Raw genomic sequence first — 72,089 nt, 5'->3', positions numbered from 1 at the left:
TTGCTGCTGAATCAGCAATGGTTTGGCGCAATAGAAAAACAAAGTTGATTGGTGAATCTGCCTTCAAGACCTCTATGGATATAGACAATGGCAACGAAAGACATGCTATGATCGAAAAGTTTGATCATAAGAGAAAGGCAATGTCTGAAGTAGTTCCATGTCCTGTTCCAATAGAGTCAATTTGCTTTTATTGCCAAGAGAAGGGGAATTAAAGACGAAGTTGCCCTATTTACCTAAGAGATCTAAGAGATGGGAGAGTCAAAACGTATGGCTCTGCTTTAGGTAAAATCCATTGACTAACTCTTTTAAGCTCCTATTCTAGATTCTTAATACATAATGTGATAAGATTACAATTGATGTTTTGTAGGATCGAAGAAAAGAAAGGAAGCTTAAGGGAAGAAGTGAGCAGAATCTAACCGTGAAGAAATGGATTTCGATCGCATTACTTGAAGATTAGATTCTCAAGCTACTACTTAGAGTTAGAATTAGATTGCTAAGAAAGATGTATTAGCATAGTTTTTCAATGAATTGCATTGTAAGGACAAAATTTTTCCGCAATAAAATAAATTTTGATTTTATATTATTTATTTATCCTTGCAATGGCGTGTATGAAAAATTGATGTTTGAATGTTTCTATTATTAGCAATAATGGATTTGGTTCTTATTGTGTTATTTATGGAAAGTCGAGAATTTACCAAATAGGGAGAGTTTCTCATCGCCCAAGTTTCAATTGGACAGAAACTTGGAATCATGCAACTTGGTTGCACGATGAATGAGAAATTTCATATTTGGAAATTAGACTAATTCATTGACAAAGTGTCAAGTGAAGGACTTGGAGATCGAATACAGAAAGTCGCGTGTTGATCAAGTCCACCATAAGAGTAAAAAAGATATTCGTCATGATTTACTAAAGGTTTAGTAAATGTGATTATACTTACAAGATTAAGTGTAATTCTAGATTGATTGAAAAGGGTTTAAATCAATAGTAGAACGAATAAGAAGAATCAAGTAGGCAGAAAGATAAAAGTTTCTCCATTCTAAGAAGAAGGGAGAGTACCTTTTATGCTTTATGATAGGTCTTAATGATTAAGAACCATATCTCAATTGATCCTCTAAGTGAGTCTTAGTACAATTGTATGTTTAAGAAGAGGAATCAAGGATTGAAGAAATGGTTAAATCAAGAAGTCAATCATACTTCGTTCCAATAACAAGTCTTAGAGTTAAGATTGTGACATTGAGTGGAAAAGTATTAAGAAGGTTTATAACATTCATAAAATGTGGAAAGTTGTGACGTCTTGGAAAAGACAAAGACCAATTAGGACCAATTTATGAAGAGTTTTGATAAAAGCTACACTAACTCTTGAATATTTATTTGTCAAGAAATGTTTTGACAAGAGAATCTTATATGTCAAGGAGTCAGTGGGAGTCTTAATGGTCTTGAAAGGTTTCAAGAACAAATCAAATAAACCTTATCGATCATCACTAGCACACGAGTTGAGGTTTACAACCTATCGTGTTGACATTATTTTGTTTATGTGCCAATCCAATCGAGTTAATTATGCATGTGAGTCCTATGAGTTCTCATTTGAATGCATAAAAGGCAAGGACCTTGATCAATGGAAAGTACATTGATAAGAAAAGGTGAGCTGCTTAACTACTTGGAAGATATGGTGGGCAGCTGTGCTACCATAAAGGCAAGAAATCGAAATCAAGAAAGTTCAATCCATATGAGTTTGAATTTGTCGTAAACTTTGGTTTTGACAAATTCACATGGATAGGAACAAATACACCGTTTAAATATAAGTGTCATAAGATTTCCTCCTTCATGAAAATGATTGTGAGGAAATGCTTTCACTAAGAAAGATTTTTAAGAAGATAGTAATTGTGAAATTGTATTCTCGAATTTGATTATGGTTACGGTATCCCTTTCCGTAATTTGAATTGTGAGGTTTGGCAATTGTTTACACACACATATGAACTATCTAAGGCAAAGGTGTATAAGTTCAAGAAGCCTTGATAAAAGATTATCAAAGCACTAAGTATTAGAAACATGAACTTAAGAAATTCAATAAGCATTGTTTTTATGAAAGTTAAGCTGTTTCTGAATACATGTTAAAGCTAGTGGGAGCATAAGTGTTATGTTTTATAATAATCATCATGATAGTGGGAGCATAAATGTTATGATTGTATGATTATTAAGGCACGTATTGCAAGTTGGCAATACTAATTATAGAAAACAAGAGTTATACCTTGCAAAGTCGTAAAGGTTGTAAAGTTGTTTTGCTATAATTAAGGGAGAGAATATTATGCTTCATTTCAAATCTAAAGGATTAGGTTGAGAAATGTTAATAAATTTAGTCAAGGGTACATAGTGTGTTCTTAAAATTTCGATTATGATTACGACATTCATCTTCACAATTCGAATTTTGAGAACATAGCAAATAAAACATTATGCGTCGTGTCCCATACGCTTCAGGTATAGGATCGATTGCAAATGCTTTAATGTTTGACCATTCTAAAATTTTCCAAATGTCGAGCGCATTTAGAGGGAAAAGGGACTAGAATTGGTTTTGACTAAAATAATTAAACAACTATCAAAGGACAATCCAAAGTTTGACAAGGATTGGTTGCTTGTGAGTAGTTGAAAGCATGATATTGGATGGACCATATCGACATTATTATAAATAGAAAAGATTCTATTACGAATGAGTTGTCATATGGAAATTATGGAAATGTTTCCATATTGGATGGACCATATCGACATTATTATGAATAGATAAGATTCTATTAAGAATGAGTTGTCATATGGAAATTATGGAAATGTTTCCATATTGGATGGACCATATCGACATTATTATGAGTTGTCGTATCGAAAATATGGAAACGTGTCCATATTGGGAATTGAATATTGAGAATCTATGTCTAGATTAGAAACTTTTATGCAAAAGGATGTTGAAAGGAATGTACTTTGAGTGAGATACATCTAAGGAATTGAATTGTAACAATTTCCGATAGAGGACTTTGTAATATCATTGACAATAGTCTTTGTGACTTTGGTGCAGTGATATTACGAAAGGATCATTGCATAAAATGTTAGAATCTAGCATATTCTATAAGTAGCAAGAATTTGATATTCTTTCACTAATGGAAAAAGGATTTGGAGTTGTGAAATGAGAATGATTGGAAATGTGTTCAATGTGATCTATTTCACAAAGTAAGAACCATAGGTAAACATTGTGTGCATGCTAGGAGTATGGGACAAGTGTTGTAATTCAAGTAAGAAGTTGATTAACCGAAACGACAAATAATGAGTAATCAATATGGTGATAAATAAAAGGTGTTTTATTTATGCTCAAAGGTTTGAGGCCATATGGGATTAGTATTATTCTTGTGTTTCACTTTGCATGTTTTGACTTCCAGAATAATTGAATTTATTAAGAATAATCAAATTATTCTAATGGGCCACAGTCGTTCATATGTTGGATGTAGATATGAATGAAGACTGTCGTGAATTGCTGTGTGGAATGTCTAAAAGAGTATTGGACATAAGCAAATGTTTGCTGCAACGCTCATGAGTGCTTATGAATATGATTTGAGCATTGGATTAAACCCATGCTCACTTGGATCACTCCATGAATTGTATCACGAGTGATTGGTGAGACGATAACATCTTATATTCTTGAAACCGAGATGTGTGAGTTGTATCTTGTGAATCGGTTGCACATTGATAATATGTAAACGCACTAGTAACTTGGTGTTATAAAACATATTGTTGTGTGTGATTCCATGAGTGAGTGCAAGCAAGCATTGTATCAAAGTTTATCCGTTCCTTTTATCCAAAGTAGGATAAAAGCGATATCTTTGGTCCCCCTCGATGATTTAGTGATGACAAACGTAAATGCTCGGCCGGGCTAGGGCTAATTTGATTTGTTCAATTAGTCAGTCGTCATAAATCGGAATCGAGATATACTACAATGAGAATGATTTGAAATCATATCTCATATGATATCTAGAATGGAGGAATATATGATCCCTTATCTAAGGACACGCATATCTGATAGGTTCAGAGTTGACAACGGCTTTGGAAAGCTACGATTGCAGATCAGGATCTGAAGTCATACGCATAATAGTTATTAGACTTATCCAAGTGGGAGACTGTTGGATTAGTGTCTAAGTCTATAACTATTTTGGTATGTACTTGACCCGATGGTGCATGGTCCTTTTGGGTTGCCTTCACCAAAGCAACTTGATAGGATGAATTATGGAGAGAAAGGATTAAATATGATTTGTTAATATATTATGAGAATAATATATTAAAGGAGAAATCATATTGTTTAATTAATATTAGTCAATAATTAATTGGTAATTAGTTTTGTAACTAAAAGAGATTAATTAAACTTAAGGGACTGGAATTGTAATTATAAGATAATTGCAATTTGGGCCATGGATTGCCTTTTATTATAAGGTGGACGAATTCTATGGGGGAAGCCCATATGAAATCGTCCAAGGCCTTAAGGAAAGGGCTCCATGGGTTGCTTAGGGCTTAAGCAACCAAATTAGGGTTTCCTTGTTAGATAACCCTAATTGCCTCCTATATATATGGATCCCTTATGACCCAAAAACGTGGCTAAGACTCCTCTAGGGTTTGTAGACGTTTTTGGGCAGCCTCCATCCTCTCTCCTCTTCATCCTCTTGCTTATGGTGTTTGTGAACCATTAGAGGAGTGACAATTGTGACTCTAAGCTTTCTAAAGTCAATACAAGGAGATTTGGGATTGTTATTGCTACATAACAATCAAGGTAATATTATAAACCTATTCTCATGTTAACATGATTACTCGAATGCTAGAATTAGGGTTTATAGTCTTGGATAACTTGCATGTACAATAGAGAAACCTAGATCCAAGAATTAGGGTTTGTATGAGCACATAGGATGTTCTTAGGACCAAAACCCATCAAATTTATCATGAGAAGAGATATAACCTTTGATAAATCTTCCATGTGTAACCAGATAGGAGGTGATACAAGTCAAACAGGGAACAAATATCAGGGTGCTAATAAGAATGTGGAGTTTGCATCTCAAACTCTATACATAGTTATAATAAGTGATGAACAACATGGCGACAAGGAAAAACTTAGACAAGATGAAACCCAAGAGCAAGCCATTGGATCTTCATCTAGTGGTGCTGATGTTGGAAACGATGATGGGTCTGAATCTATAGCAAGGGGGAGATCAAAGAGGGTTATTCTACAACCTGATAGATATGTGGGATGTTTCAATTTTGGTGAACTTGATTCCATTGCTTATGCTTTAGCAATTGGAGAAGACATTAACATTTAGGAGCCTTAATTGTACAAAGAGGCCATGTCGAGTAAAGAGGAAAATAATTTGTTGATGGCCATGGATGGAGAAATGCAATCTTTAGAGAAGAATGAAACATGGGATCTAGTTCCATTACCAAAGGGAGTAAAACTAGTAGGATGCGAATGGATATTTAACAAGAAGGAAAGGATACCAGGAGTTGAACCAACTAAGTTTAAGGCAAGGTTGGTGGTGAAAGGGTTTTCTCAGAAAGAAGGAATTGATTATCACGAGGTGTTCTCACCGGTCGTGAAGCACAAAACAATCCGTGTTCTTTTAGCCATGGTGAGTGCATTTTATTTTGAGCTTGAACAACCTGATGTTAAAACTCCATTTCTTCACCAGAACTTAGAAGAGAAGATCAACATGTCCCATTATGAAGCTTGATGTGCCACTATGGTGAGAGTGTTCCACTTTGGAGTCTAGATCTGTCATTTTTGAAGGAGGTGAGCCAACATAGAAGAGGATGCACCATCCTACTTGTACAAGATGCATCATCATCATGCTTGATGTGACATTTTGGTGCAAGGTGTTCCACTTGTGTTCTTGATGAGCTATGGTATCCCTTGATGAGCCACGTATGCTATGAAGTCCTCTATGATTCCCAAGATTGTTCAAGGATGCTCATAAGTTGAAGATGCTCAAGGGATACACCATGATGTGCCACCATGATGGATGCTGCACCACTAGTGTTCATGATGCCCCACTTGTGCCTCATGATGCTCGACTATGGCTCATGGTGCTCTATCTTGTGCGTTGCTGATACCCATGTGTTATATGTCATGGATGAATGTTCCAGAAGCTACTGCATAGTGGATTGTGATTGGTTTGACACCATTCATGGGCCTATGAGCCAATGCGCTTGGGTCGTTAGGCTTTTATGTTTAATCCCTTCTGTATAAATAGGGATAACTGCTAGTCATTTAAAATGTATTGTATTCTAGAGTGATAGGCAAATCTATGTGAATTTGTACTTGTAACCTCTATTTGAGAGCTCATAAATAAAGAATATTTTCCTCCTACTCGTGGATGTAGGTCATTTTTACCGCACAACGTAAATTTTGTGTCTTGTGTGCTTCTCTTTTTGCTTGTTTTTGCTTTACTTCCTAACAATATTGTATGTGGCGTTTTTGTGAACTTACTAATATTTGTGCTTACAGTTTTATGTTTAAATGTTCCAGGTACTTCTGGTTCGAAAGGGAAGGGCCCGACTTGATCACAATGCATCCCCCAGAGTTTTTTTCTCACTATCTTTTATGAATTACTTCTGATGTTTTGAAAATACATTATACTTTTATCTTTTAGAATGAATGAATGAATGGTTTGGTTGCTTGAAAAACGAAATTTTACATAATATTTTTAGGACATTACGTTAGGAGAGTTACCATGGAACTAAAATTGCTTTTAATAATTTGAATTTTCATAAGTTATTAGTTGAACTTAATTTTTCATTTGATATTAATTTTAATCCTCAAACCCCCTTTTAACTTACCATCAAACTGGTGCGTGTCTTATGCAAGAAGGCATAGACCTTAAGATGTGTCCCTGTGGATTTGACACTACTTTTGTAATGACTAGGGTTTTTCTCATTCTTGCCAACAAGTTTAGTTCCTTTATATTTTGATATTAAGTTACTATTTCATTGTTAAAGTAACTGTTAAGAGCTTAAAGTGTAAGAAATGGTTACTTGATCATGTATATGGGTCAAGTAGTCATTTTTGCACATTTTGAGGGGCTGTATATGGGTCAAGTAGTCATTTTTGCACATTTTGAGGGGCTAAATTGAAAGTTTGACCCTTATGAACTATCAAGCAAACCCTAATCAGGGATTTAACTCCTATTTGCAGCTAAAAAAACTTCCTCTAAGCTTACAACTTCTTGAGAGAGTGTCCTAGTGTCACACCCCGCTAAAGCAGAAACACGAGGCGTGGCAGTACAAAGGGTTTCATAGCAAAAGTTAAAAGACAACACCAACCATAGTATTAAAAATCATTACAAATTTACAATGGGTTTGAACAACTTTTACAAGAAATTACAATGAAAATAGAAATACAACACATGCGAATGCTCCTAAAAGTGAAGTGTCCCTAAGTTCCACTTACTCGATAATTCCTGAAAAAACATGTAAAACGAGCGTCAACTATAAAAATAGTTGGTGAGTACTCACAAATAAACAAAATAATCTTGGTTCCATGGGTTGAAATCAAAGTTTTGATTAAAGTTTCCAATAATACAAGTATATTGTTAAAATGAGTAAATAAGTTTGTAAAAGCAAAGTTTTTTTGTCATCATGAGAGATAAAGTATATTGCCCGGATAAGATGCAACATTCATATTCTCATGGAAGATAAAGTTCGTTACTCAAACGAGTAAACAAGTTTCATTGCTAAAATGAGCTGTCAATTTCGTTGCTACAAGGAGCAAACAATTTCATTGCTAAAACATGTATACAAGTTTCCACTAGTAAAAATCCGTTGTTGTAATGAGAAATAGAGTTCATTGCTATAATGAGAAACAAAGTTGATTGCTATTAATGAATGCAAGTTTATTGCTATAACGAGAAATGAGTTTGTATGTATATGAGCAAACAATGAGTCTCAACCAAACCTATGACTGAAGCCCTATCGAGATCTATGCTTATCGTTCCATAGATGAATATGGTATCATGCACTCCATCAATAGGGCGAGTGAGGAGTTGTCAATTCCTAATAGCGCTATCCATAATGACCATTGGCTCAAAGAGTTAATGGTTAGAGATAAGGGAAGGGCCTTAGTACGATAAGTTCTCATGTTCCGTGTTGCATAGACATACATAAAGAAACATAACAATACAATAGCAATCATGTTTGATAATAGTCAATTTAAATACATCATGCAAACAATAGTTTTTCTGGACATGCTTTTCCACCCCAAAACATAAAAACTGAAAATAGGGGAGTGCGTGAATACTCACAATATGCTAAATATAGCAACCAAGTTTAAACGAGTTAAATAAATACAACAAATATAAATAGTTTAGGACATGCTTTTCCACCCCAAAACATTTAAAAATCGAAAATAGGGGATTGGTGAATACTCACAATACATTGAGATGATGCAAATGGTGCCTTGACAATGTTCCACGTGTACCACTACTGATTCCTACAATATTGGTATTCACTAGTGAGTCTCTAATCGAAAATATAACACTAGTATACTTACTACTACAATATAATTCTGCCAATACTGAGTCAAAATTGAATATTGATAATTTATAAATATTTTTCTGTGGAAATTAAGTTTCAAAGAATCAATTGTTATATAACAATTTAAGCGAAAAATCTCCATTATTGAAATATTAATATTTAACATTTTAGAGGTGTTCCAATGATTAAATATTCCAAACTAAATCAATTTAGTTATAAAATTTCCCAAACTTTTCATTTTAGTTTTAATTGAAGTCAAAGACCTCAAGATAAATTTTCTTGAATTTTTGATTTGTCTAACTATTTTTCACCACTTTAGTTTCTTGAATAACCATAAAATCTTGAAAAATACTAAACAGTTAATAAAAATTACCAAAATTCAGATTTTGGTTAGAAATCTGTTAAAAGACTTCTAGATAATTTTTCATGGATTATGGACATGCATAACCATTTTTCATATATTTAATTCTCTAAATATATAAAAATTCATGAAAAATAGAAATCAGTTAAGAAAATGCCCCAAACTTTTTATAGTAATGTCATTACGCATACTTAATCTGTGAAAAATATAAAAATAAGTTTCTAATCTGTTTAACCAATTGTTATGATTTTTGTGCATTTATTCTAATAAAAATTGAAATAAATAGAGAAAAGTTTCCAAAATAACCCATACTTTTTATTTAACTGTTATTATACATAGCTAGCCTGGGAAAAATATAAAAGATATTTTACAGTGGGTATTTTTATTTTTCCTTGTTTTATCCCCTTAAATAATCATTAATTGAAGAATAAATAATAAACAGTTAAAATAAATTACCAAAATTTTTTGTAACATCATTTACAGTGTAAGTAATCTGGGAAAAATACAAAAAGTGGTTTTCATATTGTATAATCCGGTTTTGGGTATTTATGTGTATTTAAGTGTATTTAACCTTAGAAAATATGAGAAAAATAGTATACAGTAGAGAAAAATCATAAAACTTTCTATGTAACCTCCTACTATACAACACGATGTTCTGGTAAAATTTCATGAATTTTGGATGATCATAACTATTTTTCCTACTTTTAGGACATTATAAATACCAAAAATTGTGAAAAATAGGAAGGCATGATGAAAAATTCTGAAATTATTTTTCTGCGCCTCCCACCACAGGTAAAAGCTGAGAAAATTGTTGGATGCAATTTTCACACTCCATAAAGTGGTTTTGTGATTTAGTATACCCAAACAAAAAAAAATCGAAAATCATACTAAACAGAAACATAAATCGATGAAATTTAATGAGAGGTCATTATTCACCATAGGGATCATCCATGAATTTACTCCGGATTTATAGACCTCTGGAAGTATTTTATATGATTTATTGCCCTATTTTATTGCATTAATTATAATAATTCAAGAAAAATGAATTATCTTGTGGAAATTTACAGAGCATCTTATTTTGTTGATGAGAATCTAGGAAAAATCGTATTTTGTCAGAAAATGATTTTTAGATATTTATTTAGAAATAAATCTTTCATTAACATATTTGAAAGCTTTTAACAACAAACTTTGATTATCAAGCATCTAAGCTTGAAGATCATCACATGCATGTTGGTTTAAAGATCATTCATGAGTTTGAAATGTTCAAAAATCATTTTTGAAAGAAAAATTTGGATGCATGTGGTGATTTTCCACCAAAACGTGTAGAAAAGTGCATTTTCATGGTTTTGACTTAGGTTTAGGTCCTTGGATTTCACCATTTACAACATGCATGTTGTTTTTGGGTGAAATCCTACCACCATCATCATCAAAACCGTGAGTAGGTGCAAATGTTCATGATTTTACAATAGAATGGAGTAGAAGATGGAGAAAATCCATGAAAACAAGTAAAAGTTGAAGGAAAAGAGAAGGAAAATGAATGATTTTCGGGTTTACCTTTAAGAACACCTCAAGATGACTAAGATTTAGAGTTCATGGTGTGTTCTATGACCCATTTTCTGGAGAATTTCGTGGTTGAGGGAGAGAGGAATAGAGAATAGAGAGAAAATGAAGTGGAGTGTGAGAGAGAAAGAGATGGAGTGGGTGAGTGATATTGATTAATGACTTGGGAAAATAGTGTATTGGGAAGAGGAGGAGGGTCTTGGGAGAGGGGAGTCCGACTTTGGAGTGGAGAGAGGGTCTCCCTCTCTTAAATTTTATAAAATATAATTTTATTTTATAAAAATATCGAGTTTTTATAAAACATGCACCTTATTCTAAATTTTCCTTCACAAAACCTTGATTTTTGGCTTAGAAAATAAGGTTAAATACTAATGACTTAAATTTTTTTTCCTTGGTTATATTTTACTAAATTGAGTTATTTTAAATTGATATTATATAGTCCATACCAAATTTATGGATTTTTAGGTGTTAAAGTTTATAAATTTGAGTTTTTAGGGCATTTAGGGTTTTTGAGAGTTTGTAAGTCTTTGGATATCAAAATTAATTAAATTTTGAGACTTAAAACTATTTTAGAGTTTCATAACTCTTATTCAAGTTATAAATAATGTTTGTAATATTTTGTTTATCAGTTTAATTTCATTCTATGTAGTGATTCCGAGATTCAAGCGAAATTGAGGAATCAAGTATACTAGTCCTACTCTTCAACTTTGACTTAAGTTTCTATGTGACTTTGACCTAATTTCTACCACTAGGTCAAGTGCATGATGTGTGTATCTGATTCATGAAATGGTGTTCAAGTCAAAGAGTGACCCTAATATAGATAGTCACTAAAGTTAAGTAGTAGTAGAATTCACATATCAATGTGTAATCTAGGCACATTATCCATTGTTTCTAATTGTTTCCAAGTTTCTAGTAGGTTATAACTTATCTTCTAGTTACTAAGCCTAATATGTGTAGTGCCTTTGTGTGCAACTAAGTCTAGTCAAATCTAGAACCGACTCGAATTTTTACGGTTGTAACAGTCTCCCCCGGTTGAAAGAATTTCGTCCTGAAATTCAATTCGTGACACATTCTATTAGAACTCAGCCGAATACAATTGTATAATTGGAGAGGTGGTGACTTGAAGAGCTCTTTGATTATTTTGGGTTAATTCCTCAAGGGAAGGGCCCAACTCTTTAGCTATAATCAAATTAATGTTTCCCTAATTCGAGTTCTACAGTCTAGATTGCGAGAAATTAGGATCATGGAAATCATGATCCAACCATGGTGACCTAGTTAAAAAAGAGAGCGGTATAAGTTTTGCTGAATCATGAACTGCACTGAGTGTTAAATCCTCATTGATGCTTAAGCCGCATTCTAAATTAGCACTAAGTGTAAATTCGCCACCTAATAAAGAAGAGATTAGGAACAATTTGTTCACTTATGGGTTAGCTATTACCTCTGGAAAAGATATATTTTGAAATAAGAAGGGGTAGCACGAATGAAAGGGAAGCGATCGAGGGTAAGTTCCTAAAAATACGTAGTAAGGTAGGCAACGAAGTTTTAGTACATCTCAAATGTAAAGGCCATTTAAGTGTCGTCTACAAAATAAATTACGAAATGATTGAGGATCTCCGAGGCTGTAATTACTACTACGGTTACTCTTACAATAATAGAACTATATTCGAAGAGTATATATAATTAGAGAGTCACTGTTTCTAATGAAGGCGGTGAAAGTTTATGATAAATTAAATCACATTGTGTATATAGCATTTTAAGTGCTTAGAAGTGATAAAAATCTCACTATTATCAAAATGTGTTTTTAGAAATGATAATTAATCTCACTATTATCAAAATATGTAATAATTCTAAGATAATGAAGATACATGTGTGGCGATCCAACAAAGTAGTGAAATAATATAAAGATTAATTAAGGTTAAAGGTTTAAGTCATCAATGAGGGAATATATATAGAAATATTCATATTAAACTTTTGAGAAATTATCCAATTGTCTAAGTCAGGACAAATTCAAGTTTACGAGGAGTCCGAATACTTATGATAACAAGTTTAAGAGTTTAGAAACTCACTGAAAATTGCAAAGTAAAATGCTATTTTAAGAAATGTGTAAAAATGTTGATCTTTGGAAATAGTGCATTCTTAGTTTAGTGGTTCTACGAAAACAATCATTTAGAGAATAGATAATCGTAAAATTCGAAACTTTTGATGTATTGAAAGAAAAGAAAATCATAAGGAAACATATCCTTCACATATAATTTCCGAATATAGAAAAATGATAAGCATAAGAGCATTCATCTTGTGCATTAATTATAATGAAAAATTCAATGAAAATTGCATTTTAAATCAAGTTTCCTACTTTAAAACGAAAGAGTAAATATAAATAAGGATTACTTGTTTAAGAGTAGATTTCAAAATATAAATAAAAAGTATATGATAAATGACGTATTTGAATATGTCAAAGCTGACTAAATTAAAATTATTTTTCAAGACTACACGTATTAATCGCTCAAAACGAAAGGGTAGTGTTGGGTAGCGTAGCTTTTTGATGTATTGCGTCTATTGGGCTCGGTTAATAGTCCAAGTTTTGTTTCTCCGGTTTGGGCCTGTCCAACCGTGAGCTGATAGGGTTTAGTATAAATTAATGTGCTTGCATGCATATTAGGGTAACGATCTAGAAGACAATAGCAATTACGATAGATCATAGATTATTACTTCATCGTTCTTGTAAACCCTAAATCCTCTACAGTAGAAGTTTTTTATCGAGCTCTGCTGAGGATTATTGATTAATCATTCGACACTCTTTGATCCATTATTGTGTTCTTGCTGTTTACTCGCTTATTATTTTACCTGTTTTAAAGATCTAATCGATCTTCAAGTTAGTTTTTAACTCATCAATTGGTATCAGAGCAAGAGGCTATGTAAATCATACACTTCTTTTCTGTGAAAAAGGTTTCGATTAGGGTTATTCCGCATTTACTGATATTTATTGAGCCGTCGTCCCATAATTGACGTAACTCGATATTTATTGTTTTGCCCTAATCTATTATATTACAAGTTTGATCTTTTAACAGGTTATTCGATCAAGCATGGACGAGTCGCAATCCAATCCCATTAATATTTCGAACAACATTGGATCAACAACGAAGATTCCCATCCTATACACCCATGATTATGAAGTCTGGGCACATCACTTTGAAGACTATGTTATAGGATCTGAGGACAATGGATACCTCATCTGGGAAGCAATCATATCTGGACCCTTTTCTCATTCAGCAACTTCAAGGATTATTAAAACTCAAAAGGAGTATAATGATCTTTTAAAAGACTTTAAAGATATTGCTCAAGACGAAAAAGATAAATTTCAGTTCAATATAAAAGCATTGAGATTAATCAGATTCGCTCTTCAATCCGATACTTTCAGGCTGGTGAGGTCATGCACGACTGCAAAAGAAATATGGGATAGGCTACGAGAATTGTATTCTACGGACGAAGATCTTGAACACTCCATTCAAACCTTACTCTTGTCCAAATTTGGTGAATTCAAACAGGGAGCCGAAGAGACTGTGATGCAAACGTTCGATCGCTTCAATCATCTTCTTAGCAAGATGATTAAACATGACATTGAAAGGAAGCTAATTGAGCAGAAGGTTACGTTTTTGAACGGTCTCAGATCTGAGTGGAGAGCAGTAGTGTCCATAGTTAAAGCGCATGAGCAATTCAAATCCAATTCTTTGGCGAAACTGGTGGGCATCCTAAAATCCCAAGAAAAGATCGTGTTACAGGAGAAAAATGTGGTTTCAAGCCTGGGTTCGTTGGCCCTCCTGTCCAAAAGCAAAGCAGTGATGGAAGAAGAAGACCTTAACTTGGAGGACTATGACCTCACTTCTGAAGACTATGCTATGATGGTGTCCAACCCGAAGAGGTTCATCAAGAAGAGATTCCCCAAAAACAAGAAACGAAATTGGCAGGGGAGTTATAGTTCTGAAAAGGTCAAAGATGAACCGAAGGCAGAAGAATCAAGGAAGGAACCGAAAGCTGAAGGAGATTCGGGAGTGAGCTGCTATTACTGTGGGGGAAAGAACCACTATGCAAAAGATTGCGTCCTCAAGAAAATGGCAGAAAAGGATGAAGAAGCTTTGTTGTTGAAAAAGCTGGATGAAATCAGAAAGAAGAAATCTACTGCTAACCCTTCTATGAATGCTTTAATTGTGCAGGGTTCGGTAGCAGATGATGAGTTCGGTGGCGTGGAGGTCTAGTCAACCGACTCTGAAGATGATGAAGTAAGGAAGCCTTCTCATGGAAAGGCTTATGTGGCGAAAGAAGAGAGCAGTGGTGGAAAATGCTTGATGGTGTCCGACGTTTCTCAGATGAGGGGATACAACACGGATGGTGGGATTGAAGACACAAAGGAGCAAGAGGACTTGTGCTTCACTGCAAAACCGCTCAGCGTACAGTTCAACGAGCGTGATGAACTGATCAAGAAGGTACAATCCGTTTTTGTTTCATTCAAAGTCCCACAATGCTCATACGAAAAAGAATTAAAAAGTGTTAATTCAAGAATCTCTCATCTAGACAGTAGTTTAACTCAAACTCGAGTCACCAATTCTAACCTGACTGACCAAATAAGCAGGGTGTCTTCGAAGAATGAGGAACGGAGGATGTGGATCGAACTGAAGGAGTCGGAGTTAATCAAAATAAAAGATGAAAACATTTATTTGCAAAGAGACAATTTAAAGCTTTTAAAACAACGAAATGTTTTTTGTTTGATTGCTAAACGTCTTTACACTAATATCACTCAGCTTCATTTGGATTGTGAAATAGGACAAAAGATTCATCGCATGATTTTACCCTTCCTTGAGTTTAAGGAGGATGAAATTGATGCTGAAGCATATAATTGTGAAAGTGTTATTTCATCTGAAGAAGTTAATCCGACGTATATGGATGGACTGGACAAAATCGAATCTTTTATTAAGTCCAAGGACCATAAGGACATGCTTAAAAACCTTTTGGATGAAAATGATAAACTGAAACTCAGAACCGAAACCATACAAAAATTTGACTCATTGAATGCCAACTTGAGCTCAGAAAATAAAATTGATGTTGAAAATGCATCTGAGCTTAATGAGGACGACAATATGAGTGAAATTTCTGTAGAGGACACAGTTGACTGTTCAGAATTTGTCAAGAGCGAACCCAAAAACCACAAGAATCTCATTTAAGAAAATTCAGTGGAGTTCGCTTGTATGTCCCAACAAAAGTCCCCGATTCTTGCAGAGAAGGCAGTAGTATATCAAAAGGTCAGAACCACTCCAAATCAGGTGTACAAGGTCACAGGCGTAACCGAACATCAGACCGCTGAACTCACAGCCATTGTAAACGAAGACAATGCTGATGGCTGTGACGAGTTCTTCTGGTCAGCTCCCATTGATAATGCTGATGAAACGGTTGGTCTATCTGAAAGGACCTCATGGAAAAGCAAAGGCAGATATGTGCCAGAAGCCTTAAATAAGCCTGATAGCTTCGATGTGCCAAGTACTAGTGGTACAAAAGATGTTCCTCAAGAAAAAGGAATTCCTGCAAAAGAAGTCACTCCTCCAAGCGAAACATCATCAGTTCAGAGTGAACCAGCTAAAGGAAAACAGAAATCAAAAGCTAATATTCATCATCAACCGAAGCAGATGAGAAATCAAAAACAACAAAGGAATCAGAGATACAAGAAGAATCTCTCTGAGAGAAAACAGTTTTGGCAATCTCAAAATGCCTATTTTTCACATCAAGACAGGAACTTAAAGTCAGAGAAAAGTCCTGTAGAATCACAAGAGAGCAATAACAACCGAAAACAGAGGTTCGGTTCAGAAAAAGACTTCAACCGAAAGCAGAAGTTCGGTTCAGAGAAAAACATTAACCGAAAGTAGAGGTTCGGTTCTGAGAACAAAAGAGATCAAAATTCTAGGGTCGGTCCCACCAATGATCAAAAGCAAAAAGGTCACCTAGAATCACAAGTGAAGCAACCATCTCAGTCTAAGTTCTCTCATTCTAAGTCTTCTAATTCTTCAAACTCTTCTAATTCCTCTCCACCTCGTTCTAAATTCCATTCTGTTCATTCTCAAAAACCTCAATCATCAACTGAAGCGAAAGGAAAGCGAAGGTTTCGTCAGTTAAACCAGAGTCCAAACCAAAAGCAACGAATCCCAATAAAATTAAAGTTTTCAACATCAAAAAGAAAGATGAAACAACACTAATAAAAAGAACATACCTTGTTGACATCTCTCTTACTATTCCTGTTCCTGTGAAAGGCTCACGAGGACCCAAGAAACTTTGGGTTCCTAAATCTGCTTAATTTTTGCAGGTTATCAGTGACGAGCAGTTTGACGAAGAATGGTACATTGATAGTGGCTGCTCGCGTCTCATGACAGGAAGGAAGGAAGAGCTAAGAGAATACAGGTCTCTTTCAAACGGTGGAAATGTCAAGTTCGGGAACAACTCCTTCGGCACCATAAAAGGCTATGGAATGATTACAAACGGTGATTTCACAATACGGAAGGTTGCATATGTGGAAGGATTACAACACAACCTCATCAGTGTATCTCAACTTGTTGGATGTACCGGTCTCAAAGTTTTATTCGACGATGAGGGCTCTGAAATCATTGAGAAGAAGACGAAAAGAGTTATTCTCAAATCGGAGCGTAAAGGTGAGATGTTTCCCCTGAACCTCAAACCTATCAAAGGGAACCCAGCTATCTGCCTGTTATCCAAAGCACAATCTGACGAAAGCTGGTTGTGGCACCGAAGGCTCTCTCATCTCAACTTCAAAGATATCAACAACTGGAGGTCATGTTCGAGGTCTTCCATTGCTTAAGTACGATAGAGAACATTTGTGTGCTGCATGTGAAATGGGGAAGCAGAGTCGTCAAAGTCATCCATCTATAATAAACACTAAAGTTGTTGAACCACTAGAATTACTTCATATTGATTTGTGTGGTCCATCATCTATCGAAAGTATCGGTGGTAGCAAGTACATTCTTGTTATTGTTGATGACTTTTCGCGTTTTACATGGGTGTTCTTTCTGAAGCTTAAATCTGAAGCTTAAATCTGAAGCGACTCATAAGCTAAAGGTGTTCATCAAGCAGATTGAAGTACAGCTGAAGAAAGTCGTTCGCAACATCAGGAGCGATAATGGACTGGAGTTCAAAAATAAAGAATTTGAAGAATTCCTGGCAGAAAAGGGAATTAGTCACAACTTCTCAGCTCCCTACACACCTCAACAAAACAGGATTATCGAAAGATGAAACCGATCTTTGTGTGAAGCAGCCCGAACCATGCTTTCGCTTCCTTACCCTTATATTTTTGGGCTGATGCTATTTCTGCTGCTTGTTTTACACAGAACATGTCATATCTCAACAAGCGTTTCACTCTCACTCCTTATGAGATCCTCAACAACAGGAAGCCAAACGTCAAGTTTTTCCATGTGTTCGGTTCACGGTGTTTCATCTTCAATTCTACAGAAAACCGCAACAAGTTTGATGTCAAAGCCGATGAGGGGATATTTCTGGGATATTCTCTAACTTCTAAAGCGTACAGGGTATTAAACAAGCGCTCGAGGAAAATAGAAGAAACTTATTACGTGACCTTTGATGATAGCTATGTCAAAAAGCTAAAGGCCAATGAAGACACAGCAGGAGAAATTTTTCTTCAAACTGGCCAAGTCACCACCTCTATTGCAAACCTCTTTGAGAAGTTCGTTGAGTTATTTGATGAACCAGAGAAGGAAACTCTCTCAGAAGCCAACGCAGCTGACAACAAGGTAGATCATATGAAGCAAATTGTCGAAGATGCTGCAAAGAGAATGAATGAAGGAGGATCAAGTTCTGACGACCCTCCACAACATAATGCCTCAGTCGAGGGGGAGGATCCACCATCATCATCACATCCGAGCTCAGATGTTGAGGGGGAGAACAGTTCTCAAGCTGCTCCCGAACGCACTTTATCAACCGAAAGTACCACACCAACCGAAAGTGCCTCATCACCCGAAGGTGCATCAACACCCGAAAGTGCCTCATCACCCGAAAGCTCAGCACCAGCATAAACCTCTGTAGCACAAGACTCTCAAGACATTCCTGAAAGCTTATCTGTCAAGGGGGAGCATGCCGATATGCTTTATGACGATGAAAGTCCATCCGAACCGGAAGAGATGATAAACGCTGAATTGGATCCATCCTTTGATCCAAACTACCCTCCTCTCGTCAAATGGACCAGAGATCATCCTGTCTCTCAAGTTGTTGGGGATGTATCTAAAAAGGTTCTGATCCGATCACAACTCAAAGCAAAACAAACTTCCCTGTTCTCAAAAGTAGAATTCTGTATGTTTAACTCCTTCGTCTCAAAAGTTGAACCAAAGACAGTTAACACTGCTCTTGATCACTCCGATTGGGTTCAAGCTATGCAAGACGAACTGAATGAATTCGAAAGGAACAAAGTTTGGCGACTTATTCCAACTCCTCCAGATGCCTCGGTTGTTGGTCTTAAATGGGTCTTCAGGAATAAAATGGACAAAGAAGGGAACGTGATACGAAACAAAGCATGTTTGGTAGTAAATGGATACTGTCAGGAGGAAGGAATTGACTATGAAGAGACTTTTGCTCCTGTAGCTAGGCTAGAATCGGTCAGAATCTTTCTCGCCTATGCTGCACACAAAAACTTTGAAGTCTACCAAATGGATGTCAAGTGTGCATTTCTCAATGGTGAACTTGAAGAAACAGTGTACGTGGAGCAACCTCCTGGATTCCTAAATGAAAGGTATCCTAATCATTGTTATATTTTGGACAAAGCCGTGTATGGACTGAAACAAGCTCCGAGGGCCTGGTATGAAACGCTGACAAAGTTTTTAAAGATGTCGAAATTCAAACAAGGTTCGGTTGACCCAACCTTCTTTCGTAAGAAGGAAGGTAACCACCTTATGATTGTTCAAATTTACGTCGATGATATCATCTTTGGCTCTACGAATCCTAGCTTAACGGCTGATTTCAGAAAGCTGATGGAGACTAAATTTGAAATGAGCTCAATGGGTCCAATTAACTTTTTCCTTGGTTTAAATATTAGACAGGGACCCGAAGGCATCTTTATCAATCAGGAAGCTTACACGAAGACTCTTCTAGAAAAATTTGGCATGATGGGAGATTCAAAGGTCAAAGTTCCAATGGCGTTCGGCACCAAGCTCACTCCATCCTTGGATAAACCGGCAGTTGATATTACGCTTTATCGCCAGATGATCGGTTCTCTGATGTATCTTACTGCTAGCAGGCCTGACATAATGTTCTCTGTTTGTTACTGTGCTAGATTTCAGGCGAACCCACGCGAACCTCACATGCTTGTAGTGAAGAACATTCTACGATATCTCAAGCGAACTACCTCTTTAGGTCTATGGTATCCATCCAACTCGGGCTTCTTCGTTCAGGCCTACTCAGATGCAGACCTTGGAGGTTGTGGATTAGACAGGAAAAGCACCACAGGCGGCTGCCAATTCCTTGACGGGAAGTTGGTTAGCTGGCAATCAAAGAAACAAACGTGTGTGTCTTTGTCTACAGCTGAAGCCGAATACATTGCAGCTGCATCCTGTACTTCTCAAGTGATTTGGATCCAGAGTCAACTCAGAGACTATGGACTCAATATGAAAAAGATCCCACTATATTGTGACTCTGAAAGTGCAATTAGGATCTGTCATAACCCAGTGCAACACTCAAAGACTAAGCACATAGCACTGCGGTATCACTTCATCAAAGATCATGTGGAAGATGGAAATGTTGAAATTCACTTTGTTAGAACCACTGATCAACTAGCTGATGTCTTCACCAAAGCTCTTCCTGAAGCATCGTTCAACAAAATTCTACAAGGGCTAGGTATGATGGAATCAGAGTCAGTACCACAAACTACCTCTCAAACTCAAATGTAAGAAGCGAAATAGACTGAACGTTCGGGTTCGGTTGGTTCATCTGCCTCTCGCTCATCAACTAAAGGTAGTTTTCTTGGTTGTAAATTTCATGTACAATTGTTTTTCAAAATTGTTTATCTTATTGTCAAAAGTATTTCCTTTTTGAAAGTCTAAATTCCTTGGTTTTCCAAAATTTTTCAAAACCGAAATCAACCGAAGGTTCGGGTTCGGTTTTTCAAAATTTTTCAAAACCGAAACCAACCGAACGCTCGGGTTCGGTTTTCCAAAATTTTTCAAAACCGAAACCAACCGAACGCTCGGGTTCATTTTTTCAAAATTTTTCAAAACCGAAACCAACCGAACGCTCGGGTTCGGTTTTTCAAAATTTTTCAAAACCAAAATCAACCGAACGCTCGGGTTCGGTTCCAAAGTTTTTTTTATCTTTTTTCTTTTTCAGTCTTATTTTTTTATTTTTATTATTTTTATTTATAATTTTTTATTATCAAAAACACCAAAAATATTTCTTTTAATATCAAAAACTCCAAAAATATTTTGTTCTTTTTTTTTTCTTTATTTGTGTGGGGAAATGGTTGCATTAGTTAAGTGTCCCTAGAAGCATGCTGCTGTATGTGCCCAAAGTCTCATCAGATTCTGAATAATAGCGTTAATGACTTGGTATATACAAACCTTGTCTTCCCAATTAGGCTATCACATTTATTCTAATCGTGAGCTACCTAACTCTCTTCTCACATGAGATAAGAGTTTTCTGCTTGGTCCTATTTTTCACAGCAGAGGTACTTTGATTTCTTACAACGTCTCTATTGCATTTCTCCATTAAATTCGTTTCACAAACGTACCCCTTGAGACTCTCAGAAATTACCACTGAGGTTTATGGTTACTCAAAAACTGCGTTTATGATCTTAGTTTCGTGCCACTATGAGCTGAGTGAAACCCAAAATTCAATACCCAATCTGAATTGACGGTGAACAATTAATTTGCTCTAGTTTTCACTAATGAATTGACGGACGTATCTTTATGAAATCTCAAAATTTTCTTTTGTGTGATTCCTATGAAATTGTTAATAACCATAACATTTCTTCCCTTGGGATCCAGTTTTTATTTTTTTTTGTTTTTGTTGAGATTTTATATTTACCAGCCACTTTAAAATTATTTCAAACCTACTTGTTCAATAGACTACACCGGTCTCACAAGTACTTTGTTCACTTTCTATCTTATTTCAAGATTAGGAATGTTGAATCAAAGCTAAGCCACCCTAAAAAGCTTAATTAAAAGAAGCCTTTCAACACTTCTTAAAAGGTGTTTGATCGTTATTCAACGGGAAACCACATTTACACTTTAAGGTCTCTCTTGACTTTGAAGGAAGAGATTCGTGCCCGGGATCATTTGTTTCGTGTCTTTATTGACATCACAAGTTTTCCTAAAAAGATTTTTTTTATTTCTTTTTCTTTTACACCCTTAGCACGAAAATCTTTGATTTTCCAAAATTCTGGTTCTAATAATTACAGGCTTTTTCATTGGATTGGTGATTAATTATAAGCTGTGGTCAATTTTCATCCACGTGGGCGTATTATTCAAAAGATGCCGTTACAGGGATAAGATGAAGGGTTGCTGACTCAGGCGGGAGTCTAATTGATTTGATTTCAAACGGCGGTAAAAAAGGGAACGCATGCGAATTTGAAACATCCAATCTCCAAATGACGTCGCAGACGCGTGTGCGAATTTGAAACAGTTCTTCTCTAAAAAGCACAGAAAGGGCGCGTGTGAATCTGAAATGGTTTCTATCCAAAAGGCGCTTGATGGGAGGCGTGTTCTACGGAATCTGACACTCTCTCTCATGCGTGATCATCGCTTACCTTAACTGTCACGCATCAGTCAAATTCCGGAAAAACCCTTCGTATTTCGATAGAAGATTTGGGAAGATTTTTCTCTCTCCTTAAACCCCAGTATAAAAGGCGACATCATCTACCATTTACCTCTTTACTGAAATCAAAATTCCCAGAGCGCAAGAACTCCTTGAACCCTAACTGTTCATCATCTTCTTCACTCTCTTCAGCAATGGCAGATTCATCCTCTGTGCACGCCACTTCCCACATTCTTCCCATTCGCCCTCAACAATGCCTCATTATCGATCTAACCCCTCATGTCTATGATTCCTACATGTTTGCCATCATCGAGTGCTTGAAGTATTCGCCAATTGCTCCTGCACTATCACGGGTGGAATCAGTACCCATGGAATTCCTGTCGCAGATCTATGCGACTGCTCATTACGACAAAGTGGTCGATAGGATTTTCTTTGAGCTTTCTCATCATAAAGCGTCTATCTCCAAGCAACGCTTTTGCTCTCTGTTAGGGTTTGAAGCTGATCCAACGAGGGTTAATCCAGAGACAATTCCCATGAGGCACCTGTTCAATATGTTCTACAATATGGGATACACGGAGGTGCTTACTTCCGTCGCCAAGTTCAAGAAGTCATGCTTGCCGCCACAGTGGAACGGGATGTTCACTGTGCTATTCAAAGGTCTCTCTGAAAGAAGCTCTGGTTCAGATGGTTCCAGTCGACTGTTCCTGTCCATCTTGTATGGTGTTTACAATGGCATTAATGTCGACTATGGGTTTGTTCTCTGGCAACAACTCATCCAAAGTTTATCTTCTTCTTCACGGCATTCAGAGGTGTCGTATGCCAGGTTTTGGACCTTGATCACGAAGTGGGGTATGGACAAGTACAATGTCCCCACTGTCGCCGACGCACCGATGTCTTCGATTGGTACCTTTCATACCACGAAGATCATCGTCTCAGATGCTTCAAAATTCCCATTCAATGGTTCCATTCCGGAAACCATGTACGCTGACGTTCCAGCTGACAGCAGGATCATCCGGACCTACAAAGAGTTCAAGCGGTCTGGTCCGAGGGATCTCACGCCGGAGATGCTGAAATCAATTCACGATGCCGATAAACCTGTTCCTAGAGGCAAGAAGGCAGATAAAGGGAAACAGGTGGCCAAAGGGGCTAAAGGCCCTTCTCCTAGGAAGAGGAAACCCACTAAAGCTGCTCAGTCCCCGCAGCAGAAGAGGCGAAAGACACAACCAAAGTGAAAGCTGATTATCGCTTCCTCTTCAAGTGAGTCGGAGGGTGAGAGTTCGGATTCTGACGACTCTCTAAGAGGCAACACACCTCCAAGGGGCAACACACCACCCAGATCACCTACCCCCGAAATGCAAATCCATACTTCTCCAATTCCCTCTCCTACTCAAACAATTCCTACTTCCATTCCTACCATAAACCCCTTTACCCACATTCCAAACACCTCAATCCCTATGCCACCACCTATTTTCACCGATGCTACAACAACATCCACTGCAAAGGTTACAACCAACGTATCTGATATGGGGGTTCATACCGATGCAACCGAACCTCCACCAGCAACCGAAACCCAAACAGCACCCGAACCTAACCCTACTCAAAAACAAACCGAACCTACACCTACACCTACACCCGAAACCACCCAACCCGAACCTACTCATACCAATACACCCCCAGCTTCACCACCACCACAATCTCCCGGTCATGCCTCTGACGGAGATAACCCTTTCCTTGGTGGGGAAAACATGACATTTGATTCGGTCTATTACAGTCCGTTTCAAGTGCAGAGTGACGATGACGATGACGCCCCGGTCACAAAGAAGCATCTTAAGGAGCTACATGACAAGGTCGACTTGCTCATTGCTTCTTCTTCCACCTCTCAATCATCCCTCTCTGAAGCCGCTCTTCACAAGATTGTTGATGCCTTCTCAAGGGCTCAGCAAGATTCGGTCACTTCTGCAACCGCCGCCATTGATGCCTCAACGAAAGCCTGTGAGGCTGCGACCAAAAAAGTCGATAAACTATTCTCTGATGCCTCTACCCTGTTAAAGTCCTTACAGGAGAGTGCAGATGCCACCAAGACTACGTTGGAACCAATTGTTCAACAGTTGGCCACGTTTGTCTCTACAGAGTTGAAGTCCTTTGCCACACTTCGTCAATCTTCGACAGACGACAACTCTGCCCTCCGTGCCTCTATTGACGAGCACCTCTCTAAACTCCAAGAGGATCTGGCTGCTGAGAACTCGTTGATGGATGTTTTGGCAAAGAAGACCACCGCCCTGAAGGTCAAGAGTGCTCAACTCTCCAATTCTCAACAACAAATTGACACTCTTCGATCCGAAAGGGAAGTCATCAAGACGTGTGTTTCGGATGTCCACTCAACTCGAAGCACATGATCCGATCCTTAATCATTCTGTGAGGCGTACCCTTGCAGAAAAGCTCGCTCCTGCCCTGGATCTGTTAAGCAAAATTGAAGGGCTACCCAATTTCGTGTCCAATCCGAAACAAGGGGGAGAAAAGGAGTCTGGATCGCAACCACCTCATTCCTCAAAGGCAACTCACACAACCGAACCTCCTCCTACAGGCCAAGCCTCTGGTTCGGGTGTGAAGGATAAAGGCAAGAAAATTGCTGAGGAAGAAGACAACGAAACCATTGCTGACTTGCTGAAACGCAAAAGTCGACGCAATGATGCAGATGAAAGTGATCGTGTGGCAAGAGAAGCTGAAGAAGCTGAACGCAAAAAGAAAGAAGCCCACGACCTCCTCGAGAGTAGGAAAACTCTTTTTCCTGCTTGGACTCGAGAGAGGATGATAAAGGAGGCAATCGACACCCCGAGCATCTTGTGGCTTGAACCAGTCATCTCATTTGACTGTTACAATTCTGTCGATTCTCAGTTTGACATGCCACTTACCCGAAAGGCGTTCATCTTTCACACCTTCGCCAACGTTGCCGAGTTCCTTCATCCTCATCCGAAGGTTGATCGGGAATTGATTGAATTCTATCTGAAGGCTGGCCAACCTCAATATCAAACCTGGAGCGCTCAGAAGATCATCAACGTTCGGGTCCTGAAACCATACACTAAAGGGAGGTTTATCAATGTTCGTTTCAAGGTGCTCAGGGGATCTGCAAAAACCGAACATGCCATTTCTTTAGCAGATCTACCGAACCTCAATCCTCATGATTGGATTGTTCTGCACAACATCCTTCTGACCAACGAAGCTGAATATGGTCCGATCATCGACCATCTTAAAAGGATGTTGGTGTGTTACATCATGGAGGTCGCACTGATGGATCAGGAGATTGCAACCGTCTTCAAGAAGAAACCGAAGATCTCTCCTGTTGGCTCGGCCAGTGATCTAAACCAGATGAAGATGGGAAAAATTGACCCGAGGCGAAACTCGGTCATGTTCACTAGGAGTGAAGGACAGAAATGTCTCTTTGCCGTAGCTGATAAACATCTTTATACCACTGCTTGTCTAGAGCATGTGCTGGGGATCATCCACAGATGCAAGGAAAATACAGCGGATGATATCAAATATTTTGACGATATGATACAGTGGTACATCCGGTTCAGACAGACAATCCTCGCCCTTATCTCACGTCTGTTTGAAACTGTAAAGAAGAAGGTTCCCGCTGCTGGCCCAAGCAAGAAATAGTGATCTCGCTCCAATTTGACGCAAAGGGGGAGATTGTTGGGTAGCGTAGCTTTTTGATGTATTGCGTTTATTGGGCTCGGTTAATAGTCCAAGTTTTGTTTCTCCGGTTTGGGCTTGTCCAACCGTGAGCTGATAGGGTTTAGTATAAATTAATGTGCTTGCATGCATATTAGGGTAACGATCTAGAAGACAATAACAATTATGATAGATCACAGATTATTACTTCATCGTTCTTGTAAACCCTAAATCCTCTACAGTAGAAGTTCTTTATCGAGCTCTGCTGAGGATTATTGATTAATCATTCGACACTCTTTGATCCATTATTGTGTTCTTGCTGTTTACTCGTTTATTATTTTACCTGTTTTAAGGATCTAATCGATCTTCAAGTTAGTTTTTAACTCATCAGGTAGACTTCTAGTCTATATGTGCACGGACATGGTACCAAGAGAAGCAAAATACAGAGAAACATAGTCAAACAATGTATTATGTTAATATTATGGCGTGCAAGATCTAAAATCAAAAGGAGAGCGAGAAACCAAGTTCAGGGAAAAGAAAAAGGAAGGTAGCGGCGACAATGATTGTTATCGTTAAAATTATAAGAACAATACCTATAGGTAGATTTAAAACCAGGTTGAGATATATTTCAAACTTCAATATTTGATGTATATTGATGGTTAAATGAACATATGCGAGTTTTAAAGTGTTTGCTAAGGATTGCTAAAAATTCACAAGTTATTTATTAAGTTAAACTCCAATTGTAAAAAAAAGAAGAAGCACTACAACTGGTAATTGAAAATCTGACAGTCTTGACCCTTTTAGGCTTGAGTCCAACAATGATAAAAATAGATAAGGTAAAACTCGATATATTTAAAACAATAATTTCGTGTTGTCGAAAGTGCATCACTGGGAATTTAAAAGTGAACACTGAGTTTTCAAATGCTATAATTTTTAAAAACTTCATACATTATAAAACTATATTGAGGCAAAGTACACAAATAATGTGTGTTTTGAAATACAAGCATTAGAGATGTTTTATAAATATGTTTGAAGTCGAAATTTGCATAAACATCACGCTGGGTTTCGAGAAACACATTAAAGTAAATTACAATGTCTAAATGAGAAAAATGTTAAAAATGTCAAACAAAAGTGTTTTGAAGATTCAATGAAGCTTTTACACATAAAATGAACTTCAATGTCATAGGTCTATGTTTTGTAGCAAAGATTTTAAACACGATTATAAAAGAAAATGTTTCTAGATTTTTGAAAATGAGTCAAAATGGTAAGTAATGTTTAAAATGGTTTATGTGCCCTCAAAAGCACATCTATCCATTGAAATGGATTTGAAATGAGATTGTAATAGCATGATTAAAAACAATATTGGTTAAATTGAGTTTTGAATAAAAGTTTTAAGTTAAAGCAAGTTGTCAAAAGATTTTTAGCGAGAATATGACTTACATTGTTAGGAAAAATCTAATAAGTTGAATGAAGTGGTTATAAAATATTTTATCGATGATAAATAAAACCTATGAAGCAAAGTAACTTTTTGATTGAAGATTAAGAAGTAATGAATAGGTACGTTAGTGTAGCTAATCATACCTAAATACTAAGGCGAGTACAAGGCGAGTATAAGGCGAGTACCAATGTCTTTTTCCCCAAGATCAAGGACAAGAAAAATTGTTAGCAAAAAGTTTTATGGTGCCAATGCAGTCTATGACCTTTTATAAAGGTCAAAGGGATATCCTATGTTAAGTTTTAAGCTCAAGGTGGAAACAACCTAGAGCTAAATCGTAGCGTAGTAATAAGGTCTCACGTATGGGTTAAACCTCCGTATTTCCTCGTGAGTTGAATCCGCAATGCCCGCCAATGGTATCCAAGTGATTATTTAGTGGAGACTCATCTACCACCTTACGTGATGCTCCAATTATCATTCGTGTCGATATCGAAACACTTTTTGATAGTTGTAACTCTAGTACGAGGACGATGAAGAGGTATTGAGGAATAATTGGTATATGTTTTGACTTATGATTATTACTAGTGTATATCTAGCTACTAACCTTACATCTAAAGTCAATAGCTACCAAGGAATACCCATTCTCAACACTAAGTGCATTGCTCCTAGAGTGGCTAGTGATATAACCTAAGTGGTTAACCTAGCACATAATAAGGGATAGGAATATTTCTAAATAAAGGCATTATGGTAAAAGTGCACTTACTTTTTAAGTGTACCTAGATGAATGCCTATAATATGCAATGCCCATACGCACACCGAAAATTTTTGTTTTTCAAAAGTTTAAGTTGAAAATTGTTTTGAACATAATTCTACTATAACTGTTTCCAGCCTCGCGTTAACTGTCACACCCCCGAACCAGGCGGCGGAAACGTTCGGGAGCTGTCGTGACTCAATTGAATACCATAACATTGAATATATATGAAACGTAACAACATTCGTCACCATGCATTAATATAGTACAACCAGTAGAGTTTACATGAAATACGTTGTTTAAACATTACATTCCCAAAAATAAATTGTTCGATTCGTACATAAATAAACTGCAAGCCATCACTGAATATGATTTCCCTTGATTCACTGGTTCCCTGAGAATACAAGTATTTTGAAAAAACGTCAACATGTGAAATGTTGGTGAGTTCATAAGCGGTATTTGAAAAAAAAAACAATGTTTCGTATCGTTCGAAAACCACCAGAAAATCCGATATTTTCTGAAAAGAAAGGCTTTTGAAAACGTTTGTGAAGATCCATAGGTATGCTTGTTTGTTTCTATACTTGTAAAAATTGTTCATTAAAGTTGTATGCATTTCGAATCTGTATGTATTGAAAACCCTAGGAAAACCCGATGTTTTCCTAATTCCTTGAATTCCATGAAATTACATTGAAACCATTGCATAGCATATAGTGTCAGTCCCAGGCGATGTTGGATTATTTTTGAGCATGATTAATTGCTACAAACACGCATTACACAAACGACCAGTTTATAGCTATACTAACGATCCCGTAGGCGTCGTCCGTACTAATCACGTTATCCAACCGCCCTGACTACGTGTAGTCCCACATCCGAAGAGAAAGAGGGCACGAAGACCTCGATGACTCCATTAACCGGTTGGGGATAAAAAAAATGTACGAGGGGTCCCAGACCTGCCTCGCATGAAATGTCGACTTTACTAGCAATACCAAAGGACCCTTGGGGACCAGTAGTATACAAGCCATTGAAAGTCCTTTTACGTTGTGTTAGATCGGTAAAACCCAACACTTCGTAAGGTAGAGGTCTTCGGGCCTTAAGATCAGGTCATTGGGCTAGCTAGGCCCAACAAACAAGATTTTACACTTTTGGGGCCCAAAGATGGTGCGTAGACGTATGTGCACACTCGCATGTATATTGAATTCCCAAATGTTACTTGTATGAATCGTAGTGTCATCGTGTTAGTAGTTTCGGATTTTATTGGTTCGAGACCGAACCAATTTGTTTAACAACGACTTTTGGTATTGTTGTGTATTGTATTTCGTCGATAGTCGCGGTGCCATTATTTGATCAATTCACGTGTATTGAATTAGCCTTGAAAGTTTTCTATTTTCAACCCCTCATTGTTTGTAAAATTTACTTTTTCAACCCTTTAATTAAATACTTTCCGGTTTGGTCCTTAAATCAATTTTCTTGACATTTTGACACCAAAAATTATTGAAATTGATATTTTTCAGCATACTTTTCAATGAAAACAGTTTTAGTCCCTGAAATTGCAGTTTTCTCGGTAATAGCCCTTCTTTTTCGCAACTTTGACAATTTTGGCCCAAATGGTAAAATTTTTGCAACTTTGGTCCTTTTTAAATTTAAAAAGCATTTTAAAACTTTGAAAAGGACTTGGAACACTAATAGTCCACTGTTTTACAGAAACATAGTTTTGGCCCTCCAAAACAGAAAATCTCGCATAATGGGCCTCATTGGGCGGAAAATGTCATTTTTAGCCCATTAAGCTTGAAATTTATGTTTTTAATCCTCCAAATGAGTATATTTCCAGAAATTGTTTTATTGAAACTGTTTTGACACACCTCATCCATCAGAATTCGTGATATGTCAATTTGGCCCCTTGAACTTTGTATTTTTCACATTTTAGGTCCAAAAATTGTGTTTTTAGCCCAAAGAAAATGTTACTAAGCCATTTAGCTATTTTTCTAGGAAAACTTTGTATGTAGAAATATATTTGATGCTAGAATCATTTAACATAAAGTATATCTCGGTTTTGAGGGGTTTTATGGCTAGATCCAACATTATAACACACAAAAACACACATATAAGCATGGAAATCATACAAGGCATACAAAACACATATAGATCTACACTTTCACTTGTATTCCCCCCCCCCACAAAACTCATAAAAATAGAAAATAGGGGGTATGAAGCTCACCTTAGTGTGGTTTCGGTTTTGAAGAGAAAATGGAAGAAAAATGAAGTGATTTTCGGCCTTAGCACCTTTCCTTGGTAGATCTCGAGTTTGTGACTTCTAAGGTGCATGATCACAAGTTGGAATAGATTTAGAAGAGATTTTTGATGGAATGAAATAGCTAGATCATGGATATAAGTAAATACTTACCTAAGATGATGATTAGCTTGAAAGATCCTCTTGAAAGCTTCTAAATTTCGAGATTTTTGAGTGGGGAGGGAGGAAGTGTTCTTGAGTGTTCTAGAGAGAGTTTGAGAGATTTTTGGCTGTATGTGTGTGTGTGTTTCGGCCGAGAGTGAGGGTAGAGGGAAGAAGAAGTGATCTTTGAAGTGATGTGCATGGAGGTATGTGATATGTTGCATGGAAAACCCAAAGATAAAAATGAGGTGGCATGGGAAAGTCAAACCCTCCTCTTGGGCTTGGTTTGGGCCGAAAACATGGAAGGAAAAAGGAAAATTTGGGCTTTTTGCTCCTAAGCCCAATATTAGAGTTAGTTTGGGTGAATTTTAACATAAAAGAATATAGCATGATTTTTCCATTTTTGTTGGACTAGTTTAGGGTATTCATGGATCAAAGCTTTTAATTCATTTCATTCTAGGCCCAATATGGCCCAAAATGTTGAAATAAATTAGTGTGGGTCCAATTAGAGCCCAATTAGGGTTCTAAGCCCATGATAGTCTAATTGGAAGCTTATTGGTCCATTTTGATCCAATAAGGAAGTCCTAGTCCAAAATGGACTTAAACAAGGACTTCTAGGGTCTCCAATTGTTTGATGACTATTTGTAGTACTTGTATGATGTATTAATTGAAGTTTTTGATGTCATAATAGTAGGTGTCAACCATGTTCTTAAGTTTTTGATTCACATTAGCTTGAGTGTATAGATTACATGACACAAAATTTCCAGTTGTGACATCATCCCCCCGTTAGAGGGAATTTCGTCCCGAAATTCTGTTTAAAAGCTAGATTTGAGAATGCTAGAATAGGTGAGGGTACTTTTGCTTCATTTGATCTTCGCGTTCCCACGTGAATTCTGGCCCACGCTTTGCGTTCCACCGTACCTTCACGATCGGGATGCGACTCTGCTTAGTACGCTTCACTTCCCTATCCATGATTTCGATTCGTTCTTCGACGAACAGGAGATTCTCATTGATTTCGATTTCGTCAAGAGGAATGACAAGGGTTTCATCTGATAGGCACTTCTTTAGGTTAGAGACATGAAACACTGGGTGTACACCGTTTAGCTCTGCGGGTAGTTGCAGTCTGTAGGCTACCGGACCTATTCGGGTGACGATTTCGAAAGGTCCAATGTATCGCGGGTTCAGCTTTCCCCGTTTTCCGAAACGTATAACCCCTTTCCAGGGTGAGACTTTCAACAGTACTCGGTCACCGACCTGGAATTCTAAGGGCTTTCGCCGTTTGTCGGCGTAGCTCTTTTGTCTGTCACGCGATGCTTGTAATCGAGCTCTGATCTGGACGATCTTTTCTGTGGTTTCGCGAATGATCTCCGGTCCCGTTAGTGCCCTGTCCGACGTATGTGTTCTTGCTAGCTGGGTGTCACCTACTTCAGCCCAACATAATGGGGATCTACATTTACGCCCGTACAGTGCTTCGAAAGGAGCCACCTTGATGCTCGAATGGTAACTATTGTTATATGAGAACTCGATCAACGGTAGGTGGACATCCCAAGACTTCCCAAAGTCTATCACACATGCACGAAGCATGTCTTCCAGCGTTTGAATGGTTCGTTCACTTTGACCGTCCGTTTGTGGGTGATATGCGGTGCTCATATCGAGATGAGTTCCCATTGCCTTGTGGAGTGATTGCCAAAAGCGCGATGTAAACCTACTGTCCCTATCCGAGATAATAGATTTTGGCACTCCATGGAGTCTCACGATTTCTCGTAGGTAAAACCGCGTCAGTCTCTCCATCTTGTAGGATTCTTTGATTGGCAGGAAATGGGCAGATTTCGTCAGTCGGTCGATTATCACCCATATGGTGTCCAGTCCGTCCGACGACTTGGGTAGCTTGGTCACGAAATCCATAGGAATCCCCTCCCATTTCCACTCAGGGATTGCCGGTTGCTGTAACAATCCTGAATGTTTCTGGTACTCCACCTTTACTTTGGCGCACGTAAGGCACTTACTAACATAGGTCGCGATTTCCGCCTTCATGTTTGGCCACCAATAGTGTTGTTTAATGTCCAAATACATCTTGTCCGAACCGGGATGAATGGAGTATCGTGTTTTGTGGGCTTCCTTCATAACGGCCTCCCTAAATCCTCCGATTTTTGGGACCCAGATACGGTTCATGAAGTAGTATACCCCATTCTCCCTTGCTTCTAGGTTCTTTTCCATACCGCGCAATGCCTCACTAGCTCTATTTTCCGTTTTCATAGCCTCCGACTGGACTGATGCAATTTGGGTGGCCAGATGAGATTGAATGGTTATCGAGAGAGTTTTCGTACGACGATTAGAGTACTCCTTCCGACTTAATGCATCAGCTACCACGTTGGCCTTGCCTGGGTGGTACTTGATCTCACATTCGTAGTCGTTTAGTAATTCCACCCATCTTCGTTGTCTCATGTTCAGCTCCTTCTGATTCAAGATGTGCTGGAGACTCTTGTGGTCCGTGAAGATGGTGCACTTTTTACCGTACAGGTAGTGCCTCCAAATTTTCAGAGCGAAGACCACGGCTCCCAGTTCTAGGTCATGGGTCGTGTAATTTACTTCGTGCGTCTTTAGTTGGCGGGACACATATGCTATCACTCTTCCACGTTGCATGAGAACGCAACCTAAGCCCTGATTCGACGCGTCACAGTAGACTACAAAATCTTCCGTTCCTCCAGGTAGAGATAGTACATGAGCGCTACAGAGAGCTTGCTTCAAGGTTCGAAACGCAATCTCTTGTCGGTCTGTCCACTTGAATGGCACGCCCTTTTGCGTAAGCAAGGTAAGCGGCTTGGCAATCTTAGAGAAGTTTTGGATGAATCTCCTATAGTAGCCTGCTAGGCCTAAGAACTGAGGAATTTCTGTGGGCGTAGTCGGAGTTGCCCATCCTTCCACCGCTTTGACCTTAGAGGGATCCACATAAATTCCGTCTTGGCTAACTACGTGGCCTAGGAAATTCACACTCCGGAGCCAGAACTCACACTTGGAGAGTTTGGCGTACAGCTTTTCCGTTCGCAGAGTTTCTAGGACTTGTCGGAGATGTTGGCCATGCTCCTCTTTGCTTCGAGAATAGACGAGGATGTCATCGATAAACACAATGACGAAGTTATCAAGGAACGGTCGACAGATTCGATTCATTAGGTCCATAAATGCGGCAGGTGCATTTGTTAGACCGAAGGGCATTACGACGAATTCATAATGTCCGTAGTGGGTTCGGAAAGCGGTTTTAGGAATATCCTCTTCTCAGACTTTGATTTGGTGGTATCTGGACCGTAGATCTATTTTAGAAAAATAACTAGCTCCTTGGAGCTGGTCGAATAGATCATCGATTCGTGGGAGTGGGTAGCGGTTTTTAACAGTGAGTTTATTTAACTCTCTGTAATCGATGCACATTCTGAAAGATCCGTCCTTCTTTTTGACAAAGAGCACCGGAGATCCCCATGGCGAGTAGCTAGGTCGGATAAATCCCTTGTCCAGAAGCTCACTGAGTTGGCTGGACAGTTCCTGCATTTCAGCAGGAGCCAACCGATATGGTGATTTAGCGAGAGGAGTTGCTCCTGGAACGAGGTCGATTCGGAACTCAACCTGTCTCTCTGGGGGTACTCCTGGAAGATCTTCAGGAAACACGTCTGGAAATTCACACGCTACCGGAATATCTTGGATGTTAGTTTCTTCTTTGGTCTTGTCCACTATGTGAGCCAAGAACGCCAAATTGTTCTTTTGCAGATGTTTTTGTGCCTTGATGCACGAGATGAGACGAAGATTCGTGCTGGGTTTGTCTCCGTAAATTACTAGGGTTTCGTGATTTGGGAGACGAAGGCGAACGGCCTTCTCGTGGCACATAATCTCAGCATGGTGGGGGCTTAACCAATCCATGCCGATAATCACATCGAAACTCCTAATTGATACTGGCATTAGGTCTATTCGAAAGACGTGTTGGTTAAGAGTTAGGGTACATCCGATGTAGATCTCCCCAGTGGATTCGGTTTTCCCATTGTCCATTTCCACCGTCTAGGTTTCATTTAGCTTCTGGGGTTGTTGTTTTAATAAATGTTTAAACTTCTCACTTACGAAACTTCGCTCCGCTCCGGTGTCAAATAAGATGCATGCATAAGTGTGGTTTAGGAGGAACGTACCGATCACAACTGCGGGGTCCTGAACTGCATCACTCTGACCCATAGTCAGCATTCTTCCTGCTCCTCTGTTTCCTAAGTTGTTGTTAGGGCAATCTCGGCGGAAATGCCCCGTCCTTCCACACCCGAAGCAGGTATGGCTAGGCCCTGCATTGTTGCCGCCGGCATTGGTGTTGTTGTTATTGCGGCGGTTGTTGTTGTTGTGGTTGTTTACCTGACTTTGGTTCGGAGGAGGGTAAGCCCTGCAGAACCTTGCGGTGTGTCCCCTTCGGTTGCAGCTGGTGCAATGGAATTCCCTGCATTCGCCAAGATGGTGGAAACCGCACTTATTGCATTTGGGAAGATTACCGGAATAGGGTCTTGAAGCATTTGAAGCAGCTGAGGCTGGTGCATGTGGTGTGGCTGGAACCAGTGTGGTGACAGCGTTAACTGTCAATGTTTGCTGCTTTTTAGAGGTCTCGGGGCCCTGACGCCCCTTTCTCTTGTTGTTCTTCCCTTTCTTGCCATCACCCTCCTTTTTCTTCTCAGCCTCCACTGGCTTCTCGCCCTTCTTGTTGTTATGATCATACAACCTCTTCGCCAATCTCTTCGCACTGTCAAACGTTTCAGGGTTCGCAGCTATCACATTCCCTTGAATGGGTGATGTTAGTCCCCAGATGAATCGTTCAATCTTCTTTCCTTCTGATGTGATCATACCCGGGCACAGCAGAGATAGTTCGCTAAATCTCGATATGTAGGCATCGATGTTCGCATTCTGCACAGTGAGGTTCCATAGCTCTTGCTCCATCTTCTGTATTTCGCCTCGGGGGCAGTACTCAGCCATTAACATTTCTTTCATCTCTGCCCATGGTATAGAGTTGGCTACAGGGAGCGTCATAGCTTCCATGTGTCCGTTCCACCAAGTAAGTGCTTGGTCCACAAAAGTACAGGCCGCGAACTTCACCTTCATCTGCTCGGGGCAATCGCATATCTCGAATACCGACTCTACCTTCTCGATCCATCGCTTCAGAGTGATCACCCCTCCAGTGCCGTTGAAAGTTCGTGGTTTAGCGTTTGTGAAGTCCTTGTAGGTGCACGTTTTAGTGGGTCCTTGATTTGTCCCGTTGTTCGAACTTCCGGACCCTTGCCCGTTGCCTCCTCCGTTGTTCCCTCGGTGAAGCTGTGCCATAGCTGTTGTGACCGCAGCAGACACGGCTGCCTGGAAAGCAGTGGAGTCAACTTCGGGTGGAGTTGGTCCTGGGTTTCCGCGAGTAGGTCGGCGAGGCATCTTCTTGTCACGAATCGGAAAGATGTTGAGTGTACGTGGTTTCCGTGAGGTTGTGGTCCTACTGACTAGGTGTATGGCACGAACTTAAGTACTTCTATCATTTAGCATACAATCATAGATTCGCAACACATAGCAAATCACGTAAAGGTTCACTAATATTATCCTATGCCTCTTCCAATATTGCAGACTAAACAGACGTTCTCTTTTTGGTGATAACGGGTATAGTTTTAGGTTCCCTAGCTATCCCGATCTCATCAAGGCGTGTGTTAGTTTTACTTTGGAGAGAATGTAGTTGATCAGGCTACATTCACTCCTTGGTATCACTAAGAACAGTCCCGAATGAACCGAGATACTAGCATTATTGTGTTTGGTTCGGCGTTATGTTCCTATTCCTAATGCAAACAAGAGTGTTTTATTTACATTGTTTTGTTCAGAGTTATGTTAGTCCCTCTTTTTGGTTTATAGTTGCATATCAATGTGTGGCTCGACATGCTAGTTCACTATAAACCTGGCTCTGATACCAACCTGTCACACCCCCGAACCAGGCGGCGGAAACGTTCGGGAGCTGTCGTGACTCAATTGAATACCATAACATTGAATATATATGAAACGTAACAACATTCGTCACCATGCATTAATATAGTACAACCAGTAGAGTTTACATGAAATACGTTGTTTAAACATTACATTCCCAAAAATAAATTGTTCGATTCGTACATAAATAAACTGCAAGCCATCACTGAATATGATTTCCCTTGATTCATTGGTTCCCTGAGAATACAAGTATTTTGAAAAAACGTCAACATGTGAAATGTTGGTGAGTTCATAAGCGGTATTTGAAAAAAAACAATGTTTCGTATCGTTCGAAAACCACCAGAAAATCCGATATTTTCTGAAAAGAAAGGCTTTTGAAAACGTTTGTGAAGATCCATAGGTATGCTTGTTTGTTTCTATACTTGTAAAAATTGTTCATTAAAGTTGTATGCATTTCGAATCTGTATGTAATGAAAACCCTAGGAAAACCCGATGTTTTCCTAATTCCTTGAATTCCATGAAGTTACATTGAAACCATTGCATAGCGTATAGTGTCAGTCCCAGGCGACGTTGGATTATTTTTGAGCATGATTAATTGCTACAAACACGCATTACACAAACGACCAGTTTATAGCTATACTAACGATCCCGTAGGCGTCGTCCGTACTAATCACGTTATCTAACCGCCCTGACTACGTGTAGTCCCACATCCGAAGAGAAAGAGGGCACGAAGACCTCGATGACTCCATTAACCGGTTGGGGATAAAAAAAATGTACGAGGGGTCCCAGACCTGCCTCGCATGAAATGTCGACTTTACTAGCAATACCAAAGGACCCTTGGGGACCAGTAGTATACAAGCCATTGAAAGTCCTTTTACGTTGTGTTAGATCGGTAAAACCCAACACTTCGTAAGGTAGAGGTCTTCGGGCCTTAAGATCAGGTCATTGGGCTAGCTAGGCCCAACAAACAAGATTTTACACTTTTGGGGCCCAAAGATGGTGCGTAGACGTCTGTGCACACTCGCATGTATATTGAATTCCCAAACGTTACTTGTATGAATCGTAGTGTCGTTGTGTTAGTAGTTTCAGATTTTATTGGTTCGAGACCGAACCAATTTGTTTAAAAACGACTTTTGGTATTGTTGTGTATTGTATTTCGTCGATAGTCGCGGTGCCATTATTTGATCAATTCGCGTGTATTGAATTAGCCTTGAAAGTTTTCTATTTTCAACCCCTCATTGTTTGTAAAATTTACTTTTTCAACCCTTTAATTAAATACTTTCCGGTTTGGTCCTTAAATCAATTTTCTTGACATTTTGACACCAAAAATTATTGAAATTGATATTTTTCACCATATTTTTTAATGAAAACAGTTTTAGTCCCTGAAATTGCAGTTTTCTCGGTAATAGCCCTTCTTTTTCGCAACTTTGACAATTTTGGCCCAAATGGTAAAATTTTTGCAACTTTGGTCCTTTTTAAATTTAAAAAGCATTTTAAACCTTTGAAAAGGACTTGGAACACTAATAGTCCACTGTTTTACAGAAACACAGTTTTGGCCCTCCAAAACAGAAAATCTCGCATAATGGGCCTCATTGGGCCGAAAATGTCATTTTTAGCCCATTAAGCTTGAAATTTATGTTTTTAATCCTCCAAATGAGTATATTTCCAGAAATTGTTTTATTGAAACTGTTTTGACATACCTCATCCATCAGAATTCGTGATATGTCAATTTGGCCCCTTGAACTTTGTATTTTTCACATTTTAGGTCCAAAAATTGTGTTTTTAGCCCAAAGAAAATGTTACTAAGCCATTTAGCTATTTTTCTAGGAACACTTTGTATGTAGAAATATATTTGATGCTAGAATCATTTAACATAAAGTATATCTCGGTTTTGAGGGGTTTTATGGCTAGATCCAACATTATAACACACAAAAACACACATATAAGCATGGAAATCATACAAGGCATACAAAACACATATAGATCTACACTTTCACTTGTATTCCCCCCCCCCCCCACAAAACTCATAAAAACAGAAAATAGGGGGTATGAAGCTCACCTTAGTGTGGTTTCGGTTTTGAAGAGAAAATGGAAGAAAAATGAAGTGATTTTCGGCCTTAGCACCTTTCCTTGGTAGATCTCGAGTTTGTGACTTCTAAGGTGCATGATCACAAGTTGGAATAGATTTAGAAGAGATTTTTGATGGAATGAAATAGCTAGATCATGGATATAAGTAAATACTTACCTAAGATGATGATTAGCTTGAAAGATCCTCTTGAAAGCTTCTAAATTTCGAGATTTTTGAGTGGGGAGGGAGGAAGTGTTCTTGAGTGTTCTAGAGAGAGTTTGAGAGATTTTTGGCTGTATGTGTGTGTGTGTTTCGGCCGAGAGTGAGGGTAGAGGGAAGAAGAAGTGATCTTTGAAGTGATGTGCATGGAGGTATGTGATATGTTGCATGGAAAACCCAAAGATAAAAATGAGGTGGCATGGGAAAGTCAAACCCTCCTCTTGGGCTTGGTTTGGGCCGAAAACATGGAAGGAAAAAGGAAAATTTGGGCTTTTTGCTCCTAAGCCCAATATTAGAGTTAGTTTGGGTGAATTTTAACATAAAAGAATATAGCATGATTTTTCCATTTTTGTTGGACTAGTTTAGGGTATTCATGGATCAAAGCTTTTAATTCATTTCATTCTAGGCCCAATATGGCCCAAAATGTTGAAATAAATTAGTGTGGGTCCAATTAGAGCCCAATTAGGGTTCTAAGCCCATGATAGTCTAATTGGAAGCTTATTGGTCCATTTGGATCCAATAAGGAAGTCCTAGTCCAAAATGGACTTAAACAAGGACTTCTAGGGTCTCCAATTGTTTGATGACTATTTGTAGTACTTGTATGATGTATTGATTGAAGTTTTTGATGTCATAATAGTAGGTGTCAACCATGTTCTTAAGTTTTTGATTCACATTAGCTTGAGTGTATAGATTACATGACACAAAATTTCCAGTTGTGACATTAACGTTCCTTAATTAAGCATAGTTGGCCAGGCTATACTTAATTAAAGTCCAATAATGCGTACTGGAATTAGTTATACCATTAGTATGTTCAGTATTTTAAAAACGTTTTGAAAATTTTGGCTATAGTTGTGGTTTTCCAAAGGAAAACCGGTATTCTCTATAACCTTCGGCTCTGATACCATTTCCTGTCACACCCTGCTAAAGCGGAAACACGAGGCGTGGCAGTACAAAGGGTTTCATAGCAAAAGTTAAAAGACAACACCAACCATAGTATTAAAAATCATTACAAATTTACAATGGGTTTGAACAACTTTTACAAGAAATTACAATGAAAATAGAAATACAACACATGCGAATGCTCCTAAAAGTGAAGTGTCCCTAAGTGCCACTTACTCGATAATTCCTGAAAAAGCATGTAAAACGAGCGTCAACTATAAAAATAGTTGGTGAGTACTCACAAATAAACAAAATAATCTTGGTTCCATGGGTTGAAATCAAAGTTTTGATTAAAGTTTCCAATAATACAAGTATATTGTTAAAATGAGTAAATAAGTTTGTAAAAGCAAAGTTCTTTTGTCATCATGAGAGATAAAGTATATTGCCCGAATAAGATGCAACATTCATATTCTCATGGAAGATAAAGTTCGTTACTCAAACGAGTAAACAAGTTTCATTGCTAAAATGAGCTGTCAATTTCGTTGCTACAAGGAGCAAACAATTTCATTGCAAAAACATGTATACAAGTTTCCACTAGTAAAAATCCGTTGTTGTAATGAGAAATAGAGTTCATTGCTATAATGAGAAACAAAGTTGATTGCTATTAATGAATGCAAGTTTATTGCTATAACGAGAAACGAGTTTGTATGTATATAAGCAAACAATGAGTCTCAACCAAACCTATGACTGAAGCCCTATCGAGATCTATGCTTATCGTTCCATAGATGAATATGGTATCATGCACTCCAGCAATAGGGCGAGTGAGGAGTTGTCAATTCCTAATAGCGCTATCCATAATGACCATTGGCTCAAAGAGTTAATGGTTAGAGATAAGGGAAGGGCCTTAGTACGATAAGTTCTCATGTTCCGTGTTGCATAGACATACATAAAGAAACATAGCAATACAATAGCAATCATGTTTGATAATAGTCAATTTAAATACATCATGCAAACAATAGTTTTTCTGGACATGCTTTTCCACCCCAAAACATAAAAACTAAAAATAGGGGAGTGCGTGAATACTCACAATATGCTAAATATAGCAACCAAGTTTAAACGAGTTAAATAAATACAACGAATATAAATAGTTTAGGACATGCTTTTCCACCCCAAAACATTTAAAAATCGAAAATAGGTGATTGGTGAATACTCACAATACATTGAGATGATGCAAATGGTGCCTTGACAATGTTCCACGTGTACCACTACTGATTCCTACAATATTGGTATTCACTAGTGAGTATCTAATCGAAATGTAACACTATTATATTTACTACTACAATAGAATTATGCCAATACTGAGTCAAAATTGAATATCGATAAATTATAAATATTTTTCTGTGGAAATTAAGTTTCAAAGAATCAATTGTTATATAACAATTTAAGCGGAAAATCTCCATTATTGAAATATTACTATTTAACATTTTAGAGGTGTTCCAATGATTAAATATTCCAAACTAAATCAATTTAGTTCTAAAATTTCCCAAACTTTTCATTTTAGTTTTAATTGAAGTCAAAGACCTCAAGATAAATTTTCTTGAATTTTTGATTTGTCTAACTATTTTTCAGCACTTTAGTTTCTTGAATAACCATAAAATCTTGAAAAATACTAAAAAGTTAATAAAAATTACCAAACTTCAGATTTTGGTTAGAAATCTGTTAAAAGACTTCTAGATAATTTTTCATGGAATATGGATATGCATAACCATTTTTCATATATTTAATTCTCTAAATATATAAAAATTCATGAAAAATAGAAATGAGTTTAGAAAATGCCTCAAACTTTTTATAGTAAGTTCATTGCACATACTTAATCTGTGAAAAATATAAAAATGGGTTTCTAAACTGTTTAACCAATTTTTATGATTTTTGTGCATTTATTCTAATAAAAATTGAAATAAATAGAAAACAGTTTCCAAAATTACCCAAACTTTTTATTTAACTGTTATTATACATAGCTAGGCTGGGAAAAATATAAAAGATATTTTTCAGTGGGTATTTATATTTTTGCTTGTTTTATCCCCTTAAATAATCATTAATTGAAGAATAAATAATAAACAGTTAAAATAAATTACCAAAAATTTTTGTAACATCATTAACAGTGTAATTAATCTGGGAAAAATACCAAAAGTGGTTTTCATATAGTATAATCCGGTTTTGGGTATTTATGTGTATTTAAGTGTATTTAACCTTAGAAAATAGGAGAAAAATAGAATACAGTAGAGAAAAATCATAAAACTTTCTATGTAACCTCCTACCGTACAACACGATGTTCGGGTAAAATTGCATGAATTTTGGATGATCAGAACTACTTTTCCTATTTTTAGGCCATTATAAATACCAAAAATTGGGAAAAATAGGAAGGCATGATGAAAAATTCTGGAATTATTTTTCTGCGTCACTCACCACAGGTAAAAGCTGAGAAAATTGTTGGATGCAATTTTCACACTCCATAAAGTGGTTTTGTGATTTATTATACCCAAACAAAAAAAAATCGAAAATCATACTAAATAGCAACATAAATCAATGAAGTTTAATGAGAGGTCATTATTCACCATAGGGATCATCCATGAATTTACTCCGGATTTATAGACTCTGGAAGTATTTTATATGATTTATTGCCCTATTTTATTGCATTAATTATAATAATTCAAGAAAAATGAATTATCTTGTGGAAATTTACAGAGCATCTTATTTTGTTGTTGAGAATCTAGGATAAATCGTATTTTGTCAGAAAATGATTTTTAGATATTTATTTAGAAATAAATCTTTCATTAACATATTTGAAAGCTTTTAACAACAAACTTTGATCATCAAGCATCTAAGCTTGAAGATCATCACATGCATGTTGGTTTAAAGATCATTCATGAGTTTGAAATGTTCAAAAATCGTTTTTGAAAGAAAAATTTGGATGCATGTGGTGATTTTCCACCAAAACGTGTAGAAAAGTGCATTTTCATGGTTTTGACTTAGGTTTAGGTCCTTGGATTTCACCATTTACAACATGCATGTTGTTTTTGGGTGAAATCCTACCACCATCATCATCAAAACCGTGAGTAGGTGCAAATGTTCATGATTTTACAATAGAATGGAGTAGAAGATGGAGAAAATCCATGAAAACAAGTAAAAGTTGAAGGAAAAGAGAAGGAAAATGAATGATTTTCGGGTTTACCTTTAAGAACACCTCAAGATGACTAAGATTTAGAGTTCATGGTGTGTTCTATGACCCATTTTCTGGAGAATTTCGTGGTTGAGGGAGAGAGGAATAGAGAATAGAGAGAAAATGAAGTGGAGTGTGAGAGAGAAAGAGATGGAGTGGGTGAGTGATATTGATTAATGACTTGGGAAAATAGTGTATTGGGAAGAGGAGGAGGGTCTTGGGAGAGGGGAGTCCGACTTTGGAGTGGAGAGAGGGTCTCCCTCTCTTAAATTTTATAAAATATAATTTTATTTTATAAAAATATCGAGTTTTTATAAAACATGCACCTTATTCTAAATTTTCCTTCACAAAACCTTGATTTTTGGCTTAGAAAATAAGGTTAAATACTAATGACTTAAATTTTTTTTCCTTGGTTATATTTTACTAAATTGAGTTATTTTAAATTGATATTATATAGTCCATACCAAATTTATGGATTTTTAGGTGTTAAAGTTTATAAATTTGAGTTTTAGGACATTTAGGTTTTTTGAGAGTTTGTAAGTCTTTGGATATCAAAATTAATTAAATTTTGAGACTTCAAACTATTTTAGAGTTTCATAACTCTTATTCAAGTTAGAAATAATGTTTGTAATTTTTTTTTCATCGGTTTAATTGCATTCTATGTAGTGATTCCGAGATTCAAGCGAAATTGAGGAATCAAGTATACTAGTCCTACTCTTCAAGTTTGACTTAAGTTTCTATGTGACTTTGACCTAATTTCTACCACTAGGTCAAGTGCATGATGTGTGTATATGATTCATGAAATGGTGTTCAAGTCAAAGAGTGACCCTAATATAGATAGTCACTAAAGTTAAGTAGTAGTAGAATTCACATATCAATGTGAAATCTAAGCACATTATCCATTGTTTCTAATTGTTTCCAAGTTTCTAGTAGGTTATAACTTAGCTTCTAGTTACTAAGTCTAATATGTGTAGTGCCTTCATGTGCAACTAAGTCTAGTCAAATCTAGAACCGACTCGAATTTTGACGGTTGTCACACCTAGGATTCTTGTCATTGGAGTTGTGTTGAATTGAAGAAGAAGGGTGGAAACGTTTGTGCTCTTGGTGGACTTGTGGTCGGAATCATATAACTTCTTCTTGGAAACCTTTTGCTGGTTCATTTTTGGATTTCTAGAAGGTAATTCATTTATCCTAAGTTCATTTTTTGTTGTCCTTCAAGCCACACACAAGGATAAGCCAAGAATGATGCAAAATTCTTTATTTTGGTGTGTTTGATTGGCCCCCTCATGTCCCTATCATTATGGTCACCTAATAGGAGTCTTTAGGTGTTAATAACACCCCAACGGATGCTTTGATCGGACCAATTTGGAGTAGAAGGAAATGATTAATCAATGATCATGAAACTGTAACAGTCAGTTCTCATGACTTGAGCATTTCCCTGTCACGCCGTGATAATGAATCCGAATCGATTGTGTTCATAACAATTTACTTAGTCACGATGTGGGCAACCCTTTGTCACGTCCTGATGATGTGTCCTTGACGTGTCAAACCCTAATGGACGTTTGAAGTCACGACGTGACCCCCTAAGTGTCTCAACATGAAGAAGGAATTGATCGGGCTTGAATCACAATGAGGTCTGAGCCCAAGACGTGTCACACCCATGGTCACGACGTGAGATTCATATGGACAAAATCAATTAGTTTTTTTATGAGCTGTTTGTGATCAGATCTTTGGGTATTTTTTTTACAGGCGTTAGAGTGCTTGTGTGAAGGTGGGTTTCCTCTATTCTTAGCTTCCCAAAACATGGACAAGAGGTGAGTCATTTCTTGGTGGTTTTAGCACTAGTTTGGAAGGATATCATATAACTATGTTGTGTTCTTTTCTTTTGATGTTATGTGAAGTTAGAGACTGAATGTCCAGGTTAGAATAGAACCTGGACATATAATGTTTTGATGATGTATTTGGAATTAAGTAATTGATGCATTCTAGAATCCATGAACTATTCAATTGATGCAACTTGTGAGTGTTAGGTCCATGCTAGAAGTGAGGACTATTGTGTGGTTATATTGTGATGTTACACTTGTTATATTTTCTATTTTGTCATTCTTGAATGAAACAAGGTAATGCATGCTAGATGTTGGGTGATTGAAAGGTGTATCTTATTATATGTCAGGATATATTGTTATGTATACCTTATGTTTGATATTCCTTGGATTGTGTTGGATAGAGGTAGTATTCTATGGATTGATATTATTAATTCACTTGCATGATTACATAATTATATTGGTGATTTGTGTGTTTTTCCCATGTGAGAGAAAGTTAATTAATTACCTAATTAATTAAATTAAAGGGGAAATACACGTAGTGGGATTAAAGGGTAAAAATCTAACTTAGGTACGTGACGTCATGAGTTGTCGCGGAGGAAGATTATTAATGAATAGAAAGAGCTTAAGCCAAGTCGACGTCGAATGATTTTATAGATGACCATATCGAGACATGGTAGTGGTACAATTGTGTACCGGGACTGGGGTGATGTTGGCTATTTATAAGGCCGAATTAAGAATCACCTTTAGGTGTAGGCATGCAATTGATGTTCTACTAAAACACCCTTGAACGACAACACATTGTCTTGTACGTACATGGTCAGAGTGGTAAAGACATCGAACCAGGGATAGAGTTATGGGTGCGAGTTACACCCCATTTGGTTTTTGGTGATACCAGTTTGAGACTTCTTATGGGTAGTTATAATCCTTTGAATAATAGAGATGATACCAGTTTGAGACTTCTTGTGATGTTTCATTTACTATTGGTTTTTGGTGGTTGTTTTGGTTAGATTTTATCACTATGGATTTTGATGGGTTGTTTTGAAAGATTTTTTAAATAGCTATTGATGATGTTTTTATAAGACTTCCGCTAACGTTCCTTTGATAATAATTGGTTAAAATAAAAGAAAATTTTTGGGTGAAAAATTACGTTGTTACAAGCTGTTATCAGAGCCATGATGTGAGTGAACTAAATACAAAGGCCGATGTTCATACTCACAGTGTAGAATCGCTCAGTCTGGTGCTTTTGGATCTTGAGGGGGGAGGGTGTGTGTTCTGAGAGGTATATGTTATTTCTTATATGCATGTAGGACTCTTGTACTTTTTGATATCAATATATCCTCTTTTATTTCTCGCGGATCCTGTAATCGTTAATAGCACTCAATATTGAAGGAAATGGTTCCATCTCTTAAGGAACAATAGTTGAGGGGCGGTAAGAAATGGTCTATATTACCAAAAAGGATTGTGGCAGGTTGTATTCTCCATTTCTCAAGTTGTTCATGACCCACAAGCTCAGTTATCCTAGAACATTCGTAGTTCGAATGGTCTTGGACATTTTGGGGGAAATGGAGGATCATCTCTTGGAGACGCTTGGGATGCCCAAACTTAACAAGCATTGCAAGTTTTTGGTGGATGTCAGAGTAGAAAGAGAACCTTTATATAGTTTAAGGGTTCTAGAATCGCATGGAAGTTGGAAAACGAAATAGGTATGCAAAACTCTAACATAGACCAGGGAGAAAATAAACTTCATGATAATGACAGAAGCAAACATATATAGGTGTGAACGTTAGTATTGGGCCTGCACTATCATAAGAACATGATATATGTTTGGGACTGGAGGAACCACAAGGAAGATCGAGGAGCTGGGGGATGGTATGTGACAACCTGAAAATTCTATCTTTTATAAGTCAAACTTGATCAACGAAAGTCAAACTTATCCAATAAAGGTCAAACTTATTTCTAACATTATCTTATGGTTAGATTATATTAATGAGATGAATGTGTTCAAACCTAGTATGCTAAGGGTAGTGTGTTACACGAGGAAAGTCATTTAGACCGAGGACCGCAAACGAGCCTTCGGGCCGTGAACGAGCCTTCGGGACGAGAACAGCCTTCGGGCCGTGAACCTTGGTTTGTGGCTGTGAACTCTCCCATATATATAGAATTTTGACTGATTTTTATGACCACTTCTACACTTCTGACCGTGAACACCTCCCTTTCTCTCTCAAATATCTTCAACTGAAAACATCCCTTTGCTCTCAAATATCATCCTCTTTCTCTTCTTCTTCAAGAGAACTTGCCTAGGACCTTCAATTAATCATCATTCATCAAGAAGTTTTGGGTCGTAAACTCAAGAACACCAAGTGTTCTTGGCCGTGAACCGTGTACAACCGTGAACCCTTCGAAGCTTGGTCGTGAACTCCTTACAACCTATTGGTTTCGATTCTAACACTTCTTTTGTAAGTGTTTCTTGCATCCTAGGTTGTTTCATAATACATTTTAGGTTATGTTCACTAATTTCATGCCATTATGTTGCATAAATTTCTATTTAGGACTTGTTTTGTCCCGGTATCTAGCTTGTGAAATCAATCATCCTATATCGAACATTTATTTGAGTCACCCACATAAGGTGAGTTCGTACCCCTACAAATTACAGTTTTAATACTTTTAAATTGCTTTTTAGTACTTTTAGGGGGAGAATACAAGTAGAACACAATATAACCGTGTTAACCACTTACATGTGAAAAACGTCAAACGAAAGGATCTCTTATACTCAAATACTTGTTAAAACCATGTTAAAACTCTTTTAAACTACTTTTAGATTCTATTTTTATCAAAATCATATTCGTATATCTATTCATGTATAAGTATGCTTTAATGGACTTAGGATTATTGCTAAATACCGTAACTCACGTTCCTTGTTTGGTTGTGGGCTTAGGGTAGGATCACTAGTTTGATTGTCGGCTAAATCATAGTTATAATCATTGAATATATACATGGATATTAAACCCCTTTTTAAGGAATATACTTAACTCAGTTGCTTATGTTGAACAACTGAGTCTTTTCTACAAATCAATAACAACTCAAACAAACATACTAGTTAACTATAATAGGTATAGTTTAGAGGATCACTACATATTATTTCTAGAACAAAGAAACATACATGAGTCATTAAATACATACTATTACTATACATTACAAAACATACTATAACAAGAACACGAAGGAACATACATACTATAACAAGAACAAGATAACTACAATGTGAGATACTATTTCATGGCATAGCAATATCCTTACTATGTCACATTTTGTAACCAGAGTCTCCTGGAGGGAGAGCGTGAGTTTGTGTATAGATCTATATGGGATTGACCATACTACACCTTGCTGCTAGCTACAGTGGGACCTACAGGTCTACAGGTGACAAATATCATACCATTTTCGACGCATGAAGAATGTCGTATTTTATACTAGTCTATTAAGTATGGATATAAACTTATCACATTTTAAGCTAATTTAACTAGTTTGGTTTTTAAGGTAGTTAATGCATTCAGTAGTGTATTTTATACAATACTACTGTAAATCTTCATTTTTCATTACATTCATACAATGATATTCTCACGCGGGAAATGCATACTATTTTTAGAATAGAGATAGTTTTACAAATATGGAAAACATTACATTTATACTATTTCAAGTTCAAACATACATTTTACACCATTTTCAAAGAGAACAGAACGTACAAGTAGTTGAGTCTTGGTAGAAGACTACTGTCACACCCCAAAACCAAGAACGGCGGAAACGTTCCAGGGTGGAGGACGTCATGTGAAGTATCATAACAGTGTAAAGTAGTAAACAAGCAACAACATCATCCATTGCATTAAAAGTAAAGTTTTAATACATGTATGTTCTTTCATAATGTAAAACAATAAAATGAATAATCAAAATAAGACGAGTCTTGTCTGTGCTCCGTCTTCTCAAAACCTGGCCATCGTACCTGTCTAACTGATGACCTGAGAATACAAGTAATTTTGAAAGCGAGTATCAGCTTTAAAGCTGGTGAATTCATAAGTATTTAGGTGTTATTGTCTTGTTTTGGAATGCTGTTATGAATGTCATGTAAATCTTTAAATGGAACAGTTGATATAAGTATGAAAAACCCTATAAAATCCCATGTTTCCTACTAGTATGAAATGTAGTCTTCTACCAAGACCCGAATGTTTTGTTATGACAATGTAGTCTTCTACCAAGACCCGAATGTTTTGTTATGACAATGTAGTCTTCTACCAAGACCCGAATGTTTTGTTATGATAATGTAGTCTTCTACCAAGACCCGAATGTTTTGTTGTAACACCGTAAATTTCAAAATAATTTTACACAATTTATAAAAACATTTCCCATTAACTTTTCATAAAAACATCAAGTTTAAATCTCAATTCACATCATACAAAATCCCAAGATCACAAGTATAGCAAAATCCCCTGTGTGTGTACGGATCAAGCCGGCGCCTTCCCACGGTCATCGCTAGTACCTAAAACAACAACACTAACACTGTAAGCACGAAGCTTAGTGAGTTCCCCAAAATACCACACATAAAACACATATTAGCCACTCGAGGCTATAACTCTATCGGTCCGTGCACCCAGACTCTGTGAACCCTCAGGTTCTAACTCTAGGAACCTTCCGGTTCCAACTCTGTAAACATGCACATCATAAATCACATAGAAATAATGCAGTACAACATATAGCGTACATAACATACAAATACTCTGTCACATAACTCTGGTTACCTACTCAAGGTAAAGTATAGTGAGAAGACTCACCTCGCGTATCTCGGTATCTCACGAATCCTGGAAATCCCTCGTGCTCGATCCTCCGAGCTCTAATCCTCCTATAACATCACATGTCTCTAATTAACACTTTTTATCTCTAAGGTTGACTATCCCTAAGAAGTCAACACAGGTCAACTCTGGTCAACGGTCAACGGTCAACTTTGACCGGACTCGGCGAGTGCACAAGGGCAACTCGGCGAGTCTAGACGTTTTCACCAACTCTCTAGGATTCCCATTTTACACGTCGAGTACCCCCCTGACTCGACGAGTTCCACCTGGCAGAATCGCGGGGCCACCCCGACTCAACTCGCCGAGTTCCAAGAACAACTCGGCGAGTCCCAGCTCGACTCAGTCCACTGACCACCCTTCCTAACTCGCCCTGACTCACTGAGTCAACCCATGACTCGACTGGACCACTCCCTGGCCGATCTAAGGGAAATCTTCAAGCTACTCGCCGAGTCTGCTCATCGGACTCGGCGAGTCCATACCATGCAAACACTCAAACTCACTTCTAAGGTCAGATCTGTTCCATCAATTCATAGATCTGGCCTTCCTAGACTGTTTCACCACGTAAAGCCCCTATCTTGGTGTACATACAACCTCTATATGACCATATATGAAGAATTATCAACAAATACCACAACTCAAGGTCATAACCTCCATTGTTCTTCATAAAGCTTGATGAATGAGGCTCTCTGGACCTCTATGGATCCAGATCCAAAGCCCCATCACTAGCAAGGGACTATTTGGCCATCCAATCAACCCAACAAAGGTCACAAGAAACCCTAAAACCCAACATACTTCACAAAACAGAAGAAGAGCCGAAATCATACCTTTAGATCGAAGATCTAAGCTTTAAATCCACAGAATAGCAACCTCCTTTGCCTCCTCTTGGCTAGAACCTCCTTCTTCTTTGCTAAACAACACACAATGGTCAAGAAATGCTTCCTTTCTCTCTCAAATCGCCAAAGCACTCTAGGGTTTCTCTCTATGGACTGTTGGGTACAAATGACGGCCATAAGGCCCTTTAAATAGGTCCCAAACCCGAGAAATTAGGGTTTCATTAAACAGCGCGGACTCGCCGAGTCCATATCCTGGACTCGCCGAGTCCAGACGAATCCCGTGTCCAGAATCGCGACCCTACTCGGCGAGTCTGAGCTCCAACTCGCCGAGTCCCCTCTCAAAACACCAAAAATCAAAACAATAAAGGATACCTGGAAATCCGGCTGTTACAACTCTCCCCCACTAGAACTAGACTTCGCCCTCGAAGTCTCGTTCTGAAAATAGCTCCGGATGCTGCTCCCGCATCTCGCGCTCTGGCTCCCAGGTCATCTCCGATCCCTTCCGGTGTTGCCACTGAACCAACACCAGAGGTACCTCCTTGTTCCTTAGAACCTTGATCTTCCGATCTCTGATGGCTACTGGTCTCTCGGCATAATTCAGGCTCGCATCCACCTGAATATCCCCTAATGGAACCACTGCCGACTCATCGGCTTTACACTTCCTCAATTGCGACACATGAAAAGTGTCGTGGATCTGCCCCAACTCTGCTGGCAATTCCAAACGATAGGCTACCCGACCTACCCTCGCAATCACACGAAATGGCCCAATATACTGGGGCCCCAACTTGCCCCTCTTCCTGAATCGAATCACTCCTTTCCAAGGAGAGACCTTCAGGAGAACGTAGTCGCCGACCTAAAACTCAAGCTCGGACCGGCGTTTGTCTGCATAACTCTTCTGTCGGCTTTGGGCGGTCAATAACCTCTGTCTGACCTGCTGAATCTGCTCTGTCGTCTGAAGCACGATCTCTGTACTGCCCATCACTCTCTGCCCAACCTCTCCCCAGCAAATGGGGGTCCGACACCTCCTACCATACAACATCTCAAAGGGTGGCATACCAATGCTCGAATGATGGCTGTTGTTGTAGGAAAACTCTGCCAAGGGTAAATACGCATCCCAGCTACCCCCGAAATCCAACACACATGCTCGAAGCATGTCCTCAAACGTCTGAATTGTCCGCTCACTCTGACCGTCTGTCTGGGGATGATATGCAGTACTAAAATGCAATCTAGTACCCAACTCCTCATGAAATTTCTTCCAGAATCTGGAAGTGAAACGCACATCACGGTCCGAAACGATCGAGATCGGCACCCCATGCCGAGATACCACTTCTCTCACATATATCTCCGCCAACTTCTCCGCTGAAGAACTCTCACTGATGGCAAGGAAGTGAGCGCTCTTCGTCAACCTATCCATAATTACCCAAATTGCATCAACTCCTCTGGCAGTTCTCGGCAATTTGGTGATGAAATCCATAGCGATCTGTTCCCACTTCCACTCGGGAACCTCCAATGGCTGCAACTTGCCATGCGGTCTCTGGTGCTCGGCCTTAACCCTGCGGCAGGTCAAGCACCTCTTAACAAACCAGGCGACGTCCCTCTTCATACAGGGCCACCAATACTCTTTCCTCAAATCCAAATACATCTTCGTAGCCCCCGGATGGATCGGAAATTTCGACCGATGAGCCTCTTCCATCAAAGTAGTATGCGTACAACCCACAAACGGTACCCAAATCCGACCCTGAAAAGTCATAAGCCCTCGACCATCCGTAACGAACTCTGAAACCAAACCAACGACCCGTTCCCTCTTCTGCATCTCCGGTTGCACAGCCTCGGCCTGTGCCCCATGAATGGCATCCAATACCGGAGCTATCACGGTCAATCTCAAACATAAATCTCGCAGTGGAGTGCTCTCCGCCCTGCGGCTCAACGCATCGGCCACCACATTGGCCTTGCCCGGGTGGTACAGGATCTCACAATCATAATCCTTGACCACATCTAACCACCTCCTCTGCCGCATATTTAGGTTGGGCTGATCCATCAAGTACTTCAAACTCTTATGGTCCGTGTATATTGTACACCAAACCCCATATAAGTAGTGACGCCAAATCTTGAGGGCGAACACTACTTGCCCCAACTCTAGATCATGCGTGGGATATCTCGTCTCATGAGGCTTCAACTGCCTCGATGCATATGCTATCACATGTCCCCTCTGCATCAACACCGCACCCAGCCCCAAAATCGATGCATCACAATATACTACAAAATCCTCCATCCCTTCCGGGAGAGCTAATACCGGGGCTTCGCACAACCTTTGGCGAAGTGTCTCAAAGGAGGTCTGCTGCTCAAGACCCCATGAAAATGCAACACCCTTACGGGTCAATCTGGTGAGTGGCACTGCGATCTTGGAGAAATCCTTGATAAATCTCCGATAATACCCTGCCAATCCAAGGAAACTCCTGATCTCAGAGGGTGACTTTGGCACCTCCCAACTCATCACCGCCTCAACCTTGGCCGGATCGACCAATATCTTTTCCTGATTAACGAGATGTCCAAGGAACTAGACCTCCCGCAACCAGAAATCACACTTGGAGAACTTTGCATAAAGCTTCTCTGATCTCAAAACCCCAAGGACCTCCCTCAAATGCTCCTCATGCTACTCTCTAGATCTCGAATATACCAGAATATCATCGATAAATACAATCACCGACCGATCCAACATCGGCCTGCATACCCTGTTCATGAGATCCATGAACACAGCCGGGGCATTGGTGAGCCCAAAAGGCATCACCACAAACTCATAATGCCCATATCGCGTCCTGAACGCTGTCTTCTGGACGTCCTCATCCCGCACTCTCACCTGATGATATCCCGACCTCAAATCGATCTTGGAGAACCAAGATGCTCCCTGCAACTGATCGAATAAATCGTCGATCCTCGGCAACGGGTAACGGTTCTTGACCGTCAGCTTGTTCAACTCCCGGTAGTCAATGCACATCCGGTGTGAACCATCCTTCTTCTTGACGAATAGAATAGGAGCTCCCCACGGCGAGCTGCTCGGCCGAATAAATCCCTTCCCCAGCAACTCCTGAAGCTGCGAGGATAACTCTTGCATCTCTGGAGGTGCAAGACGATAAGGCACCTTAGCGATAGGTGCGGCCCCTGGAACCAAATCAATACCAAACTCCACTTGCCTCACAGGAGGCACACCTGGCAACTCCTCGGGAAAAACATCTGGTAACTCATGCACCACTGGTACCTCCTCAACTGAACTCGGTCTCTCGAAAGTCGCTCGCGTATCCATCACATACGCCACAAAACCCTTACAGCCCTGCTGTAGACACTGCCTTGCCCTAGCGGCCGAACAAAATGCTGATCCTGAACGTGTGCCCTCGCCGTACACTGAAAGAACTCCTCCACTAGGGTTTCATATGGTCACCAGTTGACGCTCACAGTCGATAACCGCGCCGAATCGGCTCAACCAGTCCATGCCCACAATGACACAGACATCACCCATCGCAATAGGGATCAGATCAATCGGAAACTCAACCCCGAAAATCTCTAACACACATCCCCGGAGAACCTCCGTGGCACAAATCACTCTATCGTTAGCTATGGAAACTCTCAGAGGTCGACTCAATGCCTCACGACTAACACTGATATGCTGACTAAAGGCCAAAGATACAAAAGAACGACTCGCACCCGAGTCAAATAACACTAAAGCAGGTATAGAGCTCACAAGGAAAGTACCTACGCACAACATAATATAAGCATAATATCTCATCATCAAAATAAATACATGAAAGGAAACATACCAGCCACAACATCGGGCGCAGCGCGGACCTCCTCCGCAGTCAGCTGGAAGGCTCTCCCTCGAGCTCTCGGCGCCTCGGCCTTCACAGGCCGACTCTCTGTAGCTCTGATGGCGGCAGGAACAGATCCCTGAGATGCTCCGCGCAACTGCGGACACTTGGCCTTCCGGTGTCCGGTCTGGTTGTAGTGAAAACACACTGCAAACCCCTTGGGGCAGTCCTTGGCCATGTGCCCCTCCTTGCCACATTTGTAGCAAGACCCCGCTCGGCAAACTCCGTCATGACCCTTGCCGCACTTCCCGCAAGTGCGGCCCTTCTGGCTCCCAGGTCTGGAATCAGCGGGCTTGGCCTGCTTGGCTGTCGGCTGCGACTGTGCCGGTCGCCGATCCCTCCCCTGAGACTCCGCCTCCTCCCTGGCCTGAGTCTCAAGCTCAATCTCCCTCTTCCGGGCATTTGCCTGAAGCACGGCAAATGTCCGGTACGAGGATTTCGCAGCGAACTCCGAATATCCCGCCTCAAAATGCTCAAGTAGCGGCTCATACGTGCCTGCTCAGTGGACACGTGCTCAGGGCAGAACATCGCCCTCTCATGGAACATCCTCGTGATCGCTGTAACTGACTCACTACCCTGCTTAAGGGTCAAAAACTCCTGTGCCAAACGCTCCCTCTCCACCTGGGGAACGTACTCATCCCAGAACATGGTAGTGAACCTCTCCCAGGTCACCGCCGAAAGCTCAGCAGGCGTATAATGCGCCGTCACAAACTTCCACCAGTCCTTCGCTCCCAAGCGAAGTTGGTTCAGCGCGAACCGAACCTTCAAATGCTCAGGAGACGAGCAAGTGAAGAAACACCCCTCAATATCAGATATCCACCTCATAGCTGCCACCGGATCTTGAGTCCCATCAAACTCTGGTGGTTTTGTGTTGCTGAACTCACGGTATAGCAACGCATCACCACCCTGCGGCCTCGCTGCAGCAATCGCTGCGGTAGCCGCTGCAGCAGCAGCCTGAGAAAGAGCGGCATAACGCTCATCAAACGTCTCAATCAATGTGGTCTTTATAGACCCAAACATCTCCGGTATCTCTGCCCTGATGGCCGCAGCCACCTCCTCCTGAATGATCCGACGGATCTCCTCCTCACTGGTACCACTAATCTCGGGCATCAAACGTGTCCTCACCATGATCTACCTCTGAAATACAACATACGATAAATTAGAATCCACACGAGCATACTCACACTTGTCAACTCTTCCCTCCTTGATTCTTGGCATTCCAAAGATTCTTACTTGGGTTGCACACCGCTCCGGTGCTTCCAGTAGTACGGGCCCAATACTACTGTCCGCACCGCACCAGAATACACTCCAAGTCCTCCTCTTCGGATCCCAAGTCCCAAGTATTCTATCATGCGTAAACCACTCTCTAATAGATCTCTCATAAGCCCCTCACTGCTACCTACTCACTCTCAAGCATCTCGTAGCAGCTCACCTCTCCCTAGGCTAAGGCATCACAAATCAGGCCACTCTAATCCTAATAGTAATACCTCGCCTACTCTAGCATGCAGATACATCATATCAATATCAATATCACATAATATAGAGGTATTTTGGGAAATCACCGTTCGGGCGCTGACTGATCGTACACACATCTCTTGCTCTGCGTTTTTCAAAAATCTTTTACTCTTTTTCTGAAAATACATCTCAAATCCTCAGTTTGAGTTCAAATACGCCCGAAGGTGTACTCGAATCCCTCAAACCAAGGCTCTGATACCAACTTGTAACACCGTAAATTTCAAAATAATTTTTCACAATTTATAAAAACATTTCCCATTAACTTTTCATAAAAACATCAAGTTTAAATCTCAATTCACATCATACAAAATCCCAAGATCACAAGTATAGCAAAATCCCCTGTGTGTGTACGGATCAAGCCGATGCCTTCCCACGGTCATCGCTAGTACCTGAAACAACAACACTAACACTGTAAGCACGAAACTTAGTGAATTCCCCAAAATACCACACATAAAACACATATTAGCCACTCGAGGCTATAACTCTATGGGTCCGTGCACCCAGACTCTGTGAACCCTCAGGTTCTAACTCTAGGAACCTTCCGGTTCCAACTCTGTAAACATGCACATCATAAATCACATAGAAATAATGCAGTACAACATATAGCGTACATAACATACAAATACTCTGTCACAGAACTCTGGTTACCTACTCAAGGTAAAGTATAGTGAGAAGACTCACCTCGCGTATCTCGGTATCTCATGAATCCTGGAAATCCCTCGTGCTCGATCCTCCGAGCTCTAATCCTCCTATAACATCACATGTCTCTAATTAACACTTTTTATCTCTAAGGTTGACTATCCCTAAGAAGTCAACACATGTCAACTCTGGTCAACGGTCAACGGTCAACTTTGACCAGACTCGGCGAGTGCACAAGGGCAACTCGGCGAGTCTAGACGTATTCACCAACTCTCTAGGATTCCCTTTTTACACGTCGAGTACCCCCCCTGACTCGACGAGTTCCACCTGGCAGAATCGCGGGGCCACCCCGACTCAACTCGCCGAGTTCCAAGAACAACTCGGCAAGTCCCAGCTCGACTCAGTCCACTGATCACCCTTCCTAACTCGCCCTGACTCACTGAGTCAACCCATGACTCGACTGGACCACTCCCTGACCGATCTAAGGGCAATCTTCAAGCTACTCGCCGAGTTTGCTCATCGGACTCAGCGAGTCCATACCATGCAAACACTCAAACTCGCTTCTAAGGTCAGATCTGTTCCATCAATTCATAGATCTGGCCTTCCTAGACTGTTTCACCACGTAAAGCCCCTATCTTGGTGTACATACAACCTCTATATGACCATATATGAAGAATTATCAACAAATACCACAACTCAAGGTCATAACCTCCATTGTTCTTCATAAAGCTTGATGAATGAGGCTCTCTGGACCTCTATGGATCCAGATCCAAAGCCCCATCACTAGCAAGGGACTATTTGGCCATCCAATCAACCCAACAAAGGTCACAAGAAACCCTAAAACCCAACATACTTCACAAAACAGAAGATGAGCCGAAATCATACCTTTAGATCGAAGATCTAAGCTTCAAATCCACAGAATAGCAACCTCCTTTGCCTCCTCTTGGCTAGAACCTCCTTCTTCTTTGCTAAACAACACACAATGGTCAAGAAATGCTTCCTTTCTCTCTCAAATCGCCAAAGCACTCTAGGGTTTCTCTCTATGGACTGTTGGGTACAAATGACAGCCATAAGGCCCTTTAAATAGGTCCCAAACCCGAGAAATTAGGGCTTCATTAAACAGCGCGGACTCGCCGAGTCCATATCCTGGACTCGCCGAGTCCAGACAAATCCCGCGTCCAGAATCGCGACCCTACTCGGCGAGTCTGAGCTCCAACTCGCCGAGTTCCCTCTCAAAACACCAAAAATCAAAACAATAAAGGATACCTGGAAATCCGGCTGTTACATTTGTTATGATAATGTAGTCTTTTACTAAGACCCGAATGTTTTGTTATGATAATGTACTAATGTAAGTGTTATTACTGGGTACTAGGACTAACACAACATCGCAATAAGCGAAATATATAACCTAATGAACATCTGACGATTGTCCAGAAAAAGTACTAATGTAAGTGTTGTCACTGGGTATTAGGACTAACACAACATCGCAATAAGCGAAAGGTATAACCTAATGAACATCCGAAGATTGTCCAGAAATAGTACTAATGTAAGTGTTGTCACTGGGTACTAGGACTAACACAACATCACAATAAGCGAAATATATAACCTAATGAACATCCGAAGATTGTCCACTCATCCTCTGTAGCAGCAGCAGGGTGGAGGGAAGGTTAGTCTCGAAATCGATCTACCTAGTATAAGTATTAAACTTAGATCTCCGTAGATGGTCATCAACCACTGGTGCTAATCAGTTGGGATTCAGAATGGTTAGTCCCGCCTAGATATCCCGTTGAACTGGGATAGGAAAGACAATTTACACAGAAAGTACTAATAAATCATCCTCGTAACTCATGTATGGTATTCATGTAAGCATATTCAGGTAAATGTATCAATGTAAATGTACTCATGTATCATGTAAGCCTAGGTAAATGTGCTCATGTATCATGTAAGCATATGTAAGTGTACTCATGTATCATGTAATGTACTGGTATAGACTCATGAATGAACTGACTCTTGTGTGATTCCTTGTAATAGGAATAATGTTTTGTATCTTCTAACTATCCCTATGATAATTAACTGAAAGGTAATTGGTTGTTCAAGAAGGTAAACATAATGGTTTTGCAAGATATCTAAGAGTTTTGAACAATAATTAATAGTGACTTGATGTCATTTTAATAAACATTTCAAAACTAATACTTTTGTTATCAAGGTATTTTAAGATAGAAAACCATTTCACGTATCACATTTTGAAGTATGTGAAATCTACTGGATGAAAACACAGTTATAAAATACATAAGGGTGATTTAATAACATACTGTTTTCTACTTGTATCCCCCCATCAAAGCATTTAAAATCAATTAAAACATTGATTAAGGGGTATGAACTCACCTGTTGTGAGTGGTTCTAACGGGTACGCGTGTAGGGATGAGAAGTTCCACGAATGAAGCCCCGAGACACAATAGGTCCTAAATGACATATAAGGACACATATTGACATGAATATAGTGTTTATAACATCTATATGAAAGGAAACACCTTCCGGGACTAGGTAACACCTTGACCAAGTGTTGGAATCACATGTGATTTAACATAGGAAGGTATAAAGGCACTCACATGAGTTTACTACCATGAGTTCATGGCCCAAGGGAGTTTACGGCCGTAAACTCATGGCTACTCATGTGGGAATGCAAGTTTGAAGGCTAGGGAATGATTTAGGGACATTAGCTCTTACCTAGGATGAAGAAAACCCACTTTCTTTGAAGTTCTAAGGAGTTCACGGCCCAAATGAGTTTACTACCGTAAACTCATGGCCATTTATGTTTATGAGGGTCCTAAAGGTCATAAGGAAGCATTCTAAATTCAAGCCTAAGCCTTTGGAAGTGTTTGTGGCATCAAAACACCCTTAACTTGAGTTTACGGCCCATGGACCATTTGGTCATGTGTTTGCGGCCGGAAACACTCATGGGTGTTGATATTTTCATTGTTTTGGGTCCTAGACACGTCAAGGTAAAGTGCTATGTTTATCTCTTGGCTTAGAGAAGGTATTTTGGGCACTTTGGCACCCTAATATGGAGTTCACGGCCCAAGAACTTCCTTGGCCGCGAACACCATTTCCTTGGTGTTTTGAGGTTGCTTTCTATCCCTAAACTCATTTAGGTACATGTCCAATTTAGTCTCTTGGCTTAAGGAGGGTTTTTAAGGCATTTTGGCACTTAAACATGGAGTTCACGGCCCAAGAACTTCCTTGGCCGTGAACTCACTTCTAGCCATGAATCTTAATTGTTTTGTGGTCTAAATCATGTAATGGAAGCTTCTAGTTTGAGTTCTAAGGCTTTGAGGGTCATTGGGGCACTTTTGGCTCTTAAAATGGGGTTTACTCCCCAAGTGTTCTTGGGCGGTAAACTCACATATATTATTGTTCTATCGTGATTTTGATGTAATTAAGCACAATTTAAGCTATATAATACAACTACATTGAAGTACTCACGATTTGGGATAAAAACCCGAAGATCCGTGAGAGAGAAAATGACTTTTCTCTAGTTGGAAATGTAACTAATGAGTAAATACGGTTCAGTTTATTTATAGTCCTGAGGTTTTTGGAAGAAAATATTTTATTCCCAGAATGAACTCTAATATCATAGAGTATTGGAATAACAGTGTTGCACAAAACCCTAGTGCATCCACTCTCCTGATATCTCCTTAAGTGTTAAACCTGAAATACTTAAACTTATACCCAAAGTCTGGAATTTCTCTGTAACTGTTCTAACTTCTATTGGCTTGATATGGTTTGTTCAGAATGGAAATTTCGGGTTGTCACATCATCCCCCTGTTAAAGGGAATTTCGTCCCGAAATTAGAATTTAGGGAAAGAAGTAGGTAGAAGTGATCGAGTCGTTAGGTGGAAACTTCCTAATCGATTGGTTCTTGCGCTCCCAAGTGAAATCGGGTTCTGGGTTGGTATCCCAACGAACCTTCACTAACGGGCGACGGCGTTGCTTCGTCTGCTTGACCACTCAGTCGAGGGTCACTACGGTTCTAATACGAAGGCAAGGATCTCGTAAATCTCGATCTCGTCGAGAGGGCTTACGAAAGTCCTGACGGAAAGATACTGTTTGAAGTTTTAGACGCGAAGGGGAAAATGTACGTTACTGAGTTCGCGGTGTAGGTCTAGTTTGTGAGATGCAGGACCGATTCTGGTAAGAATCTTGGAGGTCCCAACTACATTGGATTTAGCTTTCTACGCTTTACGAAGTGTATTAAGCCGTTCCCAGAGTGAGGTTTCCTAAAGAATTTGGTGTCTCACTTGGAAATCCAAAGGTTCTTTCTATTGCTTAACTTCCTAATCAAGGGCCACCCCTTGCTGGGTCAAAGTCGAAAGGGTTTCTGAAATTTGCGGGGGGTTTTGAATGGACTATGATAGTAGGTCTGTAAGTGTAATGCCCGCGTTTCCATGCTAGGCATTATCTTTGATGTAATAGTCTAGGTTAACCTTTGTAACCCGTTTTGAAATAATAGAAGTATATTATTTGAGTATTATGTGTTTTGTGCTTAATTTCTTAATTATGTGGTTTGATTAATTAAGAAAAAAAATAAGCGTCAAAATTTAAGTGTAAAATAAACTTGATATCTTTGGATAATGTTGTAGTAGTTGAAACGAGGTTTCCGAATATATATAGAACGCCCAAATCTGACTTCGTATGAGGAAGTTATGATCTAATGAAGTTTCGACTTAGCGGTATGCAGCCTGAAATACTCGATTTGAGATCGAGCGGTTTTTAGCCGAAACAATCTAAACGAGAATCGAAGATCTCGTTGTTGGTATCGAAGCGATGAAAAGTTAGGCGAGAACGAACGTCAAACGAAGAAGTTATGAATTTATAACAAAGTTTTCCTGTCCGGGCCTACTAAAAATAAATAATAAAAAATAAAGTCAAAATTAGCCGACGAAGTCTAAACGAAAGTTGTAGAGCGTAGTCTCACCTACGCGTGGATATAAAGAACGTTGAAAACGGAGTTCGTATGAAAAGGATATGAATTTCCGAAGTTTATTAAATAATTTGTATTTAAATTTAATCTTTAATTCGGATGTATATCCGAAGGAGTCACCGATCTGATCCGAAGTATGCCCAGCGTACTGGCGTACGCCCAGCGTACCGCGAAGCATGACGCACCTCGCACTCAAGTTCTTCGGATACGTAAGCAATGACGATTTCGGACCAGTGCGCCCCGCGTACTCCGAGGCTCCAGCCTCCTATAAATAGGATGCGAGGGCAGCCGACTCAATTGCTCTTTTTCTCTCTTCTCTCTCCCGTTTTGCATCGAATTGCGTGCCAGAAGTACCCCGAAGCCCCGGTATCATTCCCGAGCCCCGAAGCAAGTCCCGAGGTCCTGAAGATCCCGAGAAGTAAGATTCCCGAGCCGAAGCTCTGCCCGCGAGAAGTTCGATTTTTGTGGAGATCTTCCAGATCTACCGAAGAATATTACTTCTACAAGCCGTAGTGCTGTCTGATCATCTTGTGATCAAGTGAGTATATACTACCTTTCATAAACACGATAATAATACAAGTATGGTTTGAGTGTATTAAGTATATTGTTGTTTATATGCGTGAGTGTGTAGTTACTTTCTTCTAACGCATAATTATGAAGTATTTTATACGAAATACGTGTTATGTGTATAATTTTGTTGTAATGTGCGTGAATGTATATTCACTCTCTTTTATCTCATAGATCTGATTTATTTTCTATGAAATACGTGTTATGTGGGTGTGCCTCGTCTGTTATGTGGAATATGTATTGAATGATAATGATATACAGGTTTTAAAGTATGTATGAAAATATATATTTTTATCTACTAATATGTTGGGCAGAACATGGGTAGATAGTTGGTGTGTAATAAATAGATGAGAGGCCTCGATGTTGTTGTTGTTGATCTAGTTATTCAGTGGAGTATGGATAAAGACCACAGACTCTTTCTAGACAGTCCTGTGGAACGCTAGCAGGTTCATAACCTGTAGGTGTTGTTAACGATGTGTTTACCTATGTACTCTATCCCCCTCATGGTTGCCTTTAGGATATCTATTGTTGAGGAAACCCCTTAGCAGTAATGTCCGTCCCGATGAAAATCCTAGATTAGGTCCCTTGAGATAGATGTTGTTTTTAGGGACGTAAAGTGAGGATAACGGGAATGGGTAATCGGGATAGTGATTGGTTGGTGAAATTAAATATAATTTATTTATTGTGGGTTGAAAACCCTATATGCTCACCAGGCTCCCAAGCCTGACCCACTCAGTTTTATTTGTATTACAGGAAGTGGCGCAAGGGCGTAAGATGGATGAATCATCGAGTTGTTTTGTTTACAAGTTTGTATATGTATATATTTGTTGAATGACTTGTAATGTTATCGTTTATGCTTTATGGTCTGTATCGGAACATGACATCCCGAGTTTTGATTATATAATGAAAATGCATCTCTTGATGAAATGCTTTGATAAATATTATTTTATCATGTTTTGTTTTGGGAACAAATTCCGCAACACTTTTAAATCAAAAGGATTTACTCTGAAATTATTTTAAAAAGCATAAACGAAATCGGTCTTTTCTGGCCGTGATTTCGGGGATGTCATAGTTGGTATCAGAGCATTAGTTTAAGCGAACTAGGAATTTGTAGGATTTCTAGACTTAAACTTAGAATGCTAAGTGGAGATTGTGAGAAGTGTGTCTGATATATTATAGACACGAGCACTAGTTTATTTTAGGAAAGTTGCCTAAAATGCTTTTATGTGCTAAATGTTATATGTTGCCATATATGATATTAATTGTTCGGATCTACGGTCTGTTGCCGACCGGATTTGGAAACCTTATGTGTGTAGGATTCTAAGCGTATGCCTACGTTATTAGAACTAGCATGTAAACGTTTCGGAGTAATAAGGATGATTTGAATATCTATCGTGAGTGAGGATCTAATTTCACCTTATTCGGTGTGTAGATCAAAAATGGTGAGAACAAGGAGTGGCGTTGGAAACACAGATGAAAACAGGAATCAACCGCCAGTGATTGAGCAAATACATGTTGTAGCAGCAGCACCAGAACCAATAACGATGGCTGGGGTGCAAGCCATGATTCGGGCTATGTTAGCCGAACAAAGGGATGGGATGCGACAGATGTTGCATGATAATAGGGACGAATCTATCATACCTATTGAGGAACCCGAATTGATTCCCGAGCAATCGGAGGAAGGGAACAATAGTCGCATTATGAGTCAAGTTGGGACTCAAGGAGAACGAAGGAACGATCCGGAAAGGAGAAACAACAAGGATGGGCGAATGTACAAGAACTTCTTGGGCGCCAAGCCGCCAAGTCTTTCTGGAAGCCCAAAACCTGTTGAGATAATGGATTGGATCTCCGAAATTGAGATGATATTTGAAAGTTGTGACTGTAGCAACAAACAGAAGACCGTCTTTGCAGTTAGACAACTGAAGACTGGAGTCTTGAGTTGGTGGAAGTTGTTGGCAGATACTATGCCATGAGGGGAAGCCCTGAAAATGTCATGGGAGGAGTTCTTGGAACAACTAAGGGTGCAGTATTGTTCAGAGATAGATCTGATTGATCTGAACAATGAGTTCCAAAACTTGAAGAAGGGGAGGATGAGCATAGATGACTATGCTACTGCATTCACTGAGAAAATGAAGTTATTTCCGTACCTAGTGCCAACGGAACTGTCCAAGATTGAGAGGTTTGCTAATGGACTGCCTGCCAACTTTGGTCCGACAGTCAAGATGGCAACTACTCTGAAAACGACTGTTTGTGCAGCTAAGAATGTGGAGGCCCAACAGAAGGAAAAGGGTTTGGAAAGGATAGAAGTTGGTGAAAAGAGGAAGTTCAATGGAACTTCAGGGTCCAATAAGAAAAACAAGTTCTCAAAGTCTAGTTCTAGAGGAGGAGGAGGTGAAGCGAAATGGTGCGAAAAATGTAAGAAGAAGCATCATGGGAAATGTGAGGTAGTGGCCACGTGCTACAAGTGCGGAAAGCCAGGGCACTATGCCAATGAGTGCACTCTCACCAAGAAAGTTTGCTATGGTTGTGGTGAGGAGGGACACATGTCGAGGGACTGCCTGAAGAAGAAGGAGGCAACTAGACCCAACATTCCGCCAAAGCCAAAGGCGAGAGCCTTCCAGATGACACTTGAGGCCGTGAAAGAAGAAGCTGATGTCGCTTCAGGTACCTTTCTCGTAAACGAATTACCAGCTCAAATTTTGTTTGATTGTGGAGCCAACTACTCCTTTATTTCGCATGAGTTTGGTAGAAAACTAGCTTTGCCTGTTAATAGACTAGATAATGCTTTATTAGTCGAAGTTGCTAGTGGCAAGCTTGTACCTGTTAGCCATCGTATGAAAAACATCTTAATCGACCTTAATGGGAATAAGTTTCACGAGGAATTATTGTCTATCGAACTTAATGGTTTCGACATCGTTTTGGGAATGGATTGGCTTAGCGCCAATGATGCCGAAATTTTATGCAAGAAGAAGATAGGTAAAGTAAACCCGCCTGGGAAAGATTCGTTTATGGTGTATGGGGACAAACGCAGAGTGAATTCTGGAATCATTTCCCTAATGAAAGCCAGAAAGTGTTTGACCAAGGGATGTACATCATATTTAGCATTCGTGATCGATGCTAAGAAGGAAAAGAAGGTGATGCAGAGTATTCCAGTGGTGTGTGATTATCCGGAAGTATTTCCCGAAGATCTTCCTGGATTACCACCTGATAGACAAGTAGAGTTCAGAATAGACTTGTTACCAGGGACCACGCCAACTACAAAAGCACCTTATCGATTAGCACCGACGGAGATGAAGGAGTTGATGATGCAACTTCAGGAGTTATTGGAAAAAGGTTTCATTAGACCTAGTTCATCACCCTGGGGAGCTCCGGTGTTATTTGTGAAGAAGAAAGATGGAAGTATGAGAATGTGCATTGATTATAGAGAGCTGAATAAGGCAACAATAAAGAATAGATATCCGTTGCCAAGGATTGATGACCTGTTTGATCAATTGCAAGGTTCGAACTATTTCTCGAAGATCGATCTAAGGTCAGGATATCATCAACTAAAAGTAAGAGAGCAAGATATCGAGAAGACTGCATTCAGAAGTAGATATGGACACTACGAGTTCTTGGTTATGTTGTTTGGACTAACCAATGCTCCGACAACATTCATGGATTTAATGAATAGGGTTTGTAATCCGTTCCTAGATAAATCTGTGATAGTGTTCATAGATGACATTCTGATTTATTCGAAAAGCCAAGAGGAGCATGGCAGACACTTGCGAAAAGTGTTAGAAGTCTTGAAGAAGGAGAAGCTATATGCAAAGTTCTCCAAATGTGATTTTTGGATTCGTGAAGTCCAATTCTTGGGTCACGTGGTCAACCAAGAAGGGATAATGGTTGATCCAGCGATGATCGAAGCTGTGATGAAGTGGGAACCACCGAAAAGTCCCATGGAGATCCGAAGCTTTTTAGGATTAGCCGGATATTACCGAAGGTTTATCCAAGGCTTTTCTTCGATCGCTAGTCCATTGACAGCTTTGACCCACAAAGGAGCTACTTATGCTTGGAATGATAAGCATAAAGAAGCATTCGAGAAGCTAAAGAAGAAACTATGCGAGGCACCGATACTTTCTCTACACGATGGAGTTGCAGACTTCGCTGTCTATAGCAATGCGTCTGGGGTTGGGTTGGGTTGTGTTCTGAACCAAAGAGAAAAGGTGATAGCATATGCGTCTCGACAGCTGAAGGAGCATGAAAAGAATTACCCGACTCATGATTTGGAGTTGGCAACAGTAGTTTTCGCTCTGAAAATATGGAGGCATTACCTCTATGGAACGAAGTGCAAACTTTTTACTGATCATAAGAGTCTCCAATATCTCTTTAATCAGAAAGAATTGAATATGAGGCAACGACGCTGGCTGGAATTACTCAAGGACTACGACTGCGAGATACTTCACAACCCCAGTAAGGCTAATGTTGTTGCTGATGCTCTCAGTCGGAAAGTCAATCTTGAAAGGAAAAGGCCAAGAGCGTTGCGAATTGAAGTTGTCTCGACCATTGTGGAAAGTATAAAGAAAGCTCAAGAGGAAGCTTCTGAAAAGAATGACCGAAAGGAGGAACGTTTGGGCAAAACGTTGGTATTCGGTGTAAATAGTCATGGACTGAAGGTGTTCAAAGATCGGATTTGGATACCTAAGACAGGAGGAATCAGAGATCTTCTGATGGAAGAAGCTCAGAAGACCTTGTTCTCGATTCATCCCGGTAGCACTAAAATGTATAGGGACCTGAAACCCTACTACTGGTGGCCGACGATGAATCTTGATGTTGCAAAGTATGTGGCTGAGTGTGTGACTTGTGCGAGAGTAAAGACACAGCATCAGAAACCGTACAGGAGTTTAGAACCATTGCCTGTGCCTATGGGTAAGTGGGAAGACATTGCTATGGATTTTGTCACTAAACTGCCCAGAACAAAGAATGGTCACGACATGATTTGGGTGGTCGTTGATCGATTCACTAAGAGTGCGCATTTCATAGCAGCCAATGAGAAATGGTTTATGGAAAAGCTTGTAAATTCTTACGTGAAGGAAATTGTGAGGCTTCACGGTGTTCCGTTAATGATTGTATCGGATCATGATAGCCGTTTCACCTCAAGCTCTTGGAAAAGTTTACAAGAGGAAATGGGTACCAAGTTATGTTTAAGTACAGCTTACCATCCGCAAACTGATGGTCAGAGCGAACGGACAATACAAACGCTTGAAGATATGCTGAGAGCATGTACTCTGGAATTCCTAGGTAACTGGGATGAACGTTTACCTTTGGTAGAATTTTCCTATAATAATAGTTTCCACTCGAGCATTAAGATGGCACCTTATCAAGCTTTGTACGGATAGAAGTGTCGTACGCCGTCTTGTTGGCTTGAGGCTGGGGAAAAGCAGTTTATGGGACCGGAGATGGTTCATCAAACTGCTGAAAAGTTGAAAATAATTAGGGAAAGAATGTTAGCAGCTCAGGATCGTCAAAAGAGCTATGCTGACAAAAAGCGAAGACCGATGACTTTTGAGGTTGGAGATTCGGTTTTGCTTAAAGTCTCGCCGTGGAAGGGACTTATACGATTTGGTAAAAGGGGAAAGTTGAGTCCAAGGTTTATTGGACTGTTTAAAGTTCTTCAGAGGATTGGGAACCAAGCTTACAAGCTCGAACTACCAGAAGAACTGAATGGAATTCATAACACTTTTCATGTGTGTTATTTGAGGAAGTTCACGGGGGAAGTTCCCAACATGATTCCACTTTCGGAGTTGAGAATCGATGAGAACAAAAGGTTGATTGAAGAACCAGAGACAATCGTTGACTGAAAGACTAAGAAGTTGCGACGCAAGATGGTCGAGTTAGTGCTTGTCCGATGGAAACACACGAATGGGCCGAATCTCACATGGGAGACGGAGAGTGACATGATGGGTCGCTATCCGCATTTGTTTGTTGATGTGTGATTCCGGGGACGAAATCATTCTAAGGTGGAGAGAATTGTAACGCCCACGTTTCCAGGCTAGGCATTATCTTTGACGTAATAGTCTAGGTTAACCTTTGTAACCCGTTTTGAAATAATAGAAGTATATTATTTGAGTATTATGTGTTTTTTGCTTAATTTCTTAATTGTGTGGTTTGATTAATTAAGAAAAAAATAAGCGTCAAAATTTAAGTGTAAAATAAACTTGATATCTTTGGATAATGTTGTAGTAGTTGAAATGAGGTTTCCGAATATATATAGAACGACCAAATCTGACTTCGTATGAGGAAGTTATGATCTAACGAAGTTTCGACTTAGCGGTATGCAGCCTGAAATACTCGATTTGAGATCGAGCGGTTTTTAGCCGAAACAATCTAAACGAGAATCGAAGATCTCGTTGTTGGTGTCGAAGCGATGAAAAGTTAGGCGAGAACGGACGTCAAACGAAGAAGTTATGAATTTATAACGAAGTTTTCCTGTCTGGACCTACTAAAAATAAATAATAAAAAATAAAGTCAAAATTAGCCGACGAAGTCTAAACGAAAGTTGTAGAGCGTAGTCTCACCTACGCGTGGATATAAAGAACGTTGAAAACGGAGTTTGTATGAAGAAGATATGAATTTCCGAAGTTTATTAAATAATTTGTATTTAAATTTAATCTTTAATTCGGATGTATATCCAAAGGAGTCACCGATCTGATCCGAAGTACGCCCAGCGTACCGCGAAGCATGATGCACCTCGCACTCGAGTTCTTCGGATACGTAAGCAATGACGATTTCGGACCAGTACGCCCCGCGTAACGCCGTACGCCCAGCGTACTCCGAGGCTCCAACCTCCTATAAATAGGATGCGAGGGCAGCCGACTCAATTGCTCTTTTTCTCTCTTATCTCTCCCGTTTTGCATCGATTTGCGTGCTAGAAGTACCCCGAAGCCCCGATATCATTCCCGAGCCCCGAAGCAAGTCCCGAGGTCCTGAAGATCCCAAGAAGTAAGATTCCCGAGCCGAAGCTCTGCCCGCGAGAAGTTCGATTTTTGTGGAGATCTTCCAGATCTACCGAAGAATATTACTTCTACAAGCCGTAGTGTTGTCTGATCATCTGCTGATCAAGTGAGTATATACTACCTTTCATAAACACGATAATAATACAAGTATGGTTTGAGTGAATTAAGTATATTGTTGTTTATATGTGTGAGTGTGTAGTTACTTTCTTCTAACGCATAGTTATGAAGTATTTATACGAAATACGTGTTATGTGTATAATTTTGTTGTTATGTGCGTGAATGTATATTCACTCTCTTCTATCTCATAGATCTGATTTATTTTTTATGAAATACGTGTTATGTGGGTGTGCCTCGTCTGTTATGTGGAATATGTATTGAATGATAATGATATACAGGTTTTAAACTATGTATGAAAATATATATTTTTATCTACTAATATGTTGGGTAGAACATGGGTAGATAGTTGGTGTGTAATAAACAGATGAGAGGCCTCGATGTTGTTGTTGATCTAGTTATTCAGCGGAGTATGGATAAAGACCACAGACTCTTTCTAGACAGTCCTGTGGAACGCTAGCAGGTTCATAACCTGTAGGTGTTGTGAACGATGTGTTCACCGGTGTACTCTATCCCCCTCATGGTTGCCTTTAGGATATCTATTGTTGAGGAAACCCCTTAGCAGTAATGTCCGTCCCAATGAAAATCCTAGATTAGGTCCCTTGAGATAGATGTTGTTTTTAGGGACGTAAAGTGAGGATAACGGGAATGGGTAATCGGGATAGTGATTGGTTGGTGAAATTAAATATAATTTATTTATTGTGGGTTGAAAACCCTATATGCTCACCAGGCTCCCAAGCCTGACCCACTCTGTTTTATTTGTATTACAGGAAGTGGCGTAAGGGCGTAAGATGGATGAATCATCGAGTTGTTTTGTTTACAAGTCTGTATATGTATATATTTTTTGAATGACTTGTAATGTTATCGTTTATGCTTTATGGTCTGTATCGGAACATGACATCCCGAGTTTTGATTATATAATGAAAATGCATCTCTTGATGAAATGCTTTGATACATATTATTTTATCATGTTTTGTTTTGGGAACAAATTCCACAACACTTTTAAATCAAAAGGATTTACTCTGAAATTATTTTAAAAAGCATAAACAAAATCGGTCTTTTCTGGCCATGATTTTGGGGATGTCACAGTAAGACCTAGTATTTGGCAAATTTTCCGTCGGTGACTACGGTGCCGACAAATTCCCAACGGTTTTGGATAATTTGACAGAGTACTCAAGAATTTCTACAACACTAATAGTGTATCTCAGGAAATTTGACTCTTAATTTCAAAACTCTTTCTCTGAGAACTTTGCGAAAAGTATCTCCGAGGGTAATGTTTCTATGGGTTCTTTCTTACTACGAGGGTAGATAAGTAATTCATTACATGGAGAAATGACGAACTGATCCCAGTAAGAAGGCGTACTCCACTCATTTAGCTCATGAATACTATGGGCGTATTGGTCCTATCCGAGGGGTATCACTACGGACTCGAAGTGTCCGTATCGAGTTCGGGGGGTAGTCTTTAGGACATCCTTCCCTAACACTCGAACTGGTGATATTTGGATCTCAGGTCCATTTCTGAAAGTAATTCTTTCCCTGTGTTTGCTCAATCAATTCGTCTATGCGAGGCAGAGACAACGATTTCTAAAGGAAATCTTAATGAAGTCTCCGGTCGTCGAGGTACATAAGATGCACTCCGTCGACTTCTGGTAAGAATAAGACTAGAGCTCTCAAGGGTGAGAAGCCTGGTCTTCTAATTCTATTGTTGAGTAGTTCGTTGTGTTGTCCGAGCTGTTTCTTGTATCTCCGTAGGTGTTTAGACGGTAAGGCGATCTGGTTATAAGAGTCATACTGGGTTCTAAGTTGGTTCCTATGCCAATGCAATTACTCGTACTCTTGGGCAGTCTTCGTCCTGAAGCTCATATCAAAATTCATACATGGTTCAACGATCACAATCTCGTGTATACGAGTAGTATATATTTAAGATTGAAAAGGTAGTCGAATAACTGATTCCTCCTTAAGCTCACATCCCATCGAGGGAAAAGAAGTTAAAGTGGAATCATCAATTATAAACCTGTAGAACATTGATTATATATCACTCTCATGTATACATTCTTCAGTGATAGATCAACTGTATGAATCCTTGAGTTAAACTTGACGTACTACACGAGTAATACTGCGGGGATTCCTTCGGAAACGAAAAGAACTATGAGGTACTCCTTATATGAGTACTTCGATGTTCTGATATGACGGCTTTGCTAAAAGATGATTACTAAGAAAGAGATGTACTTATGAAACTGGTATTGCAAGGATCAAATTTACACGAGTCGTATGATAAAGTCGGGAACATATGGAAACTAAAGACATTAGATTTGAACATAAGGCATTACAGACCAAAACACAACAATGCAACCATTAACAGAGTTACTGTACTTTTAGATTTACTACAAGACTGTTGCTGCGAACAAGGTATACTACAAAAGACAAGTATACGCAGCACGAGCATCCCTAAACGGACGAGATCCTGCAAAAGATAAGACTATTGTTGCACTAGTGTTAGGATGGTTCACAAGTCTGTTACAATGAAACACCTAAATTACATTAACGTGGGTCCTGAGTAGACTCTCCTGCGGCGGGGGTCGGTAGTAGACTTTCGTCTGTGCCAACATTTGCTGCCTCTGGGTAGTTCCTTTTGTAATGACCTACCTTGCCACAACCGTAGCAAGCCTGGTTCACACCGGTGCTTGGCACTTGGTCGATCGGCCTTATTATGTTCTTGCAGTAACGTATGGTGTGACCCTTTCTGTTGCAGTTTGAGCACTACATCTCCCGACAACGTCCATGGTGGTGAAAACTGCATTGAATGCATTTTGGGAGATTTCCAGCATAAAGTTTGGCTGGTTTAAGGACAATTGGGATGCCCGAAGGGATGGTAGTAGGAGGTACTGAAGTCGTGGCTGTGAAGGTTGTTACCGGTGGTTGTTTCTTGTTCGCCCTTCGAAGCGACTTGTTCTTAGGCTTAGCCCAAGACTTCCTTTTGTTACTCTTGGCCTTGGGACTCGAGGTATCATGGTAGTTTGTTGTTCGTTGCGGTGCTTGATTGTTACTTGGAT

The sequence above is a fragment of the Lactuca serriola genome, chromosome 2 (genome assembly GCF_051521515.1).
Source record: "Lactuca serriola cultivar US96UC23 chromosome 2, Lser_US96UC23_V15, whole genome shotgun sequence".
NCBI classification, from domain to species: domain Eukaryota; kingdom Viridiplantae; phylum Streptophyta; class Magnoliopsida; order Asterales; family Asteraceae; genus Lactuca; species Lactuca serriola.
This window is presented reverse-complemented; position numbering follows the sequence as displayed.